The sequence below is a fragment of the Lissotriton helveticus genome, chromosome 2_2, assembly GCF_964261635.1.
Source record: "Lissotriton helveticus chromosome 2_2, aLisHel1.1, whole genome shotgun sequence".
Taxonomy (NCBI): domain Eukaryota; kingdom Metazoa; phylum Chordata; class Amphibia; order Caudata; family Salamandridae; genus Lissotriton; species Lissotriton helveticus.
The window spans coordinates 480,203,646-480,275,734 of NC_136060.1; positions in this window are offsets into that span (position 1 = coordinate 480,203,646).

Consider the following 72,089-nt stretch of genomic DNA (forward strand, 5'->3'; position numbering starts at 1 on the left):
GTTGCCTTCAGTTTCCCCCTTTTGTATACATTTTGCGTACTTCTCTCTTTTAGACCCTCCAGTATAATTTGTTGTTATTTGAATGCCTTTGGTACCTTCATGAGCAACCTTGATCTCAAGGTAAATGCAAAAAAATCTCAGGTTCTAATTGCAGGGAGGAGTAAAAATAAAGGGATATCAAAAAGCTTTTATTGTAACAACGAAGTAGTATGTAGGGTCTCCTCGTTTCCCTATCTTGGTGTAGTATTCGACGAGAAGGGCACATGGCGTCCTCAAAACACAAGCCGTAGTGTGGCTTTTAGCAGGAGTGTTTCGGGCCTCATGGGGTTTGCCAAAAAATTGGGAGGTAGACCAATTGAAGCCATTATTAAGGTTTACAAAGCAAAGTGTTTGGCAGATGCCTCATATGGATGCCAAAAATGGGGCTATACCCCGACTAACAAAATCCAGTTGGTGCAAAATAGATTTTTAAGAGGGCTCCTCTCAGTTCCTCAGTCAACCCCCACTTTTACTAGACATACTGAAGTGGGGATCGAATACATCTTAGACCAAATTAAAATAGCACCCCTATTATATTGGTTAAAAATTTGGCTAAACGAGGAAATTACCTTAAACCACTCTATCATTAAAGATTGCTTACATCTGGAGATGGCTGCTAATATTGCCTGGCTAACTTATATCAAAAAGGGTTTTCAGAAGATAGGCCGCCCAGCTTTGTTTCACTACCCTGAAACAATAACCAAAAAAGACATCGTCCTAACAAAAAATGCTCTAATGGATCTCTTAAAATTAGAACGGGAGGAGATTGAGATGAGAAAACCTCTTGTAAGAGCTAATTATGGGCTGGTTAGCTGCTCAGGCCCTGAACCATATTTATCGGTGATAAATAACCGGTACCACCGATACCTCCTTACAAGATTTCGTCTAAATTTGATTCATTACATCCTGGGCTCCTTCTATACTTGGTGTACTCCTGAGAAAGCAGACCCTTGTTCTTGTGATTGTTTTTCATCACAAGACACCCTACATTTTGTAATGTTCTGTACATTTTATGAACAGCGCAGAAGGAAATATTTGTTACCAGTCTTGAAGAAGGCGGGCTTTGTTCAGGTTAGACCAGCTCTAATATATTTAATGCAATTGGGTAGCCCTTATATTATGTTTTCTGTAGCCAGTTTTCTAACGACAGCCATTCGTGTAAGGAAAAACAATACCAGTTTACCACAGATTCGAAGTTGCTTTGAGTAAAATATATTCTGTTAAATTATGTAATATACTTGTGCACTGAGGTTTGTAGTTTTAAAGGATTTTAAAGGTACCAATTTCAGGGTGATATAAATCTTTTAAAAATGTACAGTATTTTTTAATAATGACAATGAACTGTTTTAATTTCTTTGGTGATTACTGTAAGTATTTTTTTATTGCTATTTAAAATGATTGTACCATGTCTTTTATGATATTAATTTTATCGAATAAAGAATTTTTGACTGACTGACTTGCCGAACACTAGAATGTCGTCACTATAGTTGAGACTGTTCTTGATTGGTCTAATGATTTGCCTGATTGTCTATTGGAAGATTTCAGCTGCTGAAGAGATTCTGAAACTCAACCGCTTGTAGCGGAACAATCCTAGGTGTGTCGAGAATGTCGTTATGTATCTCGACTGTGGATCAAGTTCTAGCTGATGGTATCCCTTGCACAGGTCTAGCTTGGAGAATCGTCTTGTTCCCGTCAGGCAGCTAATCATGTCATCCAGATGCGGCCCGGGATGTCGTTCTCTTTCGATGGCTGTGTTCGTGATCCTCATGTCAACACATATCCTGATCTGTGAAGTGTCCTTCTTTGGCACTGCTACTATCGGTGATACCCAAGGTGTTGGTCCTTCTGCCGGCTCAATGATGTCTTGATCCAGCAGTGATTTGATCTCTTCTTCCACTTGCGGTTGTAGGTGTATCGGTACACGTCTATGGTGTTGAGCAACAGGCCTGACTGCTTCGTTGATGTGCAGTGTGATCTGTCACCCTTTCAGTTTTCCTAGTCCTTTTGTTAATTTCGGATACTCTCTTAGGATGTTTCCTTTGTCGGACATGTGATAGGTCATCTTCAGCAGACCCATTATCTGCGCCATGACGTTGCTTAGTAAACATGGTGCTGGGATATCCTCTCTTAGCACATGAATTTCCTCAGTGACCGTTCTGTTCTCATATGTCAAAGTGTCTGTAAATGTTCCTAGGTTTGTTACCGGTCTTTTCGCACCCCAGGTGAACACTTGTACTCTGGATGGTTGTAGGGGTGGTTTGCTTTTCATCTTCTCATATTCCGTGGCGCACATTTTGTTGCACGTGGCGCCACTGTCCACTACGAATTTCGCTTGGTGAGGCCCTACATCTATGGTCAAGGATTCTGTCTTTTGTATTGTCTTCTTGTCTACCAACCGTATGCTTTCTTCACTTTTTTCTTCAGATGTGGACATGAGGTATAGCCGCTCTACTTTTTCTTCTGCTTCTTCTATCTCTCCTGACTCTAGCGAAGAGCTCCTTGCTGTTGTTTCCATGTGTCTTACATGTCAGTTCGTCGTCATTCGTGGTCTCCCTGGTCGACCTCTTTCATTTTTGAACTGCATGCCTTGGCACATACTAGCGAAATGGTTGCTTCTGTTGCATTTTCTGCAGGTTTGACCGAAGGCTGGACATGCACCTTTGTGCGGAAATTCCAGGCCACATCGGTAGCACTGTGATCCTTGTTGTTTTTGTTGTTGTTGATAATTTGATCCTCTCTTCCATTGCCCTGCTCGTCCACTCTCTGTTATTCGGTGAGCCTGTTCAATCCGTCGTTCCATTTGTTTTGCATGGACCATCGCACGTGCTTCTGCTCTTGCCAGTTCCAAGATCTTTTCTAGTGTGGTCGGCTCATTTAGTATTCTTGTGCGAAAGTCAGAGTCTCGACATCCTTCTATTATTCTTAGGCGGATGGCCTGCTCATTGTCGTATTTCTCGAACTCACAGTGGGTCACTAGTTTTTTTAGCCTGGTTGCAAAATCATCCAGTGACTCGTCAGGCTGTTGGAACGCTATGTTAAAGCTGTACCTTTCGAAGTCAATGTTTCTCTGGGGGTTAAATTTGTCCGTCAGGCACTTGATTAACCCTTTGTATGTTTTTGTTTCACTTGTTGGTAGCGTTACTAAAAGGTCATCTACCTCATCTCCTACTAGGTTTAGGAACAGTCCTAGTTGTTTAGCTTCTACCACATCAGTTGCTTCCATGTACCTTTCAAATTTAGCGATCCACTTCTCCCATCTGATTCCCACCTGTGGCTCCGAGACGCTAAATGGCAGTGGTTTGCGGTACTGTGCGCTTTGTCTGGTCTCAGCCATGTTTTTTTATTTTGTTTGTGCCTTATTTGTGCTTTATTCTCTGTTTTTCCTTTTCTTTTCTTTTATTCTTTTCTTTTTTTTCTTTATTCTCTTATTGTGGGGATCTTTTTGTCCATTTCCTTTTCTTTCCACCTTGTTCCTTTGTTTTTCTCTTCATTCTCTTGTTGTGGGGATCTTTTGTCCCTTTTTCTCTTCTTTCCACTTTATCTTCCTTTATTTGATTCTTCCTTCACTTCTATTTACTCTTTTCCCATGTTAATCCTCTTGTTTCTCCTTTGCCTGGCCTTGAAATGGCTGCTCTGTTGATTCCTATGGAGCCTCTGTTCTCGCGAGATTTCGCGATCGAAATCTCGCTTGCCTGTCCCCAAAATGGCAGCCACTCCAGTTCTCTCTTCTGATTGGCCCAGCCGCCTGACTCTGTAATGCTTAGTGGGCTGGATCTGCTCTTGGAGGCTGTCGGGGTGGGCTCACGTGTTTCTGCTTCTTTTTCTAGCTGATTTCCGCTACTAGCGCATCCAGAGTGGGCATCTGTTTTTTTTTTCTGATGGCGCCTCAGTGGACACGCGTCGATCCACGCGTCGATCCGTCTCTTGACCTCGTCGCCAGTTGTCGTGTTTATGCTGTTTGCCGGGAGGTACACCAAACACAGCACGCAGGTTAGTCTGGTATATTCCTTTATTTGTATCTCGTGCAGCTGCTCATCAGTATGTCCGTCCTGGTCACTGTCCTTGTCCTTGTCCCTACTTCCTGTCCTCTCACCGGATCTGGTGTCCGGTGACCTGGTCACTCTCCCTGAGGACCCACCGGGTCCTAGCGCCCTATTGTCAGTCGCCCACACTGTCGGGTCACGACATAAATGGTCAGCATTTTGCAAATGACTGACTGCCAGTCAATCGACCTTTGCCCCCATACAGTGCCCTGGGGCCAAACGTTACCTTTAACTCACTCGCATGAGCTAAAATCAACAACAACCTAGTACTTATTAAATGTAAGTGCTGTGGTCACAGTGTTACCGTAGCATTCAGTAGTTTAGCAAGCAAGCATGCATTTTGCCTCCCATCAATATAAATGAACACTGGGACATGTGGTCTGTTTCTGAGATCACAATATTAGTGATGTGCTCAAGCACAGATTAGCATCATTAACACTGCAAAAAGAGGAATAATACAAGAAGGTAGTAGTGTTCCCAACATGGGAAAGGACCGCACATCAAAAAAGAAAGAGCAGGTATCTAGGAATAAAGTAAATGGCGTGATATGTAAATAGTAGCTGTGAGTACAGCGGGGTGCCAAGTAGGCTGTAAGCACTCGCTACCCAGAAGTGCTGTAAGCAGATTGAAAGAACAATCTGCTGGAAAATTCACAAGAAAATCAGCTGATGCAGCACACCCATAGACAATATAGTGGGTCCTAAACACAACCAAATCTTCAAGGACCAATGTCACTGATGATTAAATAAGCAAATTCCAAGAGTCATTATACAATGCAAAGCATCCAAAGGTTCCAAAGGATGAGATGAACAGTCCACGAAGCTTCACTACTTCAGCTACTTTTAATATTCTTCCAAAACATATCTATACTACTATAATAAAGAGAGAGCCCAAACCTTTGAGGCGCGTAACCTCAGGAACCACAGCACCAATCACAACACCCAATACTGCGTTGGAAAGTGCAGTTGCAGCAGAAGGACATAGGCTATGCAGACGCCCACCATATACATTTAAAAGGTATAAGAACCATGCCAGCAAAGTTGTCCCTTGTGGACGTGTCTGCGTTGTGCTGTGGGCCTGTGCTGGGGGCGAGACAAATGCTGGGGGCGTGTGGTACGTTCCACCATTCATGCCATGTCTCATATCGTGTGCTAATCCCACCCTGCTCCCTTTAAATAACCCTGCACCCCATAATCATAACCCACCCTTACTCCTTAAAATACCCCAACACCCTTAAACACTAACCCATCTTAACCCTATAAATATACCCTGTACCCCAAAACCCAAACCTACCCCTGAACCCTAAAAATACCCCTGTACCCCAAAACCCAAACCTAGCCCTAAACCCTAAAAATAACCCTGTACCCCAAAACCCAAACCTACCCCTGAACCCTAAAATACCCCTGTACCCCAAAACCCAAACCTAGCCCTGAACCCTAAAAATACCCCTGTACCCCAAAACCCAAACGTAGGCCTGAACCCTTAAAATACCCCTGTACCCCAAAACCCAAACCTACCCCTGAACCCTAAAAACTACCCCTATACCCCAAAACCCAAACCTAGCCATGAACCCTAAAAATATCCCTGTACCCCAAAACCCATACCTATCCCTAAACCCTAAAACTACCCCTGTACCCCATAACCCAAAACTATATCTGTACCCTAAAAAATACCCAAACCCCCAAAACATATACCTCAGTACCCCAAAACATATACACCTATACCCATACTTACCTTATCCAAACATTAAAAAAAACATGCTTTTACCATTCATGCATTTACAACGATTTTCGTTGTAAATGTATGCGTGGTAAAAGTATATAAAATGTAATGCCATGCATTATAATGGCATTGCGGAGTCATGGTACTTTCGTAATGAAAGTATGCAGAGTGATGGTATGCTGAAAGAAAGTTGCGGAGTAATGGGTGTTTACCCTCCCCCGGTAAGTACATTGGTGGCACGGCGGCCCACATCTCCAGCAACATACTCATATTTTTTCACCACCCATTTGAAAAATGCACAGGTCTCTCTCATTGATGGCCAGCACTGACATACACTTTTAGACACACCTCCCGCCACAAGTTCTAGAATTGCGAACTTTAGAGCTGGGGAGCTACGTTCGAATCTCGGCATCAGCTCAACATCCTGTGATTCCAGGCAAATCGCTTTGTCTCCACGTGCCTACCACAAATGAATGTGTTCCCATTTAATGTAAATTGTGCTAATGCCATGTCATCGAGTTCGCGCTATATAATATTGCAAGGAAAAATAAAGTAGGGAAACTCGAGTTCACACACTACTGAACACGCACTCTTAAGTGCATCAGCAGTGCACTGTGAATCAGAGCGTTTCACAGGCCTGTCACAGATAAGAAATGCTATCAAAACGAAATCCTACAAAACAATATACTACTGGCCGGCAGCAATTCATACCCGGACAACGTCGGGACGGGCTGCTAGTCCAATATAAAGAACAGCCAACACGTGTTGTGTCTGTACCTGGTACATACAATGACTTTCTCAAGGCTACTGGTTGTTTCTTAACGTTTTCAAAATTCCAATAGATACGACAGAAGAACTGCAAACTCAGTACATAATCTCCACAGTGTAAGAGCTATAATCAGGTTGATCCTTTCTGCTGAAAAAGTGTAGACGCAGTGAGTATGGTCCACACTACAATACACGCTCCAATATACGTGTTTCAATAAAAACCTTCCAGAACCACGTTAATAAGCAGCTGTAAGGTGTATGGAGTTCCCAATGTACGTCGGTCTGTAATCCAGGCAATACACTCAAGTAAGATATAAGCAGCTTGCAAAGAACCTCCTGAAGCAATAACCTTCCTTATGGCAGCAAGAGGTCACACAGTAATGGGCAAACCAACCTTAAGAAGTAAGATCCGTCTGTTTAAGCAGGCTCAAAATCCACTGTCCCTGCGCATGATAACGCTGTTTCTGAGATCACATTATTTGTGATGTGCTCAAGCACAGATTAGCATAATTAACGCTGCACAAAGAGGAACAAGCCCTTTTCCTTGTGAAATAGATCCAAACAAACAAACCCGCGAGCGGAGCACGTGAGTGCGCCACAGCGAGACATGTGGTTTGAATTATCCAAACCACGTGACAGCCGGTGCTCGTAATAGGCACCAATAGGCCGTGGGTGGAGCAATGCGCCGGCCATTGGCCAATTGTGTGCACTCTTTCATAAAAAGACGCAGGCAAAGGCCAATAGGGTGCCCCTAAGGAAAAAGCACACACTTGTGCGTGTGCCATTCTTAGGTCAGAAGCTGAAACCCCATTTTTACCTACTAAATGTCTCGCCTGCGCAAGCAGTACTGTGCACTGCAACGCTAGGAACGGACCTAAAAAACTGAGTAGAAAGGTGACCCCGCTGAGAAAAAACACTGTTATGGAACTAAACATGAAAAGGAAGCATTTAAGCGAGTGGGTATGGTGTAGCGGCTAAAGCGGTTGATATTGAAGCTGGTGAATAAGGTTCGAGTCTAGGTAGGGATGGTCAACATACTGTGATTCTGGCAAAATCACTAAATTCACAGGAGCCTCACAAAAAGACGAGTACATCTGTGACGCAACTAGTGCTCATGTAAAGCGCTCTGATATCTTCGGGTGGAGTGTCCGCTCTATAAATCTAAAAAAAAATAAAAGGTTGTGGGAGTTGGAGGACTGAAATAATGTAAACATGTCTTGAAAAGTAACCAGAAATATCTAAATGTATTCATGAGGTTTTAGAATCCCCTTTATGCGTAGAAAGTTAAACACAAATAATGTGAAAACAAACGTAATGATTGCTTATAAAACTAATCATGTGACATATTTTAAATGTTGTTAAAATCAATACAATTATTCTCTGCAAAATATATGGACCAAATTCTAACAGACATCAATAGGACACAAACAGCGTTAGCCATTAATCCTACCCACCTATAAATAGCCATTAATTGGATAAAAATCGAAATGTCACTAAATGAGCCACAAGAATAAATAGCAAGTATTTGCAATGCATTCGATCTCGCCTTTGAGACCTTATTTATTTATTTATTTTAGTGTTTTATAGAGCGCGAACAAGACATGTGAGGGTATCAGAGCGCTTTACACGGTTTACAGAGGTGAACAAACAAAAAGTCTTAAAGTGCAGAAATATACAAACTGGTTGGAAAGGGGCAGGGGTGCTGGGAACATAGGGGAAAAAATGGGACGCAATTGTATGGTTACAATTATAGTTAGAATCAGTAAAAACAAAAGCCCCACATTTTCTCTGCGGGGTGAATTGGTGATATGTGGAAGAAGCGATAGTCTTAGATTCATCAGGCACACTATGGTGGTTGAGGGCAGGCCTTAGACGAGGAATTTACCCATGTGAAAAGTATTGGCCTCCTTCTTGAAATGTGCTGGAGAAAGAATTCTTCTGATGGCGGGTGGGAAAGAGTTCCAAATTCTTGGTGCTGCCCCGGAGAACGCCCTGTTGTAGGTTCTTTTTTTCTGAAAATGGGCAGGTTGTAGCAAGAGGTTTCTAGTGGACCCGGAGTTCCTGCTTCCTCCAGATACCACTAGTTTCTGTGCCAGATAAGCAGGGGAGTTTGCGTATAGAGCCTTGTGTGTAATGCATGCCAGTTTCAGCTGTATTCTGGCCTCTAGAGGGAGCCAGTTCAGCGCTTTCATATGTGGAGAGATGTGGTCGAATTTCCTAGGGACGGTGAGTAGTCTGGCGTCTGCGTTGAGGCAGGCTTTTAAAGGTGCCAAGGAGATCTTGGGTTATCCCTTGAGGGTGGAACAGCCATATTCCAATCTAGAGATGACTAGTGTTGCCATTTTTAAGTCAGGAGCATTGAAGAAAGGTTTCAGCTTCCAAAGTTAGTTCAGGTGGAATCTGGCTGATTTAGCCGTCGAGTTAATGTGGTCTCGCATGTTCAGGTTACAGTCGAGGAGTATGCCCAGAGATTTGGCAGAGTCCACAATGGTCGGCGGGCAGTTTAAGGCTGTGATGGCCTCGGTCCACATCTGAATCTCCGGGTTGGCTTTTGAAGGGGAGATTAGGAGAAATTCAGTTTTCTTTGCGTTGAGTTTGAGTTGGTTAGAGGCTAGCCATTGGACGGTCAGTTTCAGGGTCTCGTTCAGGGAGAGGATCTCCTTGAGCAATGAAATATTGATGTATATTTGGATGTCGTCCGTGTACATATGGTAAGAGATGTTGGCGATATGAAGAACTTCGGTGAGTGGCTCTAAGTAAAGATTAAAGAGGGTGGGGGACAGGGTTGAACCTTGGGGGACTCCAACCATGACCGGGGTGGGAGCCGATAGGTTGACGTTAATGAGGAATCTCTGAGATCTGTTGTGGAGGAAGGACCTGAACTATTCTAAGACAACGCAATCCAAACCCATCCTGAGTTAAGGCGTTCGAGTAGTTTTTCATGGTTGACCGTATCTAAGGCGGAGGATAGATCTAAGAGGATTAGAAGTCAGGTTTCGCCTTGGTCTAGGGCTTGGAAGGCATCGTCCACGATGTGGAGCATAGTAGTTTCAGTGCTGTGCCCCGGTCTGAATCCAGAATGGAATTCATCAAGTAGGTGGAAGTTGTTGATGTGCTGACTTAGTTGCTGTGGTACACACTTCTCTAACACTTTGGCTAACAGGGGGATATTGGAGATAGGTCTGAAGTTGTCAGGAGAGGCTGGATCCAGTGATGTTTTTTTTAAAATAGGGAGGACTTGGCCGGCTTCCAAGGGGTTTGGAATCAATCCCTGCTGGAGAGAGGCCTTGATTATTGCAGTCCAGCAAGGAACAATGGATTGGGAGGCAGCAGCGAGGCAGTTGGATGGTAGCGGGTCATTAAAGTGGTTATTTGGGTTTAATGTAGAGAGGATTTTCGAGATGAAGTCTTTGTCATAGTATTCAAAGTCGGTCCAGTGTGCTTGATTTTTAGGTGAGGCCAGTGGGGGGAGGGCGGAAAGGTGGGACAGGTCCGGAAGGGGTTGAGAGTATGTGGCGGTACTGAGTTCAATTCCTAATGCCGTGATTTTATCAGTGGAGAAAGAGGAGAATTCCTCTGAAGATATTAGAGACTTAGGAGACTCTTTCTGTGTTTTAGCCAGTTTATTTGATTGGTGTTTGACCAGTTCAAAGAGCTTGCGGGGTCTATTCTTGGCATTCCCCAATTCCAATCTGAAGTATTCTTTTTTAGAATTGAGGATGTGCTTGTTGTAGGAGTTTCTCGCCTGGTGGAGAAGTTTTAGATGCGTGGCAGAGGGGTGCTGTCTGCAAATTCTTTCACATTGCAGTAGGGATCCCCTCTCCAAGTTTAGGGAACCAGTGAGCCAGGGGTTTCTGTCTTTGATTTGTGTTCTTTTTAGTTTTAAAGGGGCATGGTCGTCCAGAATGTTCGATATAGATGCTGAGCAATGTTTATTGAGGTCACTGACCGTAGTTCTATATGCGAGGGGGGGAGGTCAGATTTGCAGCGACCCTCCAGTTTTATAAGGTGAAGGTTCTTAGTGTCTCTGATCCAGCGTTTGGGAATCACCAGTTGCGGTGTCTTTGTCTTGTGGGTCCCAGCTAAAATGAAGGAAATGGCGTGGTGGTCAGACCAGTCACATGGGTCTATGGAGATAAGCTTGACTGAAGATTCCGTAGAAATGATCCAGCCAAGGGTGGTTCTTTTGAGTGGGTTGGCAGGGAGCAGGCCTGAGTCAGGGCTTGATCAGTTAGGAGGTCTTTGATGGCGTTAATGTAGGGATCTTTAGGGTCAATCCAGTGCAGGTTAGAATCACCAAGGAAAATCTCTTTGGCATTGGAGGAAATCTTAATTGTGATGATTTCCAAGAGGTGATCGGTGAAAGAGTCATTCGAACCTGGGGGGTGGTAAAAGATGTACAAGTTACAAAGATGTAATGAGTTGCTGCAAATGGAGAGGGCGAGGTATTCGCAAGAGTCAGTGGTGTCCGCCGTGAGTTCTGTGACAAGGAGGCAGGATCGGTAGATGCAGGCGACGCCTCCTCCTTTCCTGCCTGAATGTCTGTCAAGTCAAGCAATGTTGTAGTCAGGAGGGACTAATAAGTCCAGGCAAGGGGAAGAGTATTCAATGAGCCATGATTCGGTTAATATAGCTAGATCTAAATGTTCAGCCATGCAACCTATTATCCTGGGTCATGTGCCTCTTGGGATTGAATTGGTATAAAATTACTACACACTGGGTCATATAGTGTGATTCAGGAATACATGACTGCCTCTGCCGCATGCAGGGGTGGCAAAATAGTGAACATAACCGATGGGTTAAGGGGTCTAGAGGTGCCAAAGGCAAGTGTTAGAACCAAATTCTGTGGTAAGTATGGTAACTGAGGCCCGCAGACAAATTCACTAGAAGATGTGGTTGTAAGGGATCATGGCCATAGCTGCAAATGGAGACAGGAATGTAGACCAAAGAACTAGCTTACCGTCAAGGGTGGGTCCTTGCCCCCTGTCTATTTTGTCTTTATATTAATGATTTAGAAAGCTATATTAATCAATGGCATGTTGACGTTCCAAAGATAGGCACTAGAAATCTTCCGGCATTACTCTATGCCGATGACTGTGTGTTAATGTCCAGAACCAGTGTGAGCTTGCAAAAACTTGTCACCAAATTCAATGATTTTATGACTGATCTGGGTTCAAAAACTAACACGGCCAAGTCATACTCTATTCTGGCTGGCAAATTGCCCCCCCCTTTTAAAATCATGTTTTATTAATAATGAAAAGTTGTACTATGTCCCAACTTTCTCGTATCTGGGAATCCCTTTTTACCAGAAAAGTACTTAGCATCATTTAGTTGAAACAAGGGTCAGTAGTACATATTTAGAGGTGGGTTTTGGGTTTACAAAGAAATTAGGTTCAAGAGCCATCAAATCGATAATGAATATTTACAAAGCTGGCTCGTGTTCTGTAATTTTGTATAGGGCTGGAGTGTGGGGCTTTTGTAACCCACCACGTCTCCAGACATTTTAGAATAACTTTCTTAGACGCCAATTAACAGTTCCAAGCTGTCTTCCCATTATCTTCTGTCATAATGAACTTGGCTTGACGCCCTTAACCCATCGTATACTAATTGCACCAATCTTATTATGGCATTCAGTATGGGCAAAAGTTGATCCGGCCCTTAATCGCGCAATTATATTGGATTGTTTTTAATTCTATCATATACAGAAGATGCCATGGCTCAAATATATAAAAAAATCAATTGGAGACAGTGGGGTTGGGGGATTGCTTTTACAACCCAGAACATATTGTTAAAATCCCAAAGATTCAGCTGAAAAAAGACCCTTTATGTTTTTTAAAGTTGACCAGGGAGCACCTGGAGTTAGGGAAAAATAGTGTTATGGAATATTTCCCTCTAGTACGCTCCGCAAATGTTGAGCCCTACCTCCCTTTTTATTTTTGCCACGCGACAATGTTTTATCTTATTAGATCCAGGTTTTGCATCGCACACTTTTTGGTTTTCTACCCGCGCAAAGTTTATTGTGATGCTAGACTAGATAGTTGTCCGTGTGACTCTAAATTAATATAGTACACGCTGTTTTTTTGATCACCTGTATACCGAACCGAGGCAGGATTTAATCATCTCCCTATTAAAAAGTGTCGGCCTGCCTTATACCACCCCCAGCTATTAAATGATGAATATTCATGTCTAATGGTTTACAGGTATATTTCTACAGCTGTTCGCTTACGGACTGAGGTTGGGAAATGACTCAAATGTTTTCTGATTTTAACAAACTTTTTGTACATCATGGCTTCATGGTTTTTTGGAATACAGTGTTATTGTAAAGCTGAATATATGTTGTCCTTATGTTGATCTATGGCTGTTGTTCGATGATTTTTATCTTTCCTTTTTATCTGTTAACTAGTGCCATGCTGCTAGTTGTTGGAATATTAATTTAACTTAACACTGTTACTTCGCTGATTATGAATTGCTGTTGTCAAGAAGCCTAACACGGGGGTGCAACTCCACTATCGATTTTACCCGGGGGTGCAGCTCCACTATCGATTTTACTTTAATGTCCTCAGCTCATGCAGAATCCGTGATCACTTGGGAAACAGGCAACGATCTTTTTGGCGATCATTATCCCATATCCTTTTTAGTAAAAAAAAAGGGGGAGTCAAGACTAAACAGAAAGGAAGCAAACTATACACCAAAGGTCAAACTAACTGCCACTAATGGCTATGTCATCAAATGGGAGAAGGTTGAGCCCGTCGGGTTCTTAGAAAATCTAATCACGGCGTCCTTCGAAGACATTTTGATATGTTCGACAGACGACGAAGAGCCTAACAAAGTTATGGCCTCCTTCTCAAACATTCAACTAGCGGTGAAGAACCTTCTACTCAGGGAACGTAGATTAGTTGTAAATAAAGCCCAAGGTGGTTTGATCATAAATGCACTAAAGCATTAACATCCTTAAAAAAGGCTTTACAAAATAAACATAAAAATCAAGATTTAATTCGTCAAGCGAGGAGAGATTTCAAACTAACTATTAACACCAGAAAAACCACCCTAAAGAGGGAGGCCTGGGCGTCACTGCGCAAGGCCTCGGAACAACGAGACAACACGGCTTTCTGGAAAGTGATCAACACCCCATACCTGCAAAGTAGAGTGGAAGACTTTGTAGATGTACCTATTCCAGGGGACATATGGGTGACCCATTTTAAACACCTCTATAGTAGACCGATTGATGGGCTTAGCTCGACCACTCTTAACGACAGTATGATAGGCCCAATCAAACCTGATGACCTAAGTGTTTTTCCCCTAGACATATCCTTTAGTTATCAAGAGGTTATTAAAGCCATCATGGAGAGCTCGTCTGGTAAGGCTCCTGGCCCCGACGGCGTCCCTATCGACGTTTATAAGGCAGAGATGGACTTCTGGGCGCCCCTACTCACGAATGTCTTAAATAAGTCCAATCAACACAGTTTCATTCCATCTTGGCACGACGTAATTGTCGTGCCAATATTTAAGAAGGGCAATAGAAACTACCCCATTTGTTACAGGCCAATCTCTCTCCTTGACGCCTTGATGAAGGTGGCCGGCAGAATAATTCTAAATAGGATTCAAAGCTGGGTAGATGAAAATCAGGCTATCTCCAATTTACAGTATGACTTCAGGCCAGGGAAAGGGATGGTGGAACAGTGTTTGAACCTGGCCCTAATCACCGCTAAATACACACAGGCGAGGAGCGGAAAACTATATATCACCTTTATAGATCTAAGTTCCGCCTTCGACTGTGTGGACCATGTGCTCCTATGGAAAACACTGTTCAACCTGGGCATTAATGCTGAAATCCTCACCTTTATTCAAGAACTATACAAAGATGCAGGAGCAAGGGTGAAATTTGGACGCCAGGGGGAACGCTCAGCTAAATTTCCCATTTTAAGGGGGGTCAGACAGGGGTGCATACTAGCCCCCCTGCTGTTCACCATTCACGTTAATTCTATTGGGGAACACTTAAGTGATTTTCAGTGTGACTACCCCTCCATAAATGGCTCACCGGTGCCACTACTTCTGTATACCGATGACGCGGCAATATTGTCGCGGACTAGAATTGGACTACAGCGGGCTGTGGCACATTTTACCACTTTCATGAGGGAAAAGGGCCTAAAAGTAAACATCCCTAAAACCTACACAATGTCCTGTGGTCATGGGCTAAGAAAGGGATCCTGCCCTATATATTTAGAATCACAAAGAATCGAAACAACTGACAGGTTTTGCTACCTAGGTGTTACCTTCGACAGGAGGGGGAGCTGGCAGCCAGCAGTAGCTGCCAGGAAACTAGCCTTCACCCGTTCCATTGGCGCCCTGAACAACTTCTCTGCTAAAATTGGGGGAAAGCCCACGAAGGAACTAATACAGATTTATAAGGCTAAATCTGTTTCTACAGCAACATATGGGGCCGGGTTATGGGGGATAGAAACGTCACAGATGTTACAAAGTTGTGAGAACCAGTTCATCTGCCACTTACTTGGCGTCTCTAAATTCACATCAACATTCATGACTCATATTGAAGTAGGACTCCCCTACATTTGTGACACCATCAAGATTCCACCCCTAATGCTGTGGCATAAGGTCTGGGTGATGGAAGAGACTACTTTCAACAGAGAGGTATTAGCTGATTGTCTCTCACTGGACGGGGCAGTTAATATCAGATGGCTGTCCTACGTAAAAAAAAAATTCACGAAGATAGGCCACCCAGAATTTTTTGACAAACCGTCCAGCATGGAGGGGATATCAAGAGGCGCGCTGAAAAAGATGGCCCTTGACCATCTAATCACTGACAGATGGAACCTAGAGAAAAAGAAACACACAGTTCTCAGGTATCAGGAAATCACCCAATATGAAGGCCTTCAATATTATCTTACCCTGGACCTAAGTCCATATGCTCGCACTCTGATGACCTGTTTGAGATTAGGCACCTTCTTCCGCATGGTCACCTTTCCTACCTGTAATGACTGGTCTTCGGAAATTCAACTGTGCCCATGCGATGATATTTCAACACAATCTAGCATACATTGTGTGTTGTTTTGCACATTCTATAAGAGACCGCGTAGGGCCTTTTTGATACCCGTCTTGAAAGCTTGGGGGATTCGGACCTGCAGATTAGCATACACGAAATTACAGCAACTAGAAGATGTTAATGTTATATACGCAGTCTCAATCTTTTAAAAACTCATTATTAAATTTAGGAACACTATGCAAAGCCCATGAATTTAAACTGTGCTGGTCAAAGTACTGTGCAATGAATCCATTCTTTTTAATTACTCTTTTAACCATAAATATATCCGAAATGTTAACTTACGAACCTTTTTTAGCATTCAATTGTCCAAGCTTGTTCTCACTATTATGTTTTATTACCTGTTCAAATTTATTTATTGTATCCCTGTGCTTTTATGATTTTATCTTGAAAATCGAATAAAGCTTGTTTTGAATTTGAATTTGAATATACATGTCTTATGGTTTACAGGTATATTTCTACAACTGTTCGCTTACGGACTGAGGTTGGGAAATGACTCTTACATTTTTTTTGATTTTGACAAACTTTTTGTACATCATGGTTTCATGGTTTTTTGGGATACAGTGTTGTTTTAAAGATGAATATATGTTGTCCTTATGTTGATCTATGGCTGTTGTTCGATGATTTTTATTTTTCCTTTTTATCTGTTAACTAGTGCCATGCTGCTAGTTGTTGGAATATTAATGCAACTTAACACTGTTACTTCGCTGATTATGAATTGCTGTTGTCAAGTAGCCTATTATACATTTTTTTTTTAAATTGTGTTTATTTCGTTTTTTACAAATAACAAAACAAGGGCACACTGTGCCAACATGTAGCCAGTCATTACATGGATCAATCAAAGAGTGTAATATACATCACAGCACTTAATATCTAGTACAGGTTGCAGCACCATACAAGAAGGTTTCCCATATTACTATTTGGGATACATTCCAAGGGACAAGATTAACATTGAATCGCAGAGGCACAACAATCCAGGCACCTCAACCAGCTCTGCTACATAAAGTTGCGTCATCTTTGCCACGTCATTGTACACCTCCCACTTCAGACATATAACAAAGGAGGGGGTACAAATTCAGATCTCAAAGGTTATCAGAAAAGAGTACAACGTATTAACTTATATAGTATTAACCTAGTAATGATTCCGTCTCCACACACCCATCCTCTGGCACCTACTGTTCCGTCGACATCCTTGACCACTCCAAAAATAGCTCCCAGATATTCTTTGGGCGAGATGTGGAGGGCATTTGTTCCCAGAACAGTTTTAACTGAGCGTGGCCATATGTCACATCCCGTAGCCAAGCCTTATTGTCTGGTACTCGCTTCCTACCCCAACAAAATGCTACCTGTCTGCGAGCATACAGCAACAGTAAAGCATGTAATTTGCGTCTGGTGGGTACTGTGTCATGTACGTATCCTAAGATCCCCAGTAACGGAGTCGGTGGGTCCTTTCTACCAACAATCTGATTTACTGCACTAAATATCTCGCTCCAAAACATGTGCAGATTCGAACATTCCCACGCCACATGAAGAAAGGTAGCCTGGTCCTGTCCGCATCTCCAACATCTAGAGTCCTCCCTCAACCCCATGCGATGCAGACTCACTGGCGTCCGGTAATACCTATGTAAGAACTTGAATTGTATCAACCGCAACCGATAATTTGGGGGCAGTTCAGTCAATTGATTACAGCAATATCTCCATTGCTCCTCCGTCACCTGTGGACATAACTCTCCATTCCAAAGTTCCATTGACCTTGGTTGCCATACTGGGTAGTTGGCTTGCATGACTGTGTACAGTCTTGTTATCAATTTTTTGGGTGACTTTGACTTTAATACATTTTCTAGCGGTAGCATCGTCTTGGGAGCGTCAGGGAACTGTGCGTTCAGCGTACGACATGCTGTGCGTAATTGGTGATATAGAAAACGCTCAGCGAACGGCGCCTCATTATCATCAATAGCTATAGGGGGAGGTCTAAAGAGACCCTGCGGATAAAGGTCAGCAAATGTGTGCAGTTTCAGCTTAGCAAGTAGCGTCTTATCAACACCTTTCTCCATACACGCCAGCAGCGGATTGCTTGCTAATAACATTGATGGCGCATATAATGTCACCATACCCGCTCTCTTTTGCAAATCACGCCACATCCAACATAATGTTCCAGCTGTATCCACATCTCCCCTCGGTCGACTGATAGTGCGGTATAATGCCACCCCTAATGGCGTCAGAGCCACAGCATCCCTTTCAACTGCAACATGGGGTTGAAATGGAGTCTCATGTACCCAAAAGTGGAGAAATTGAGCCTGCGTGCATAATGCATATAAATGCATATCCGGAGCCCTGAACCCCCCCTGTCGCAAAGGAAGAGTCAGGAGATCCCAGGAGACCCTGGCCTGCCTTCCCGCCCACTCCAAGCTCAACAACTGCGAATGCAGCAGACTGAAAAAGTGTTTAGTAAGTGGTATCAGCACGTTCACGAACAAATAAAGAAACTTCGGCAATATAACCATTTTAGCCAGCGCTGTTCTACCCGCCACAGATACAGGTAATCGCGACCAGAGAGCCACTTTCCCTTCTAGCCAGGTATAGGCCCTCCCAAAGTTTAGTGTCCAAATATCTTGAAGTTTACGACTCAACCACACCCCCAGGTATTTAACTTCAGTAGCCTCCTATCTAAGGGGGAATTCAGAGCAGACTTCCTTTGTGCCATCAGTCAGTGGGAACACTACAGATTTTGACCAATTTATAGTTATACCTGCAAATCCTCCAAATCTTATAAAATCCCGCAACACTGGGTCAAGGTTCACCTCCGGGTCCAGAATATGGAGCAGAGTTCTTCAATCTGTGGGGCGCGCCACCCCCCAGGGGGGCACGACACCATTTCAGGGCAGGCGCGCACTCCACACTAAGATCTTCCCTTTGTTGGGGTTTTGCTGTTTCGAGTCGCAAGCCTTCAGCCATTTCAAATGGGATTTTTTATTATTATTGTAGAGCTCCGGTAACAGAGGGTTGGAGGGGGTAGGGAGGGGAAATAGATGCCCGTGCTTTTGTGATGTAAAGAGCTGAGTTAATTGAGTTAAATGTCCCAGGAGGAAGTTCATTCTCAGAGCTGAAATGCTTCAGCTGCAGTGGGAGGCAGGGAGTCTCCTGCTAAAAACGATAGCAAGGAAACAGACAGTCCTGAGGTGCATTGTTGGTGAGTGGTGAGTGGTAGTGAGGAAATTCATGGAGGAGGAGAAATGGGGGAGGGGTGCCAAAACAGACCGTTCCACTATATACGACCAGTGCTAGGGCCATCCCTGGCTGGGAGTGTTCGCCCCCACCCGAAGTCTGGGTCTAGTTGCGCCCCTGTACACAAGAATGGGCATGTCATGCCCCATCAAGGTTTTCTTCCTAAATTACAAAAGGACACATTTACATGCACTGAAATCCAGCCTTTCAGGGGGCCACTTGATAGAGGCAGCTCTGTTTTTGCCCTAATGGCCTGAAATAATTCCTAAACAGATTCTTGTAAATACTGTTTTGTTTCATTTCTTTTTAATGTGATTGATGTGAGAGTCTATTACTATTTGCAGAGAAATGTTTTTGTTTTATGCAACAACCATAAAAAAGTTTATTTTAGATCAAAAGGAGTCCTCACATATGATAAATTGGAGGATATCACAGATATTATTCGCTGCAAATTTGTGGGCTGCTGCTTTGTTACAACAGTGAAACACTCCTCACTATCTCTGAATATTAGATGTAAACACTTTTAGAATTTCGACCATAGCGCCTGTGCACTGTTAGTAGCCTGGCTAAAGATAGTATGTTAGAGCTGAAAGTGAATCATTTAGTCTCAAAGCTCTTCCGAACAGGGGCCCCCAAAATAGTATTGGCCCGAGGCACCCAAAATCCTTAACATGTCCCTGCCACCACAAAGCTTGTCAGACAACATTACTCTGAAGTAAAATAGGCAACATCATTCAATTATTATCAGTTCTATTTTTTTTAAACACAAGCCCAACGTGTCCTAAACCCCCACTGCTTCAGGCAAGCACCTTATCGTACCACTAAGGAATTCTCAAATAGGTGTTCGTTCAGCACCATCTCTGTGGACTTTCACCTTTGTCTTCAGATCCATAACTGGTTGTTGGGAAATTATCCCATTATAATGCTGCCTAAAACGTTTGTTAATGGTTTCTAGAGAAGAATTGTTTCTCGTGTACCAACTCTGAGCTAGGGGGTGCTCGAAAAATCTGATAACACTGTCTTCCTTACAGTCAATGTTTTGGCTGAAAATGTCTTGCCTTTCAGTTCGTCGTATTTGTGTGAGATTGGGTTCTCATCACTTGCGGTGCTAAAGACTAAGTGTCATTCAAGACTGGTTGTGGAGCACAACCTGAGGATGGCAGTAGCAAAAATCCATCCACAGATTGACAGTCTATGTGGCTAAAAAACGGCACACCCATCACATTTATTTTGGTGATATTATTAATCTGTCATCCTAGTAATAACAATTTGCACACATTTTATCTTGGAAAATTGTGTTTGGAGCTGTGTAATAAGCCTTTGTCATTTCACCACACCCACTCACAAACCTACAGTTTACTAAACACTATTATAGTGTTGAACATTATTTGCCGGATATGGCCGTGATAAGCGTGTGGCGGTCGATTATGTAGTGTACCAGATTCCAGAAATTTTCGTGTACCAGATTCCAGAAATTTTCATCAGGTGATGGGGGGGCCCAACATCGAAAAAAATTCCGCCGGGGTGGCTCAACCTACAAAAGTTTGAAGACCACTGATATAGAGGGTTACATCATCAGCATAAAAAGATATCACCAAGCTGCGCGCACTAAATCCTATTCCTCTAGCGGTGTGATGCTGTCATACTCTTGCAGCCAACGGTTCCATAGCTATAGTAAATAATAGCGGTGACAGGGGACAACCTTGTCTCGTACCCCTCGATATGCGGAAAGGACCCAACACCATACTATGCATATTTACTGTAATTCGTGGCTTCAACAAAGTACTAACCCAAACCCAACCCCTCCCACCTCCCACACCGACCCCCAATTAGGTTGTAGTATAACCCACTCATGTGTAATCATTATAAACGTCAAAAAGAACAATGGGAACCTTCCCAGGGGGCGAGGGTACACCGGCCTACTCCCCCACTTTCGCAGGGTGACCAGGGGTTACTGCCAGTGCCTACTACTTAGTCCATATATATTTAGCTTATATTTAACACATTTGGTACCGGGGGGGTAGGAGAGCCCACCGGATTCTCAATAACAAATTACAACATTTCCAGTCATCCATAAAGCAGAGTAATGTAACGAACTAAACAACTACACTTCAACAGCTGAACTTAGTATAGAGAGTTCAAGCGTAAACAGCATTATTACAGTAGTTCAGTCATTATCACTTAGCCTGCCAGCCTGAGATCCCTCTGCAGCTCCTTTCTTCTTAGACCCCTTGCCTGCGACATGTTTGGCAAATTTAAGTGCAGATTTCGCGTCTGTGAAGTAGTACGGTGTTCCATTATGGGACACCTTCAATTTCGCCGGATATAGCAAAGAGTATGGAATTTGTGCTTGCAATAATAGACGCTTGACCAGTAGGAACTCTCTCCGAACTGCCTGCACCAGCGGGGTAAAATCTGGATAAAAAGATATTGTTTTTCCTTGGTGCGTAACCTGTCCTTTCTCGCATGCCAGTCGCAGAATCTTGTCTCTATCCCGATAATTCAACAGCTTTACCAGTATGGGGCGCGGTGTACTCCCCACAGGTGGATTCGGACCCAATGTCCGGTGCGCTCTCTCCACAGTAAATACCGCAGATAGGTGTGGGTCAAATAGCTCATGCAACATGTCTGACATGTAGGTTTCCATTTTCAACATTGCTGTCGTCTCCGGTATTCCCGTGACACGTAGGTAGCTCCTCCGAGACCGCGCTTCTAAGTCATCATTTTTGTCCCGTATGATCCCTAGCAGCTTGTCCATGTAGAGGAGTTGTTCCTTTGTTTCTGACTGGAATTTTTGAAATTCCACCTGTCTGTTTTCCAGGCCATCCAGCCTTGTTTCATGTACTGACACTTGTGTTTTCACTACGTCCAATTGCTGCGTCAGCGTGTCCAATTTAGAGTCAATACTTGTCAAGCTAGAGCGCATTTCCAGCAGGAGAGCCTTCACATCTTCATCACCCACTCCAGAATGCATGTCCATATCTGCGCCACCCTGTGCACCTCCGCTCATCTCGTTTTGCCTGGTAGAGCGCCTGGGATCAAACGTGATCTTTGGTTGTTTCAGATCTTGCTTGCCCATAGTTCCCCCAGGTGGGGCCTCGTGCTCCAAGTAATGTTACCAGGAATAGTACCCTATTTCATGTACTCCGTCTCTGCAAAAGGTCCTAGCGTCACCCTCAAACACTGTCACCTGGCGCGGTCGTTCACAGCAAGTAGGTCAGTAGCGGTAGAGAGAGCATCTCCTTGTGCCCTGTATGGTGCACCCAAGTATAGCGGTTTGGCAGTGTATTGTTTTTCCTTGGAGAGTAACCTGTCCTTTCTCGCGTGCCAGTCGCAGAATGGTGTCTCTATCCCGATAATTCAACAGCTTTACCACTATGGGGCGCGGTGTACTCCCCACAGGTGGATTCGGACCCAATGTCCAGTGTGCTCTCTCCACAGTAAATACCGCCGGATGGGTGCTCAATGTGACCTCTATTGCCGCTAAATGCATGTGCACAGCCCCAGCATACAATGATTCTGCCGTTGGAAAGATGCGGGAACAAGATGTGAAGGTCAGCGCAGCTTAACAACGCGGAATTGACCATGAAAACGAACTTAGGACACTTGTCGCCGGTAAGCGACCAAAATGGCGGCTCCCAGACGCGACAGCTCTGTGCAGCTTCTGGGCGGAATATCGGTCCTGGAGCAGCGATGAGAAGTATAACGACGCTGTTAGCATTGCGCGATACTGGGGAGAACTGCGGGATGTGTGTCCGTAAACTTTACGTGCCCCACATGCACCTTGACTACTATGCGCCTTTAATTGCTCCCGGAGGGCTGACAGACAAGATGGCGACCGGCATTGCTGCTGAAGTACCCTGCAAACTCCGGCGATGAAGGAGGCGTTGTGACCGGGCATGCTGTCCTCCCCCATATGCTCTTCTGTTTTGTTTGTGGTTTTTGCAGGTCCTAGAAAGCACGTTGAAAGCACGATACTGCCTGCTGACCAGCCGAACCGCTTCACTGGGCTTTGTGATACACGATTTGAATTGCGCGCCAAAATGGCGGACGGCATCACCCTCTACGAAGCAGGTACGTCCATCGATACAAAGTGGAGCTGTGCAGCCTGCATGTAAAGATCCTCGGAGTGCGCCTGTGTGGGAACGCTGTTGTTGTGCGCGAGAGGAGGAGGTACGGTGGGGTGCAAGCTGAAACCTTGACCTGTGCCCTGACTGGGGCTTGATAGTGGCACCAGCCTCTCCCTGAAGACGGCAGACAAACCAAAATGTGTTCGGAAACGCATGTTCTTAAAGCCTAAGTTGTACGGCGCTGCCTCATTGTCCTCCTAATTATGGCGAAGTGATGGAGATATACCGCCTCAGCACCTCTGAGAACTGCTTGAGGGGATGCTTCGGTTACGCGCCTGATGCGGAGGCGTACTTACAAAGACACAATACAGCTATCTACTGGTGACCCCCTCCCCCCCCATCACACAAATGAGACACCAACGCCGGATACCAGATGACCTATCCTGCGGCATAAGAAGTGCCCAAGAGCGCTGGGGGGTGAAGGGGTGAGCCCAGACGCCACATTCAAAGTGTCACCTGCTGTGACCTCATACAAGCACCAGCAATTCCTCGCTAGTGCAGTTTGCATGCAACATTAGGAAAATGGGAAAGCCAGAAAAGCAGCAGACAAAGCTGCACTTTTCATCAACAAGTCAAAACAAAAATGCGACGGCGCATTCCGACACCGAACTGGACAATGCACAAGCAGAGGGGGGTGGTATGGAAACGGTTCTGCGAGCCATACAACACAGCCTTCAAGAGATGAATGGTAAGCTAGATCATATCACACAAAGAGTGGACAGCATGGCCGCCAAACTCGACAAGCATGGAGAACGACTGGTGGAGGCGGAAACCAGGATATCAGCAGTTGAGGATGAATCTAAATCGACCACGCAAAATTGCGCAAAAATGGGGAAGGTACTGGAAGAAATTCACGCCAAGGCGGAGGATTTGGAAGCCAGGTCCCGCCGCAACAATGTACGGATCGCGGGCGTACCGGAATCCACAAATGTGGGCAAGATGGAGACGTATGTGGAGGACCTGTTCACGACCCTATTTGGCAGGGAGGCGTTATCGGCGGTTTTCTTGGTGGAACGCTCTCATCGCTCTCTTGCCCCACGTCCAAAACCGGGAGCGCCGCCACGTCCGATAGTAGCCCGCCTGCTCAATTACAGGGACAGGGACACCGTTTTAAGGTTGGCACGCGAAAAGGGTGAAATACAACATCAAGGTAGCAGCCTGGAATTCTACCCGGACCATACTATGGCGGTGCAGCTCGCAAGAAAAGAATACAATCCAGCGAAGAAGAAACTACGAGACCTCAGCATTGAATATGCCATGCTCTACCCTGCAAAACTCAAGGTAACCCACGAAGGCCGTTCCACGATACTCCTCACACCGCAAGCTGCACACGAGTATATTAAAAATGTCGCTCGCAGGCGCAAGGAGAGTAGCGGGATAGAACAGCGTCAGGATTCGGACTGAGGAGCCTTTGTTGCCTGCGAGTGAATTGTACTGGTGTCCAGCTATCCTGGTAAGATAGGGCATGACTTTATCTATATTAAGGCTACGTGAGGTATGGCATACATATGAGTATGCAGGTGGTAAGGGTGGGGAGTTAAGACTCTAATGACTACTCCGGCTATCTTGGTGCATTTTGGGCTCATCATCTGAACTGCATTTGCTAGAACTAGTTCTGAGCGGGTGGGTGGTGATGTCTTACCCCCACATGCATCAATGTAGGATTTTGCATTTCTTAAATAGCGAAAATTAAGGAATCGCTATTTAGGAAATGCAAAATCCTATGCATCAAGAAATCCTAAAAGTTTTTAGGATTTCTTAATTTTCGGAAATTGCGATTCCTTAATTGCGAATCGCAATTAAGGAATGGCATTACATTGATTCCTATGGGCCTAGAGGCCCATAGGAATCAATGCCGTTTTGCATTTTTTTTTTTTGCACTCGCAATTTGTTGATGCATTGCAAGGGTGCAGAGGGGGGTCCAAAGGACCCCCCCCTGCACCCCTGTAATGTATTTTCAAGTGCATGTTTCACACACACATGTTCTAAGGACATGTGTGTCTGTAACATGCAAGTTTAAAAAATGCATATTTTTGCTTTTTTTTAAATTTTCGCAAATTAACACGAGGGTCAACCTTGTGTTAATTTGCACTTCCAATTTCAAAATTCGCTGTTTTTTTGGTGCATTTTGGGCTCATCATCTGAACTGCATTTGCTAGAACTAGTTCTGAGCGGGTGGGTGGTGATGTCTTACCCCCACATGCATCAATGTAGGATTTTGCATTTCTTAAATAGCGAAAATTAAGGAATCGCTATTTAGGAAATGCAAAATCCTATGCATCAAGAAATCCTAAAAGTTTTTAGGATTTCTTAATTTTTGGAAATTGCGATTCCTTAATTGCGAATCGCAATTAAGGAATGGCATTACATTGATTCCTATGGGCCTAGAGGCCCATAGGAATCAATGCCGTTTTGCATTTTTTTTTTTTTGCACTCGCAATTTGTTGATGCATTGCAAGGGTGCAGAGGGGGGTCCAAAGGACCCCCCCTGCACCCCTGTAATGTATTTTCAAGTGCATTTTTCACACACACATGTTCTAAGGACATGTGTGTCTGTAACATGCAAGTTTAAAAAATGCATATTTTTGCTTTTTTTTAAATTTTCGCAAATTAACACGAGGGTCAACCTCGTGTTAATTTGCACTTCCAATTTCAAAATTCGCTGTTTTTTACAAATTGATGCATTGCATTTAAGGAATCGCACAAATGCGATTCCTTAATTGCATTTGCATTTTTAAGAAATGCAAAAAATAGCGAATTGTTTAATGCATCCCAAAAACGTATTTAGGAAGTGCAAACGGCCGAATTTACCGATTCGCACCGTTTGCACTTCCTAAATAGGTTGATGCATGTGGGGGCAAATGCCTTGTGTTGGCTGCATTTCTGTTGCTGCATGATGTGCTGCAACTCGAAATATAACGGCTACCAGTGACTGACGCATGTGAGAGGGACGTGGATTTGGGCCTATGGCACGTCATGCAGTTTGTATTGATCATATAAGTTAACATTTACTGTACTCCCATTATTGTGCAGCGTGATTTAACTGCATATCTATCATGCTGAACCTGGCCGAGAGATGTGTGATCTGCGCTATGTTACGCTAGCTACCAATGTGCAATGCCATGCTGACTGTACATGAAGAAACAGAACAAAGTGGCTTGCCAGGAAACTTTTGAATCCTAATTCAGACCCACACAGCCCAAAAGTACTGCGTGGCCAGGCTATTTATTTAGCAAAATATTTAATTAGTTTTACATTCAAATTTCAAAATTCAAGAAAACATGTCATCCAAAGAGAAAACACTGTCACAAAACAGCCAAGTCAAATACAAAAACAAACAATTGTGTGCACAATAGGTCCAGAAAATACAAACATGAATACTAAATCATCAAAGAATTACATGACACCAAAATGCAACTTAGAATACAATATATACATATCAAATAGATTGAAATCAAAAAAACATTCAACATATAAAAAGCAAGCCAGTCCTATAAACTGAAACACCAGTGGACAGGCGGAATTAAGGGTGGAACACAACTGCCTGCCTGTCTCACAGAACCTGTGGCTAGGTATTCAGTTTGGTTGCACGCAAGGGCCCACACAGGTGGAATTAGTTTAATCCCTAGCTGCACCCCTCTCTTTTAGCACAGGCTGGCAGGCAGTTGTGTTCCACCCTTAATTCCGCCTGTCCACTGGTGTTTCAGTTTATAGGACCAGGCGGTGGGCTGAGTCGGCGCATGCCTCGAACTACTCTACGTACTCTAGAGGAGTCCTTATACTAGTGAAAAAAGGTGTTCACTTTCATATAGACCAAATCCTCAAAGATGATGAGGGTCGCTATGTAATAGTGGTGGGAACATTGCATAATCAGCGATTGGCAGTGGTGAACACGTATGGCCCTGATGTCGATGACAGATATACGGGATACCCACCTGCTGTGGGGGGGTGACTTTAATATTACCTTGCGAGATGGGCTGGATAGATCAAGTTACACGGTAGAACACACAAACACGCTCTGGCTGTGCTGCGCGACGCCATCTCGGATCTCCAACTTACTGATCTGTGGAGGGCTAGGTACCCTAATAGAACTGAGGCTACCCATATCACTGCTGCGCACAACAGTTGGTCGCGCATAGACTACTGGCTGGGGACTCGTGACATCTCACTCTGGACCACTGCAATTAAACATCTGCCCCGCACCCTGTCTGATCATAACCCAGTGCTACTGACATTCTGCATACCGCATTACTCCCCACCCCCTTTCACTTGGCGATTTAACGCCTCAGCGCTGTTGGACTCAGTTTACACTGACACCCTACATACGGCTATTACGGATTATTTTGCACTCAATTCTCCGACAACTGATGACCCAGGGCTCCCCTGGGTGGCATTCAAGGCCACAATAAGGGGCACGTGCATTAGTACCACTGCTGGTATCCTTAAAGACATCAGACACCAACTCAGTACTCGGGAAACACAACTAGGTGTTCTAGAACAACGGTATGCTGTCACACGAGACTCCACAATACTGGGAGATATAAAAACGATTCTGCTAGAACACCAATCATACGCCAAGGACGAGCTTAAATACCTCTCAAAAAGATACACAGCAAGGGCCTATGGGGAGGGAGGACGCCCGGGGAGAACTCTTGCACACAGAATATGTAATGATCGAGCATCACAGTTCATTCGGACAATCAGGGATTCTGATGACACTCCCAATCATGATATGGAAGGTATACTGCGCGAATTCGTGCATACATATGGCCAGCTGTACATGTCGCGTCCCACAGCCAATGTAGAGGACATTATGGACTACCTAGCCGATGTGGAGATCGCATGGCTCTCTGATACTCATAGAGCCTGTCTACCCCAACCTGTCACGGTGGAAGAAGTGACGGATGTAATAAAAACACTACCGAATGGTAAAGCACCGGGCCCGGACGGGTTTACGGGAGAATTTTATAAAGCCTTTGTGGACCTCCTGGCTCCGCACTTGGTACGGATGTACGGGGAAGCTCACGAAAAACAAGTCCTCCCACCCACGCTGCGAGAAGCTGTGCTAATCGCGCTCCTTAAACCTGATAAAAACCCAGAATACTGCGATTCTTACAGGCCCCTATCCCTCATAAACGTGGACACTAAGATCATTGCTAGTTTGCTTGCTGCACACCTCAAAGCACTAATGCCGCTCCTGATCAGACCTGATCAAGCAGGTTTTATACCGGACAGATCCACGATGCATAACACTAGAACTTTATTTGCATTATCACACTATCTGGTCCCCGATACCAAAGCTGCAGCGGTCCTCCTGGACGCGGCCAAAGCTTTCGACACGATTGAATGGCCATACCTGCATGCTGTTCTGAGCCGGATGGGCTTTCCCATAATTTTCATAAAATGGATATCAATGCTATATACTACCTGTTGGAACCGGAGGTCTCTGGTTGGCACAGGTATGCACTTGCGACAAGCAGGGACCCTCAGCTCTACGTCAGGGCAAGGGAACTACTCCTTCGAATAACCCCTGCTCACCCTCTAGGTAGTGTGGTGCGAGCAGACAAGGCTAATCCTCAGGGCGATAGTAAGTTAAGCATTTATGATCACACACAGTAAACCCACTGACCCAAGACAAATGGACACCAGTCGCGTAGTTGTATCAAAAATACGTATACTTTATATAAAAGATAGATTCAAGCAGGATTATCACAAGACCATATACATGTAACGATTCGAGGCCAACAGATGATACTTAGGCAAGCTTTAGTCTTTAAATGTTCGTTGTTCAGCAAGGTACGATGACAGGGAAATAAGAACCTTGCGGACCCTGGTTCCGATGTGAACTCGGGACGGAGTTCAAGTGTACCTTGCTTGTGGCAGTCCGAGGTGTTTCAGGCGCAGCTGGTGAGGGCGGACTCCGAACGAGGCCGACGGTTCTCCAGAGGATCTCTCCGGCTCAGGTCCTCCTCGAGGGGCGAGGTGGAGGAGCAGGACTGTGGAGGGTTGCGGCGATCCGGGGTCGATGCAGCTCACGGGGCGAGGCGCCGTTCAGGCCTGCGGGGCGTACTACTTCTTAGCACGCCTGGTCGTACTCGTGGATCTGTGAGGGGCGTCGCGTTCTACGGCAGACGGGTGCAACACCAGGCTTCCGGTACCATGGTACGGGGAGGCCTTTCTTGAGGTGCGGCACGGGTCTTGGTATGCAGGAGGGCAAAGCGAGACAGTCGCGTACGTTACGACGTACGGACCGTCCGAGGCTATGGAATGCGCTTCGTGCAGATTCCGGCGGGAGAAGATGAGAGGTGCACCACGCGCTCCGTTAGCGGCGAGGTGACAGGAGAGCAGGCGGCCCGGCACTGAAGCGGAGAGCGGCTCAGGGTTGAGCGGGCTCTCTACGGCGGGGCGACCATGCTCTGAGCTGTCACGACCTTGGAGGGGGCGAGGGCACCCGAGTCACATCTCCGGCGAGGGAATAAGAACTAAGGCCCAACAGCAGACGGGCACAAGCAGATAGAACCCAATGGTCCTGGGGTTCCGTTCAGGGGGCAAGCCCTCGATCAAGCCCTTGGAGATCGTTTCAGGCACAAGTCTACAAAGTCCTTTCTGGTCCTTTCCTCTCCGTTCTCAGCAAGGCACCACTGCAGGCCAGTCTTACAAGATTCCGACTGGTTTCCGCCCTTCAGCTTCTCTTGGTCCTTCTAGTCAGGCAGAGGTTTGTCATGGTCAAAACTGGATCTCAAAAAGATGGAGCAAGCAGCTCGTAACAAAGGAAAGTCCTCCAAGTGTCCAGGGGCTGGGCAGGGCCCAGGGAGGCAAGCCTTCCCCCGGGCCCAAGCAGCAGCACGCCCCTGGTAGTTTCAAGTTGCACACAAAAACAAGAACATCTTGTAAGGAGACACAGCCCCTTTTTATACACTGAATCCCTTTGTCTAAAGGGGCAGGGTGGGGGAGAAACCAGTCACAGCTGGTTTGGAGTACTTTGTTTTCCCCAGCCACCCTTTCCATTCACCAGGCAGGCTAGGGCCATCAGTCGCACCACAGGGGGGCGGAGCCAGCATTGTGTGGGAAAAGCCCAGCCCTATTCAGGACTCAAGTGCAGCCCCTCCCTCACATCAGCATGCTAATCTCAACACTCACCACCGGGCGGACCCATCCAGACATCCTGGAGCCAGGCTCACCAGCCAGCTCCAGCCAATCACGCGCCAGCATACTCACTGCACATGCATACCCACGTCTAGAAGTGGCACTTCCCCACTAGACACATACACGCCGCATACATCATCGCGCAGCATTCAATCTCACGAGTTCACACATACCAAACTCAAGCCTGCACTCCCCATGCAGCAGGAACTAACATGGACACATACATTCCCCATGCATTCCTATGGGAGGGCAGGCCTATCTCTCCACACACACTCCAATTGCGCACGCACTTTCCACTGGGACACAGTGAAAGTGCGCAGAAACCAAGAACCGCTAATACCATGTCACAATTAAAAAGCAAAAAGTTCAGGGGTGAACCTGCCAGAATGGCCAAGTCCAACACTACCTTAACTGCCCGTATAAACATTAACAAATATATTTCGGAACCTATCACGATTGCCCTAGGCACAAGTCAGGGTTGTCCCCTATCCCCATTACTATTCGCATTGGTGCTGGAGCCCTTGGCCTGTAAGATTCGACAACATCATCATTACTCGGCGCTCCAATTCCCGAAACGCCCATTACACATCTCGCTATATGCGGACGACATGGTGGTATATGTGCGAGATCCTGTTCAAAACCTCAACCCACTTATCCGTGAGTACATTAAATTTGGCCAACATTCGGGACTAAAAATTAACTGGTCCAAATCTCAAATTATCCCACTTACTGACAGCACTACTCCCTTTACTATGGATTACACACTAGAGTGGCAAGTGGGACCGACACGGTATCTGGGCGTATGGTTCCATAGAGACCCAGAAGTTGTCATACGCACCAATTATGGCAAGGTCATTAGTGCATTAGAGGACAAAATCAAACGGTGGAACAATCTGCCGCTGTCGCTGGCAGAGAGGATTGCGATAGTGAAGATGGTGCTTCTTCCCAAATTTCTTTTTTTATTTAATAACGTCCCTGTCAGACCCCCAACGGAGGTCTTTCGAAACATTAAAAAATTAACACTGAATCTAATTTGGGCAGGCAAACAGGCCAGACTCGATTTACAAACGTTGACTCTGCCGTTTGAACAAGGTGGGTTCAAAGTGCCGGACTTCTTCCTTTACTACTTGTGTGCACAGGCACAATTTGCACACTACTGGTATCACGAAGTACCATTCATGACACATGTCGCGATAGAAGAGGGCGATGCACTCCCTACACCACTGTCAGCCATTTTTCCCCATAAGAGACCTCCATTGCATGCCCGGGACATCAACACGATAGATACTACCAATGAGGCTTGGTCTCTGCTAGGCAAGATGGCGAATAAACTACCGCTCTATGCAGCTGCCCTTCCTCTGCAGCATCATCCAGCGTTGTCAGTCACGCAAGAACAAGTGGGCATGGATCTACTCAAGCAAGCTGGTATAGACAAAATGGGTGACCTGTACCAAGAGGGACAATTCAGGACACTAGACACTCTCGCTTACATAAGCAATCCTACACTACTTTTTAAGTTCATGTATTACCGCCTCCAGAGGGTGATTAGGGAACTGTACCCCTCATATCCTGAAGAACCACAGCAATTGTCCTCCTTGCAATTTCTGATCACGGAACCCACAGCGCGTAACATAGTTTCTAAACTTTATGCTAAAATGCAAGGAGACATAGCGCGTACCACTGACAAAGCAATGACAAGGTGGAATGCAGAAATGTCCGACCCGCTAACGCCAGAGGAATGGGCTAATACCTGCTCCTTAACTAGTCTCTTAACACCCAATGGTAATCTTAGAATAATCCATTATAAATATTTGCACCAAATGTATTACACGCCTCGACGCCTCTGTAGATATGGGTTAAGCGAAGACGCCGGTGCAAACGCTGTAAGGCGGATGATGCTGGATTTCTCCATCTAGCATGGCACTGCTCACCAGTAGCCAAGTACTGGACTGAAGTGACCCGGATGCTGAGTGTTATGCTGGATACTCCCATTGAATGTACCATACGCACATGTTTGCTTGGGTTGGTGCCTACTTTGAGAGCACAGAAACGCAAATTTTGTGTCATAGCGCTTTTACTTGCTAAGCGCAGGGTTTCCATGGGTTGGAATGGGACTGGTCCCCCGAACACGAGACACTGGATTACGGACCTTATCTATTGCAAAGACACGCTACTAACCTACGAGGAGGAGTTACCAACTAGATCGAGGCCAAAGGACTATTGGCTGTATCTAGTTGAATACTTACAAACGAATCAACTAGATTAACAGGCATGTATTGGATTTTTTATCTGTATCACATACGGGTTATTTTACTTCAAGCGTACACTGAAGGCAAGAAGAATGTTGTTGTGCACTAGTCCTTGTTTTATTTAATTGCTGGTTGCAGAATGAAAAAGAAAATGTGATGACATTGTATTTCACCAGTTGATGCTAGAACTTGTATGATATGCTACTATCACACAGGAGTCAAATGCTGAAAACGTGCTCTGCCGCCCGGCCCCCGGGATGTGGGCTGAATGGCTGTGTGAATTATTCTGTGATCGGTCTCCCCGACCTTTGACTTCTTATGCAATGTGTTGTAAGTTGCTAATTGCTTTCATCACAATAAAAAAAAAATATATATATGGATAAAAATATATTGTTTTTCCTTGGTGCGTAACCTGTCCTTTCTCGCGTGCCAGTCGCAGAATGGTGTCTCTATCCTGATAATTCAACAGCTTTACCAGTAAGTTGCACGGTGTACTCCCCACAGGTGGATTCGGACCCAATGTCCGGTGCGCTCTCTCCACAGTAAATACCGCAGATAGGTGTGGGTCAAATAGCTCATGCAACATGTCTGACATGTAGGTTTCCATTTTCGACATTGCTGTCGTCTCCGGTATTCCCATGACACATAGGTTGCTCCTCCGAGAGCGCGCTTCTAAGTCATCATTTTTTTCCCGTATGATCCCTAGCAGCTTGTCCATGTGGAGGAGATGTTCCTTTGTTTCTGACTGGAATGCTTGAAATTCCACCTGTCTGTTTTCCAGGCAATCCAGCCTTGTTTCATGTACTGACACTTGTGTTTTCACTGCGTCCAATTGCTGCGTCAGCGTGTCCAATTTATAGTCAATACTTTTCAATCTAGAGCGCATTTCCAGCAGGAGAGCCTTCACATCTTCATCACCCGCTCCAGACTGCATGTCCATATCTGCGCCACCCTGTGCACCTCCGCTCGTCTCGATTTGCCTGGTAGAGCGCCTGGAATCAAACGTGATCTTTGGTTGTTTCAGATCTTGCTTGCCCATAGTTCCCCCAGGTGGGGCCTCGTGCTCCAAGTAATGTTACCAGGAATAGTACCCTATTTCATGTACTCCGTCTCTGCAAAAGGTCCTAGCGTCACCCTCAAACACTGCCACCTGGCGCGGTCGTTCACAGCAAGTATGTCAGTAGCGTTAGCAAGAGCATCTCCTTGTGCCCTGTATGATGCACCCAAGTATAGCAGTTTGGCAGTGTATTGCGCAGTTCGTTAGTCTCGCCACATCCCCCAATGCTTTTTGCAGCGCGAATTGAGTGCCCCAGTGCTCATCCATTTACTTAATACCGCAGTGTCTCCCCTGAATGGCGTCGTAGGAGTACCACGTCAGGTTAACCGATTCAGGAGGATCAGCTTGTAATTCCTGCCCCTCGGTCTCTCCAACGAGGTTGTTTGTTCCGCAAGCAACTAGTATCGGCTTGCAGCCGCAGATGGCACTAGATTCGCTAATGCTCAGCACACATATCAGCCAGCACTCACGAGCGCAGAATATTGCGATTGTATTTTGCCTAACAGGGCTCAATTAAAGCGCTTCACACTCCACCTTTCGCAGCCTTGGTAGGGTCCTGCCAGAAATGCAGCGTCTCAATGGTATGCCATCTTCATGTAGTCCCAAGCAAAGCTGCCGGTCCCACCTTGTGCAGTACACCGTGGTTAGTCAGAGCCAATGCCCCCCGCAGCGCCTCTCCAGCTGTGTCCAGCTCGGAGTCGTGAGTTTCTCTGGTGTGGCCTGTGCTTTCCCCCTCAGCTCACCGCTTAGTGTTCACTTTCAGGAGACGGAGATCCCGTGCGCCGCCATTTCGACCGCATTCAGGCGTGCATGTATTTACACTTGATTCCCACCTTCTCAGCCAGTCCAAGAGCTGACCTACCACCTCGTGTATGTGTCCACCTCCTCCGATATAGGCCGGTGGTATTTTGGCACAGCTCCCGTAGGTGTACGTCGATGGGGCCTCCGGTCCGACATACCTTCCCGGGCTCGATTTTGGTGTCAACGCCACAGGCACCTCCTTTCCAGCCGCAGCTCCACACGGGCTGATTTCACTTCACGGCCTGTATCCGCAATATCGTGGCGATTTTCTCCGTTGTTTCTCCTGTTTGTGCGCAACTCTCTCCCCCGTCGGCAGATATGTGTAGCACCACAGCGATGGTTTGAAAAACAGGATAAATGTAGGATTAAGTCCCCGGTCGGCGGAGCACGCTCAGAAGGCGGCCATCTCGCTGCTCGGCTAGCCATGCCCCCAAGAAGCCTATTATACATTGCTGGTTTTATATCGTATATGTTTTTAATCATTGGATGTATTCTTTTATGGCTGTAGGTAATCCGAATAAAGATTATTTGACTGGCTGACTGAACCAGCTTACCAGCCACTGAAGGTGATTCCACACCTCCAAACTGCCAGGATAAGAGGTAAAAGAACACATTTCTACCTTTTATGACAAGTTATACCACCAATGTAAGGCTACTATAATGCCGTACCAGGAGATGCTGCAAAATGTAGGCCTGTTTTACCCGTTAGCAATGCAAGCTAGCCCCACCCATCAAAGTGAATACTGCAGAATACAGGGCCAACCTAACTACCCTGGAGGGAGATGCAACATAACATAAGGAAATCCTTCTGCAATCAGCATCAAAGCTGTACACCTGCGACCAGAGGCGATGGGGAGAAAATGTCACTTAATGAAACACAAGAATGAACAAAATTCAATGGGTCTCAAGTCATAATAGGAAGAAAAAGGTCCCAAAAAGTAATAAACACGAACAGACCTCAAGTAGTAACATCTGTCAGTGAACAGTTAGCTTCAACAGGCATGAATTGTCTTCAAGCTTTAATAGGTATAAAGGATCCTTTAAGCTGGTTTAGGCATCAATGGGTCTCAAGCCGTAACAGTTGTCATTAGCTGTAACAAACCCCAATAGACACCTAGCTGTAAGTAGCATCAGTGATTCCCAGACTGTAACAGGCATCAATGAGTCTCAAACTATAACAGGTTACAATGGGTTCCAAGCTGTAATAAAGCTTAAATGGGCTCCATGCTTTACAGGCATAAATGGGCTCCAAGGTGTATTAGGCATCAGCGGGCCCGAGCTATATTATGCACTAGTGGGCTGCAGGCAGTATTAGGCATCAGGGGCCCTCAAGCGGCAACAGCCCGCAGTGGGTCCTGAGCTGTAAACGGTCTCAGTCGGTCCAAACTGTAACAGGTATCAATGGGCAGCGAGCTGTAACAGGTCTCAGTGGGTCAAAACTGTAACATGTATTAATGGGTAGGGAGCTGTAACAGGTCTAGGTGCTCATTGGGTCTGAAGCAGTAATACATATCAAAGGGTTACGAGCAGTTTCAAGCCGCAGTGGATGCCAAGCTGCAGTATGCATCAATGGGTAGCAATCCGTAACAGGTCTGAGTGGGTCTCGAGCTGTAATATGCATCAATGGGTAGCGATCTGTAACAGGTCTCAGTGGGTCCCGAGCTGTAACATGTATCAATGGGCAGAGAGCTGTAACAGGTCTCAGTGGGTACGAGGTTGAATTATGTATCAATGGGCAGAGAGCTGTAACAGGTCTCAGTGGGTACCAAGCTATAACATGTATCAATGGGCAGACCTGTAACAGGTCTCAGTGGGTACGAGGTTGAATTATGTATCAATGGGCAGTGAGCACTAACAGGTCTCAGCGAGTACCAAGCTGTAAGATGTATCAATGGGTAGCGATCTGTAACAGGTCTCAGTGGGTACGAGGTTGAATTATGTATCATTGGGCAGCGATCTGTAACAGGTCTCAGTGGGTCCCGAGCTGTAACATGTAACAGGTCTGAGTGGGTCTCAAGCTGTAATATGCATCAATTGGCAGTGAGCTGTAACAGGTCTCACTGAGTACAAAGCTGTAAGATGTATCAATGGGCAGTGAGCTGTAACAGGTCTCAGTGGGTCCCGAGCTGTAATATGTATCAATGGGCAGTGAGCTGTAACCGGTCTCAGCGAGTACCAAGCTCTAAGATGTATCAATGGGTAGCGATCTGTAACAGGTCTCAGTGGGTCCCGAGCTGTAACATGTATCAATGGGTAGCGATCTGTAACAGGTCTCAGTGGGTCCCGAGCTCTAACATGTATCAATGGGCAGAGAGCTGTAACAGGTCTCAGTGGGTACGAGGTTGAATTATGTATCAATGGGCAGAGAGCTGTAACAGGTCTCAGTGGGTACGAGGTTGAATTATGTATCAATGGGCAGCGAGCTGTAACAGGTCACAGTAGGTCCGAAGCTGGAACATGTATCAATGAACACCAAGATGTAATAGGACTCAGTGGGTCCGAAGCTGTAACAATTCCTAATGGATCCCAAGCTGTAATATGCATCAATGGGCAGTTAGCTGTAACAGGTGTCAGTGGATCCCAGGCTGTAACATGTATCAATAGACACTCAGGTGTATCTGGTCTCAGTAGGTCCCAAGTTGTAATATTTTCCAATGGGCAGCGAGCTGTAAAAGGTGTCTGTAGATCCCAAGCTGTAAAATATATCAATGGGCAGCAAAATCTAACAGGCTCCTAAGCTGTAATATATATTCTTGGGCGGTGAGCTGTAACTGGCCAGAATGGATCTCAAGCTGTAATACGTATCAATGAGCAGCGAGCTGTAACAGGCCTCGGTGGATCCCAGCCTGTAAAATGTATCAATAGACACCCAGATTTAACAGGTCTCAGTGGGTCCTAAGCTGCAATATATATGAATGGGCAGTGAGCTGTAACAAGCCGCAAAGGGTACAAAGCTGTAAAATTTATCAATGGGCAACCAGCTGTAACATGTCTCAGTTGGTCGGATGCTGTAGCATATGAAAGAGCAGCGAGCTGTAACAGGTGTCAGTGGGTACGAAGCTTTGTTATGTATCAATGGGAAGTGAGCCGTAACGGGCTGCAGTGGGTATGAAACTGTAGTATGTATCAATTGGCAGCAAGCTGTAACAGGTCTCTTTTTTTTTTATTTTTTTTTATTGAAAGTTCATGACAATTTAATATACACCAAAACATGAATTGTACAGAAATATAAGATAAATATATATATATAGATAAATAAAGTGAGGGCAGGAGCGCTTACAATATCAGAAATAGAGGATATTACATATACAAAACAGAGATTAAAAGACAAGAGTGATAATCGTGACACGGTCAGGGGGCATCACGGACATAATAAGGCCCCGCATCTTGATGACCGCCATGTAGCCACTGGCGCCCAGACTCGTGTTCCCATTTCCCTAGATTTAAGTCCCTTTAAGGCATACAGTTCTGACTCAATATTGTGAATCCCTAACATCCTACAAATCCACATTTGGAAAGTTGGGGCCTCAGTATCCTTCCAAGCAGCAGTGTTGGACAGGCCACGTGTAAGGCTTGCTCCCTCCCCGCACGACCAGGCCCGAGCCCCGCTCCTCAGGCGTTACACGCAACAACAACCCGTTTCCCGTCTCCTATAGGGCCCCTGCCCCTGAACATCTCCACATCGTGGGCCCGATTCCCTACCGGCCCTCTCGCCCGGCCTGGGCGCCATCTTGGACACGGCACCACGAGGCCGTGTGGCCTCCGATCAACCCTAACCCTGGGCCTGGCCAGGCCCCGACATCCCGGCACCACCATCCACCCAGGGGGTGAGCGGACTACTTGGCAGGTGAATGGGAGAAAGAGGTGTCGATGGCTCTCCCCCGCCAGGTGCCGATCGCCCCCAGCTCCCCCAGGCGCTGGCTCCACCCCCCTGCTGGGTGTCTGGACTCCCTCATCCCGGACCTCCCGACCTCCCAGTGCGAGGGTCCGGACATCAAAGGGCGCCAGACCTATAACTGGCGCAGCTCCAGAGCAGGAAGGCAGTTGTATCCTGGAGTCGAGAGACGCAGTGAAGAACTCATCCTTGACGGACTACTGGCGCTGCCGTAGCCCTGCCTTGCGAACTACCGACCTGCCTGCTGGCGCTGCCGCGGCTCTCTGCACCCATCTTCATCGGGACCTGCTGGCTCCGCCGCGGACTGTCACTACCTTCAACCATCCCGGGACCTGCTGGCTCCGCCGCGGCCCGATCATCTAGAACGCCGAGCTCGAGGATTGTGAGCTAATTCATCTACAACCACATCCCCCAGAGTGGTAACGAGACTGTCCCGCTACCCCCTTACCCAACCAAGAGACTAGAATAGAGGGGACCCCGGAGTCCAGACCTCCTTGTACCACCTCACCGTACTTAAAGAATTACTTATAAAGTAACGTTGAACCTTATCCTTGTGTGGTGTACGTCAGTGGGGGGGAAGTTATTGGTCTGTACGATTGCTGGAGACGGATCTCCCCGGAGACCTCTCCCCTTATCCTCGGCCGACCCTCCCGGTCCGTCTAACATTGGTGGCCAGCGACGGGATCCGAATCAACGCGTAATCGTACAGAGAGTAGCTCACCCCACGACAAAACCACAATGTCAACCAAAGAAAGCGGATCCACCGAAAAATTCCAGATTGAGAAATTGGAAGAATACAGCCATCGTGAGTTGAAACAATTCTGCATTGAACTAGGTATCGCTACTACCGGTCTGAATACTAAAGACGATTTCAAGCACGCCATTGAGTCATGGGCAGAAACCGGGGCCGTCAGACCCCCGGACCAAAATCTCGCAACAGCAGAGAAAGACACCACGGCTCCCGAGGAGCGAAGAACGGGTCTCTCGCAAGATGAGATCCAAGAACGAGAAAGAAACCGACTACATGAGCTAGAGATGGCCCGGCTCAAAATGGATGGCGAACTCAAATTAGCCGAACAAAAACTAAATCTGGAACATCTGCGGCTCCGAGAAGAACGGGAAGAGAAACAGAGACAAAGAGAGCTTGAAGAGAAGAGACTGGCGTACGAACACGAACGCAAACTAGCTGAGATAGACTTACGCAAGCAGAACAAAGAATTAGGAGTGCCCGAGCAACCGCGCCCCCCGGGGGTGACAGAAAGGAAGGTACACATCCCCAAGGATGTCGTTCGAGAATATTTCCGAGAGGACGACATACAGCAATGGTTCAAGGCCTACGAGATCGCTATGACCTCCCACCGGATCGATCGAAGCGACTGGGGAGCCGGTCTATTGGGGAGGTTCGTCAATGAGGGCCGCGATGCCCTGCTACAGCTCCCAGACCATCTGATGACCTCCTATGACCACATGAAAGCTACCCTCCTCACCCGCTATGGGCTCACACCCGAAATGTACCGCCAGAGGTTCCGAAACTGCACTCGGATCCCGGGCACAACTTGGGTGGAATACGTGAACTATTTCAGCCGGGCCTTCGAGGGGTGGATCAAGGGAAGCAACGTAACGACTTACGAGCAACTCTTCAATCTCATGGTATGGGAGCATCTATCGAACAACTGCTTCGTCGAGCTCAGGCAGCACCTCCTCGACAGTAAATTAACTGATCCACGACAGCTTGCCGCCGAGGCTGACCGGTGGGAAATTATCCGAGTGGGCCGAACTGGGCCCCATGAACAGAACCGGAACAACCACGGTCAGCACCGTCCCCGAGGAGGAGGAGGGGGCCAGGGACGAGGGAGAGACAACGCCCCGGCCGCTCCCGCTACCAGCACCCCACCCCCGGCCAACCGGGGCAACACCCCGGCGCGGCCGGGATACAGAGCCAATGTCACGTGTCACCGATGCCAGCGAGTCGGCCACTACGCCAACGACCCGAATTGTCCACAGAGCCAGACTCCGAGACCCTGCCAGATGGCTGCCGCCGCCCTGGGGGAAGAACAAACCTACGAAGAACATGAGGAATGTGAGCAAGAACGCCAGGAATGGGAACCAGCCGCCATGGTTCTAGCGTGCCTAGGGGGAAGAGACATGGTCCCGCGGGTCCCCCTACCCGCCAACACCCGGAAGTACAGTCAATGGGTGAACATTAATGGACGCCGGGCCGAAGCCCTACGTGACACCGGGGCCAGTGTAACGGCCGTCCGATGTCACCTGGTGACCCCAGAACAGATTCTGCCGAACGTCCTCTGCCCGGTCCGTTCAGCCGACAATTCGGAGAGTCTATGTCGGATGGCTTGCGTCCCCTTCGAGTGGGGAGGAGTCTCCGGCATGTTGGAAGTGACGGTCCGAGATGATGCCCCCGTAGACTGTCTCCTGGGAAATGATCTTGAGAGTTCCCCGTGGGCCGCCGTAGAGAGGAGAGAGCACCTAGGGATGTTGGGCATCCCGGATTGGGCGTGCGTAACCACCCGGTCCATGGCTGCCCGTGCCATCCCCCGACCCGAAGAACCTGAATGGCCGGCACCTCCTCCCCCGGTCGCTCCAGACACCGACCGTGCCGTCACCCCAGAACCAACTCCCGAGGGGCTCGTTCAGCCTCAGGACCTTCCCGGCCTGGATCAGTGGCGTCAGGAGGGGGGGCCCACCCAAGAACAGTTTCGCCACGAGCAGAAGACCTGTCCCTCCCTCGAGGGACTCCGCCAACAAGCCCTCGCCCAGAGTGCAGGGGATACCTCCGGAACCCATTGGGTCTATTGGGACAATGACCTGTTGTACAGCGAACAGAGAATCGCAGAGTTAGGGGCCAGTCGAGTACTAGTGGTGCCCCTCCGCTTTAGAGACTTCTTGCTAAACCTGGCCCACGATGTCCCCCTGGCTGGCCACCTGGGTCAGGATAAAACCTACAGTCGCCTGGTGACCCACTTTTTCTGGCCCAAGATGAGGAACGACGTACTCCAACACTGCCGATCTTGCCCCACGTGCCAGGCCAGCGGGAAGAGCGGCCGCAAGCTTAAAGCACCTCTGCAACCTTTTCCAGTGGTCACCACCCCGTTCGAGAGGGTGGGGATAGACATTGTGGGACCCCTGGACCCCCGTACAGCACAAGGACATCGGTTCATCCTAGTACTGGTGGACCACGCCACCCGCTACCCCGAGGCTGTTCCCCTGCGAACTGTGACAGCCCCGGTAGTCGGCCGGGCCTTGATGGGGATCTTCCCCCGAGAAGTCGTCAGCGACCGGGGCACAAACTTCATTTCAAAATACATGAAGTCCCTCTGGCAACAGTGTGGGGTCACCTACCGATTCACGACCCCCTATCACCCTCAAGGAAACGGACTGGTTGAGCGGTTCAACCGCACGCTCAAAGGGATGATTGGGGGGTTGGAAGAGCCCCTCCGTCGCCAGTGGGATGTGCTACTGCCGTGCCTTCTCTTTGCCTACCGAGAAGTCCCCCAGAAGTCCCTCGGCTTCAGCCCGTTCGAACTCTTGTATGGGCACCCGGTGCGGGGGCCGCTCAGCCTAGTCAAAGAGGGCTGGGAAATGCCCCCTCTAAAGAACCCTCCAGATGTTTTCAAGTACCTCCTAACCCTCCGCAACCAGACCAGACGGTTCAGAGAGATGGCAAAAGCAAACCTGGAGGCCAGTCAGGAGGACATGAAAAGGTGGTACGATCAGAATGCATCCTCCATCGAATTTGAACCCGGCCAACAAGTGTGGGTAATGTCTCCCACCGAACCATGCGCCCTGCAAGACAAATGGACGGGGCCCTTCAAAGTAATCGAGCGCAAGAGCCCTGTCACCTATCTCATCGATATGGAATCTTCACGAAACCCTCTCCGGGTCCTCCACGCTAATAGACTTAAACCCCACTTTGTACGCTCAGAGCTCAGCCTCTTGATGGCAACCGACAATGGAACCGAGGAGGACTCCGAACCCCTCCCTGGCCTCCTACGGTCTCGGGAGAAGGACGGCTCCGTGGACGGGGTCCGACTCTCGGAGGCCCTCACCCTGGAACAGCGCCAAGGCTGCCGAGACCTCCTGCTGCAGTTCGCCACCCTGTTCTCCCTCACCCCAGGGGTCACCCCCTGGTGCTTACACGACGTGGACACTGGAGACAGTCCCCCTGTCCGCCATCGGGCCTACCGCGTACCAGATCGGGTACGGGCCTGCATCCAAGAGGAGGTGGCCAAGATGCTCACGCTCGAGGTCATCGAGCCCTCAGACAGCCCCTGGGCCAGCCCAGTGGTACTGGTCCCCAAAGCGGCCGCCCCCGGCGCCACGCCGGAGCTTCGGTTCTGCGTCGACTACCGGGGCTTGAATGCGGTCACCAGAACAGACGCACACCCCATCCCCCGAGCAGATGAACTAATCGACCGCATGGGAGCTGCCCGCTACCTCAGCATCTTCGACCTAACAGCGGGCTACTGGCAGATCGGTCTCACACCCCGGGCCCAAGAACGATCTGCATTCTCCACTCCTGATGGCCACTATCACTTCAAGGTCATGCCATTCGGCATGAAGAATGCCCCAGCAACATTTCAGCGGCTAGTGAACCAGGTCCTGGCAGGACTCGAAGAATTCAGCGCCGCCTACCTGGACGATATCGCTGTGTACAGCCGCCACTGGTCCGACCACCTCCACCACCTCCGAGAGGTACTACAGGCCCTCCAACGAGCTGGCCTCACGATCAAGGCCAGCAAATGCCAAATTGGCCAGGGGTCCGTGACCTATCTCGGGCACCAGGTGGGAAGCGGTCTGGTAGCCCCTTTGCAACTCAAGATCGCTGCCATCCAGTCGTGGCAGCCCCCCATCACCCAGACCGAGGTCCGCGCCTTCTTGGGACTCACAGGCTACTACCGGCGGTTCGTGAGGGACTATGGCAGCATTGTAGGGCCCCTCACGGAACTCACATCCAAAAACCAACCCAAGAAGGTCAACTGGACCCCAGACTGTCAAGCGGCCTTCGAGAAGCTGAAAGCCGCCATGTGCTCCGCCCCGGTGCTCCAGGCCCCCGACTACAGTCGGGAATTTATCGTCCAAACAGATGCCTCCGACCATGGCGTTGGGGCAGTCCTTTCCCAGCTGAACCCCGAAGGACTTGACCAGCCAGTGGCTTTCATCAGCAGACGGCTCCTGGCCCGAGAACAACGCTGGAGCACCATCGAGAGGGAGGCCTTCGCCGTGGTGTGGGCCCTCAAAAAGCTCCGGCCTTATCTCTTCGGCACCCACTTCAGGGTCCAGACCGATCATCGACCCCTGCAATGGCTAATGCAGATGCGGGGGGAAAACCCGAAACTACTACGTTGGTCCATCTCCCTGCAGGGGATGGACTTCACTGTGGAACATCGACCCGGGCAAGACCACGCCAACGCAGATGGCCTGTCACGCTTTTTCCGCCTCGACGAGGAGAGTCCCCAAGAGGATGGGTGACTCTCCCCGCCTTCAGCTGGGGGGGACGCATGTTGGACAGGCCACGTGTAAGGCTTGCTCCCTCCCCGCACGACCAGGCCCGAGCCCCGCTCCTCAGGCGTTACACGCAACAACAACCCGTTTCCCGTCTCCTATAGGGCCCCTGCCCCTGAACATCTCCACATCGTGGGCCCGATTCCCTACCGGCCCTCTCGCCTGGCCTGGGCGCCATCTTGGACACGGCACCACGAGGCCGTGTGGCCTCCGATCAACCCTAACCCTGGGCCTGGCCAGGCCCCGACATCCCGGCACCACCATCCACCCAGGGGGTGAGCGGACTACTTGGCAGGTCAATGGGAGAAAGAGGTGTCGATGGCTCTCCCCCGCCAGGTGCCGATCGCCCCCAGCTTCCCCAGGCGCTGGCTCCACCCCCCTGCTGGGTGTCTGGACTCCCTCATCCCGGACCTCCCGACCTCCCAGTGCGAGGGTCCGGACATCAAAGGGCGCCAGACCTATAACTGGCGCAGCTCCAGAGCAGGAAGGCAGTTGTATCCTGGAGTCGAGAGACGCAGTGAAGAACTCATCCTTGACGGACTACTGGCGCTGCCGTAGCCCTGCCTTGCGAACTACCGACCTGCCTGCTGGCGCTGCCGCGGCTCTCTGCACCCATCTTCATCGGGACCTGCTGGCTCCGCCGCGGACCGTCACTACCTTCAACCATCCCGGGACCTGCTGGCTCCGCCGCGGCCCGATCATCTAGAACGCCGAGCTCGAGGATTGTGAGCTAATTCATCTACAACCACATCCCCCAGAGTGGTAACGAGACTGTCCCGCTACCCCCTTACCCAACCAAGAGACTAGAATAGAGGGGACCCCGGAGTCCAGACCTCCTTGTACCACCTCACCGTACTTAAAGAATTACTTATAAAGTAACGTTGAACCTTATCCTTGTGTGGTCTACGTCAGTGGGGGGGAAGTTATTGGTCTGTACGATTGCTGGAGACGGATCTCCCCGGAGACCTCTCCCCTTATCCTCGGCCGACCCTCCCGGTCCGTCTAACAAGCAGCAATTAAAATTCTCAAGACCGCTACTGATATAAAAATAAGCGCCTCACACTCTGTAGTTAAAACCAGTTTAGCATCACAACCAATTATTAAGAGTGTCGGGGATAGGTCTATTTTGACAGCTAGCAGCCCCTCTAAAAAAGCTGCGATTTCCTTCTTAATGGGGCCTAATTTCCCACAGCTAGAAAACATATGTACAACATCGGCTGGCCCGTTCCTACACCTAGGGCAGTTGTTATCCACCCTCTTGCCCCAATCAAATAATTTCGCCGGTGTGTAGTATAAGTTAAAAAGCGTCTTAAAATGCTGTGCTCTTAAGTTTGAGGATCGCAAGAACCTTTTATCCATTAAGATAGCCTTGTCCAGATCAATATCCGGATCCCCTAGTTTTGAGGCCCAGGCTGTCTCTGTCTTAACCATATCATCAGAAGATACTTCCAGAAATAACCTGTATATTTCCCTGATTTTAGAGCCACCCCCCTTCATGTAATCTAGTAATGCGCATCTTTTGGATATATTTATACAGGGTCTTTTTGATTTTATTGTATTAACCAGCTGCATATATTTAAACTCTTGGCACCCTTGAAGTGAATAACGTACCCTCAGAAGTTCTAGGGGCCTACATATATCCTTTATCATTACTTGGCCTAATGTAGTGATTCCCTGTTTTTCCCAATGTCTCCATGAACCATCACTACTTAGATGCGGGAATAGTCCTGAATTCCAAATTAAAGTATATTGATTGTACCTTGGGATCCCCTGATTTTTCTGTACAGAAGACCATAGCCCCCAGATGTCTTCCAATATTTGGTAGCCTGATGCCTTGAAATAGCGTTTATCATATCTCCTTAACAATACCCCATGTGCTTCCCTCCCAAGGGCCAGCTGAAAAATGGAGGGGATACCTCCCTGAGTATGCATAGTATCGTCAGGAAAGAAAAGTAAAGCCATATCCGTGAGCAAACAAGACCAGTTATATAACCTCAGATTTGGTATTCCCAACCCACCCCTTTCCTGGGGAAGAGACATGAGTTTGCTTGATCTCCTCACTTTGCCATATTGCCAGACAAAATTCATAAAAACCGCCTCCATTTCCTTAATCAGTGTATCGTCTATCTTGAATGGAATGGACCTAAATTTATATAAAATTTTCGGAAACATTGTCATTTTGATGACGTTGGCCCTGCCTATTATTGACAAACGGAGCGTATCTATCCTTTTAAGGTCTTGTTTCATTTTTGCCAATAGCGGTATAAAGTTGTCTTTAATAATATCTCTTGGCTGAGCATTAATTATTATACCCAGATACACTACTGAGTCAACATATCTATCATCGCGCTTGGCTATATTTTTAGAGCATAGTACTTGTGTTTTTGCCACATTTAAACAATATCCAGATAATTTCCCGAAGTTGGAGGTAATACTAACTATTTCCCTCATGGCGCTGTCAGGGTCCGTGGTGATTATAGCTAAGTCGTCCGCATAAGCAAGGACTTTAGTATGGAATCCATTGATAGTAATTGGCTTGATTCCGTTATTATTCATTATAAGGGTTATTAGGGGGTCTATATACAACGCGAAGAGAATAGGTGAGCACGGACACCCTTGTCTCGTGCCCCTTGTTATGTGAATCTGTCCTGAACTCTCACCCATAAACTTAATACTTGCGGTGGGATTAAAATACATGGCCTGAATTGCCTGTAGGAATCTGGGACCAAATCCTCTATCTTCCATCACTCTCCACAAAAAACTCCACCTAACCCGGTCGAAGGCCTTTTCAGCGTCGAGGAGGACCATTGCGGCCCTCCCCTCCCCGGCAGCATGGATGTCAAATAATGTAATGACTCTTTTTATATGGGCAGTTGTGCCCCTGCCTGGAACAAAACCATGCTGCCAGGGAGAAACCAGGGTCCCAATCCCCAAACGTGTCGCCATAATTTTTGCATATAATTTATTATCGCTATTTATTAACGATATTGGCCTGTAGGAGCCTGGACTTTCTTCCGGTTTACCTTTCTTGTGGAATACCACAATATTAGCTTTGGTCCAAGATTCCGGTATAACTCCAGTATTCATAACCCCATTAAATGAGTCAAGAAGAAGAGGTGACGTTTCTTTTTTCAGATATTTATATAGCTCCAGGGATATAGCGTCGGGCCCTGCTGCCTTGCCTGCTGCCAGATCTTGTAATGCCTCTAGCAATTCATCCATGGTGATACCCTGTTCCAGGGTTTCCCTTTCAATGGCTGTGAGTTTAATACCACTTTCCGGCCAATTTACACCCGGGTCATCTATATCCAGTGCTTCTTTATACAGGTCTTGATAAAATCTTCTAAAAACATCAAGGATTTCAGCTGGGTTGTTATAGATTTTATCCCCCTCTTTATTTATTTATTTATTTATCGATTTGTTAAGCGCAGTTGCTGCCCAGGGGCGTCCAAGCGCTGAGTTCAGATAGAGACGTGACGGAGCAGAGGGAAGAACTAGAGGGGTTTAACAAAAAGTGTTGTTTTCAATTTCTTACGAAATGTAAGCAGGTCGGGTGTGGATCGAAGAGCGAGGGGGAGGGCATTCCAAAGCTTGGCGGCGTTCAGTGAGAAAAGCCTACCCCCGGACCTGGCTCTCTTCACTCTGGGTACCACTGCCAGAAAAGCACCCGTAGACCGGAGGTTCCTGTTAGGGTGGTAGGGGGTGACAAGGCTGTTATTAATTGCCGATCCGGTCTTCCAAAAAGCACGGTGCAAGATGCACAGAGCCTTGAATGCCACTCTCTGTTTCACGGGCAGCCAGTGTAGGCTTTTCAGTCCCTGTCTGACGGACTGGGATCGCGGAATCTGGAGTATGGTACGTGCTGCGCAGTTTTGTACCACCTGCAGCTTCCGGAGGGTCATCTCGGGGGCCCCCAAGTATAGTGCGTTGTTCGAGTCCAAGCGGGACTGGATGAGGCCTTGAATCGCCACCTTCTTGGCATCTAGAGGCAAAAGTGGGAGGACCTTCCTCAGTATTCTTAGTAGGCCAAAACAGGTGGCAGACAGCTTGGTCGCCTGAGTGGAGAAGGAGAGCTTGTTGTCTAACCATACTCCCAGGCTCTTAACACTGTCCTTGGGGGTAGGGGGTACACCTAGGCCACTGGGCCATAAGGAGGAAAAGGGTACTGGTGAAACTGGACCTAGGAGCATGAGTTCTGTTTTTCCTCCGTTCAGTTTGAGGGAGGAGTTGGTCATCCACTCCCTCACATTTTCCAAGCAATTCAACAGGCCGGCCAAAGATTGCCTGCTGTTCTCTTGGGCCAATGAAACCACTAGCTGGGTGTCGTCAGCGTACGATATGATTTTAATGCCGTACGGTTCGACTACCCCAGCCAGTGGTTTCATGTATACATTGAACAGTACAGGGCTCAGTGATGAGCCCTGCGGTACTCCACAGCTAAGAGGCCTGATGGAAGATGTTGTATTGCCATCGAAGATCTGAAAAGATCTATCAGCCAAAAAGGAACTGAACCACCTTAGTGCATCTCCCGAGATTCCGATGTCATGGAGACGGTTCAGCAGAGTGGCATGGCTGACCGTATCGAAGGCGGCACTTAGATCAAGGAGGATCACTGCCACTGATCCTCCTTGATCCAGTATCCTTCGAGATTCTTCTGTGACTGCTAGCAAGGCGGTTTCAGTCCCATGTTTTGGTCTGAAGCCTGTTTGGGAAGTATGCAGTAGGGAATGATTCTCCAAGAACTGGACCAGGAGGGCATTTATGTGTTTCTCCAACACCTTGCCAGCCCACGGGAGAAGTGAGATGGGGCGGTAGTTGGAATAGTCCTCAACATCCAGGTTGGGTTTTTTCAAGAGCGCCCGTACAGAAGCTTGCTTCCAAGCAGTAGGGACTGTACATGTGGATAGGGACGAGTTTAACAGTTCCAGGACTACAGGGAGGATAGTTTCACCTGCCTGCATCAGGATTTCTGGAGGGGCTGGGTCGCGAGGGGAGCCTGACTTAACCTGGCGTGCCACTTTATCCAAAGTGTCGAGATCCAGGAGGGGGAATTGGTCAAGAGTTGGCTCAGGAGTGGTCTGGCCTGGGAGGCGGAGGTTTTCCGGGTAGAGTAAGTCAGGCACCTCCTGCTTAGGGGCCACGGCTGGAAAGGTGGAATATATGCTTAACACCTTATTGTGAAAGAATTCCGCCAATTCATTGCATTGCTCCTTGGTCTTGGTCAGAGGTGGAGCAGTGACGGCACTGGTGCATTGCTTTATTATGTTAAAAATTTCCTTGGGCTTAGATTTGGCCTCCAAGATTTTATCAGAATAGTAGAGTGCCTGGGCTGCCCTAACCCCTTCTTTATAACCTTTAATCGCCTCTCTGTACGATACCTTTTTTTCCGGGAGGAAGTCTAACCGCCAGGCTCTCTCTCGTTGCCTACAGAGACGTTTTAACTCTCTTAGCGAGTCGGAGAACCAGGGGGCTGATTTCCGCACTCGCTTAGAGGATGATCTGCGAAGAGGCAGGAGTGAGTCTAAAGAGTTTGTGATCCAGTTTACATAGTTTCCATATGCAACATTAGGGTCTGGGCAGGGTGGCGGGCGGGTGGAGACTAACTCCCTTCTCCAGGGTTCCACGGGGAGTTTTGACCAGTTCCTTCTCATTGTGATTTGGGGGGATAGTTGGGGAAATTTATGGGTAGACCAGGTGAACGGAACCAGGAAATGATCTGACCATGGAAGGGGAATGGGTTGGTCCGTCGTTAGATCCACACTATTACTAAAAATAGGATCTAGGAGGTTCCCTTTTTCGTGGGTCGGGGCTGTGACCAACTGGACCAGTTGAAGGGCTCCAAGGTCGTCTATTAGCTCCTTGGCAGAGTGGTCAGACGGGGAGTTAAAATGCAGGTTGAGATCTCCCAACACCGTATAATTCGACGTCAATAGCGTTCTTTTTGCTACAATCTCTGGGAGTGCTCTAAGGAATGATTTTGCAGGCTCAGGGGGGCGGTAAATCAAAGTACCTGAGAAAGAGTTATTTGCGTTGAACTCTATACAGAATTCCAGACTCTCACAGCCAGGGATGGTATCTGCTGTAGTACGGCAGTGGTACTGGTCCTTTGTAATGATGGCCAGGCCACCCCCTCTCCCTCCCGGTCTGTCGAGTCTGAGAATGTGATAGCCAACTGATAGGGCTATAACAATATCGGGCTCCGATTGGGCCGTGAGCCATGTTTCCGTTAAAAAGAGCACGTCTGGTTTATGCTCCTCAAGCAGCATGGCCATTTGTGCGCAGTGCTTAGGCAGTGATCGACAATTTAGTGCATACATACGGTATTTCTGAGCTGCGGCCAACGGATTGCTCCGAAAGGAGTGTTTACAGTCTGGGCAACTAAGGGGAAGTTCTGTGGGGGCGTATGTGTGCGTGCACTGGACAGCAGCGGTTCTTCCTATGCTGTGTAGGGCTGCTGAGCTATATGTCCTGCCCTGGGGAGTCGTGGAACCAAGGTTTATGGCCCCAGGTCCCGTCTGGTCGCGGACGGGCGCAGACGGGCTTGCCTTTGGCGCGCCTTCGGCGCACCGCCGGCGCGCCGGCTGCGCCCGTCCGCTGCGCCTCCGGAAACAGCACATTCCTAAATATCGGAAAAGGAGGGCGTGGCCTAGCTCGGTGGGCGGAGCCCGGGAGGTCGCGGCGGTTGCCTGCTGCCTGCTTCAGCGCCTCACTCGGCTGAGCAGCGAGTCAGAACAACCAGGTGAGCAAAGTGCAAGTTTGTTAAAAACACAAGTATCAAACACGTTATACAATTCTTAAAATCAACTTTTAAAAGATTGTTCCTCGCTCTCGGCTTTCCGCCTCAAGAGCTCTATCTAAGCAGCGCTGACACCAGGGCGCGCCTAGATATACTAAAAGGGGGCGTGGCCTAGCTCGGTGGGCGGAGCCTGGGAGGTCGCGGCGATTGCCTGCTGCCTGCTTCAGCGCCTCACTCGGCTGAGCAGCGAGTCAGAACAACCAGGTGAGCAAAGTGCAAGTTTGTTAAAAACACAAGTATCAAACACGTTATACAATTCTTAAAATCAACTTTTAAAAGATTGTTCCTCGCTCTCGGCTTTCCGCCTCAAGAGCTCTATCTAAGCAGCGCTGACACCAGGGCGCGCCTAGATATACTAAAAGGGGGCATGGCCTAGCTCGGTGGGCGGAGCCCGGGAGGTCGTGGCGGTTGCCTGCTGCCTGCTTCAGCGCCTCACTCGGCTGAGCAGCGAGTCAGAACAACCAGGTGAGCAAAGTGCAAGTTTGTTAAAAACACAAGTATCAAACACGTTATACAATTCTTAAAATCAACTTTTAAAAGATTGTTCCTCGCTCTCGGCTTTCCGCCTCAAGAGCTCTATCTATTTAATTTCAGTGATAATATTCTTAGATGTAGCCTGCCTTATACGTAAAGCCAATTCCCTACCTGCATTTTCCCCGGTCTCGTACACCCTTGCTCTTTGGGTTTGGTATTCTGCCGCAGCTTTCTTAGCCAATTGCCTCTGTATTTCGGCTTTTAAACTGTTCAACCGATCCAAACTCTGCATGCCCGGATTCCCCTGACACACATCCCTCCTATGTTGTTCCTCTGCCTCTGCTAATTTTCCCAGCAAGCGTTCCCTCTCTTCCTTCACTTCTTTCCACTTACGGGCAGTATAACTATTTGTCTCCCCCCTTAAACCTGCTTTGAAACTATCCCAAACGGCAACACGGGAGGCACTATACCTGTTCGCGTCGAAAAAAGCCTGAGACCAGTCCTTTACGTGCACTATATAGTTGCTATCAGCTAATAGCTTTCTGTCAAACATCCAAGGTCTGACTTTTTTTGTTTGTTTATTGATGGCAATTGATAAGACAAGGGGGTTATGGTCTGATATTAACCTCGGAAGCATTTCTATTTCTACATTAGGGAGATAAGTAGCCGATACCAGAAAATAGTCCAACTTTGTATGCTTATTAAATGGGTGTGAGTAGTACGTGTGCCCTGGATCATCTTTTTTTAGGCTTCCCCACACATCCCTCAGCCCGTGAGACTGAATCATAGAGGACACTGCTCTAAATACCCGGGGTTTGCGCCCTATGTAAGGGGTATTGCTAGCAAAGTTTGCTGAGATATTAAAATCGCCCGACAGTACTATAGGGGCTGGCCAGTTAGTTAGTTCCCTCTCTATATGGTCCATCACCCCCGGGTCATCCAGGTTAGAGCCGTATATTGAGCATATAGTTATGCCTAGATTCAGTTCGCATATTGCCCATCTTCCAAATACATCGGCCTTACAACTTTTCGCTCCCCCTAAACCTGTCCTGCCAATAATTGCTACCCCTTTTATCATTGATGTCTGTGAAGAACAGGACAACATTTCAAACCCCCTTAAATTCAGCCAGTGCTTCTTTTTCCAAGGTAGGTGGGTTTCTTGTAGGCATACAATATCAGCCCCTATCATTTTAATGTACTCTTCAAACCTGCCCCTCTTTTTCCAATTGTTCATACCCCCTATATTCAAGCTTACCACCCTAAGCCTAGACATTGCCCTGCGGAACGTTTAGCCACCATGCTAACCAATCAAATGCCCTCCTAAGCATATCATGAATATTCTGGTTTCCTTCCAGTTTCTTGATTGCATTAATGTACATACTCATTGCATGAACTTTCTTTTCTTTTGCTTTTCCCCCCCCCTGCCCCCCCTCCCACTCCAAAAGTGCCCCCCCCCCTGAACCCCTCCCAAACCCCCACCCTAGTGGAGCGCGCAGACTAGGTCTGTGCGTGTGATGGATGCAGCCGAGCAGTGGACTCCAAATATACATTTGATAAACCCTACCTCTTGAACAAACCTTGGATCAACGAGATGTTGCCCCCCCCCAAAAAAAAAATTAAAAAAAAAAAACAAATCAAAACAGACCAAAGCTGACCACAGAATTCATACGCTGCCCTAAGTAATCAGTGCTCTGCCTCTCATGAATCCCATCATTCTTTTGGACAGAGCATGGAAAGGCTTAATTAAAAAAAAGACAATAAGGACTGCCATATGAACTGAATCTGATTCTATACTGAGTCCAGAAAATCTCGAGCTTTAATTTCTGAGGAGAAATATATTGTCTTGCCAAGATGGACTACCTTTAGCTGGGCTGGATTAATAAGATACACCTGTACTCTTTTATCCTGGAAGGGCTTGATTAACTGTCTTAATCTCCAACGTCTTTCGACGGTGGTATGGCAGAAATCGGGCCTTACGAAGAAAAAGCCCCCCTCAAAAGCTCTTTTAGCATCCGGTCTTGCCTTCTCTGCAAAGGATTGTCTCAGCAAAAAGTTCCCTGTATAGATCAAAATAGCTCTGGGCTTGTCTTCCGCTCTAGCATTCTGTCTCATTTTGAACGGTGTCCGATGCGCCCTCTGGATTTCGGTAGTCCAGTTCCACCCGGCAATCTCTGGAAAAGCTTTCTAAAAAATGTTGACGATAAAGGCTTTAACGTCTTGCTCTTCACACCCTTCCGGTATTCCAAGGACTCTAAGGTTATTCCTCCTTAGCCTGTTCTCTAAGTCTTCCAGCTTCCACTGGACATCCTCTGCTTGTTCTCCGAGGGATTCCACTCTGGAGGTGGCGGCCGCCGCCTCTGCTTCAGTAGCAACTATCCTCTCCTCCAGGTTTGAAATCCTGTCTCCTACATTTACGCAGGCCTTTGAGAGTTTTCTGACCACTCCTTTCATTTTTCTCATTGCAGCTTGGGCCTTGAGATTATCTGATCTTGTCTCTTCCCGGTGTGCTGTGACCCCTTGATGAATTGATTCCATCATTGTCATCATCTGCGCCAATGAGACTTGTGTGGTCTCCTGACTCTGTACCTCTCTCGACCTCTGGTTTGAGTCTTCTTGTAGCGATGTTGTTGGGGAATGGTCCCATGTTAATACTGCTTGATTTTTTTGGACTGCAGCTTTAATAGCCGTTGATGATAAACCCGACTCTAGGTCACTCTCTGTTTCTGGATTGCTGGCATCAATATCCGAGCTTTGTAGGTCGTCATCCTCTGACCAATCCGCCTCTTCTGCTACGGAGAAGAAACATTCACTAGGGGTCTTTTCCTTCTCCTTCTCCTTTTCTTTCTCGATCATGTCCCTCTGATTAGCGTTAGTTGTTGACCTCCCTTGTTCACCAGGAGTCACAATAACCGCAGCAGACTCTTTCGCGGGGTCACATGGAGCCAAGAGGATAGAGCCGTCTTTGCATCCGCCTGTGGTCTCCCCTCCTTGACCAACCTGATCCCTTTCTGAGTTGATATTTACAGTGGAAGGACCGACAGAGTACACTGCCTCACTTTACGGGGATGCGGTCACCTTTTCATTGTCCACCGTAAGGGCTTGATCCTCCTTATCAGTATCGTTCTCAGCAACCGTCACCTCTATAGTTGGGAGCACCGTCTTACCATGTGCACCGTTTATGACAAAGATCTCCCCTCCAGACTCCCCTCCAGACTCAGGGATTGGCTGTATTTGAGGCTGCGGGTGTAGTTGTAAAACAGGCTCCAACTCTAGCTCCGGGACTGGCTCCTCAGCCTCTTCCGTAATCGATAGCGGAATGATTGCTGCTGCTGGAGCCATAGTTGTTTTAGGTCTCTTTTCTTTGCGGTTCATCATTTCAACAATACTTATGGTGGCTATAGCAGTGGCTGAGGTGGCGGCGGCTTGTCTAGTCCTAACAGATGGTGGCCTTCTCTCTTTAGGGGTCCCCTGCCCCTGTGTAGGTACCTTTGCCCGACCCCCAGGCTCAACTTCAGGCAACGCTGCTTTGGTATTTACACTGTCCAACAAATCAATCGCAGCGTTTGCAGGGTCACTAACTACAGCGGTATTCTCGGCCGCATTCCTTTTCTTTACAGGCGGCTTACCTCCGGTATTGATTTTCGGTGCCAAACGTGGGGGAGATTGCCGCTTCTCCCTGTTCTGCCTCCTGTCTCTGCAGTCCTTGAGGAGCGCTCTCCTCCCTTCTCTTACTCCGCTGTCTCGACCTCGGCCAGGCTCCGTCCGAGTCTCTGCACTGCTCCGCCCCCTGGCTCCGTAAACACCGCGAACGCCGCGAGCTCCGCGAGCACCAGCGCAAAGTCTATCAGCCAACCCGATCCTCAGTAGTAGCGTGGCAGCCGCCTTCCTAACTCCGAAAGGGAGTATCTTGTAGTATGAGGCGCTCAGAGGCATCCGAACCGCCGTACAAATCCCTGCTTTTTTTTTTTTCCTTCCCCGACAGTTGTTCGTTTTCCCCTACATTACTTTCCTCGCCTTTATCGTTCGGAAATCAATCCATTGAGCTCGAGATCCAAAGAGCAAAGTCAGCAGTAATCCCAGCTTTTTAAGATAGTTTTTAGATAGTCGAAGGTCTGTAATGAGGTGCATCCATGTCCTCACTGCTCGCACTGCTTCTCAGCCGCTACTCACGGCCGCCATCTTGCTCCCTCCCCTAACCTGTAGCACTCCCTATGCAGTGTACTGCCTAAGCTGTAACAGGTCTCAGTGGGTCCAAAGCTATAGTATGTATCAATAGGCAATGAGCTGTAAAGAGATCTCAGTGGACAGCAAGCGGTAACAAGGATCAATTGGTAGCAAGCTGTAACAGTGAGTCACAAGCTGTAATATGCATCAATGGGCAGTTAGCTGTAACAGGTCTCAGTGTGTCCTGAACTGTACCATGTATCAATGGGCAACGAGCTGTAACAGGTGTCAGTGGGTACGAAGCTTTGTTATGTATCAATGGGAAGTGAGCTGTAATGGGCCGCAGTGGGTATGAAACTGTAGTATGTATCAATTGGCAGCGAGCTGTAACAGGTCTCAGTGGGTCTGAAGCTAAAGTATGTATCAATAGGCAATGAGCTGTAAAGACATCTCAGTGGACAGCAAGCGGTAATAAGGATCAATTGGTAGCGAGCTGTAACAGTGAGTCACAAGCTGTAATATGCATCAATGGGCAGTTAGCTGTAACAGGCTGCAGTGGGTCCCAGGCTGTATCATGCATCAACGGGCAGCGAGCTGTATCAGGTCTCAGTGTGTCCTGAGCTGTGCCATGTATCAATGGGCAGCGAGCTGTAACTGTTCTCAGTGGGTCCTGGGCTGTAATATATATCAAGGGACAGCGAGCTGTAACAGGCTGCAGTTAGTCACAAGCTGTAGCATGTATCAACGGGCAGCGAGCTGTATCAGGTCTCAGTGTGTCCTGAGATGTGCCATGTATCAAAGGGCAGCGAGCTGTAACTGTTCTCAGTGGGTCCTGGGCTGTAATATATATCAAGGGACAGCGAGCTGTAACATGTCTCAGTGGGTCCTGAGCTGTGCCATGTATCAATGGGCAGCGAGCTGTATCAGGTCTCAGTGTGTCCTGAGCTGTGCCATGTATCAATGGGCAGCGAGCTGTAACTGTTCTCAGTGGGTCCTGGGCTGTAATATATATCAAGGGACAGCGAGCTGTAACTGGTCTCAGTGGGTCCTGAGCTGTGCCATGTATCAATGGGCAGCGAGCTGTATCAGGTCTCAGTGTGTCCTGAGCTGTGCCATGTATCAATGGGCAGCGAGCTGTAACTGTTCTCAGTGGGTCCTGAGCTGTGCCATGTATCAATGGGCTGCGAGCTGTATCAGGTCTCAGTGTGTCCTGAGCTGTGCCATGTATCAATGGGCAGCGAGCTGTAACTGTTCTCAGTGGGTCCTGGGCTGTAATATATATCAAGGGACAGCGAGCTGTAACAGGCTGCAGTTAGTCACAAGCTGTAGCATGTATAAATGGGCAGTGAGCTGTAACAGGTCTTATTGGATCCTGAGCTGTAACAGGTCTCAATGGATCCTGAGCTGTAACAGGTCTCAGTGGATCCTGAGCTGTAACAGGTCTCAATGGATCCTGAGCTGTAACAGGTCTCAGTGGATCCTGAGCTGTACCAGGTCTCAATGGATCCTGAGCTGTAACAGGTCTCAATGGATCCTGAGCTGTAACAGGTCTCAGTGGATCCTGAGCTGTAACAGGTCTCAATGGATCCTGAGCTGTAACAGGTCTCAGTGGATCCTGAGCTGTAACAGGTCTCAATGGATCCTGAGCTGTAACAGGTCTCCATGGATCCTGAGCTGTAACATGTATCAATGGATCCTGAGCTGTAACAGGTCTCCATGGATCCTGAGCTGTAACATGTATCAATGGGTAGAAAGTAGACACAGTTGTTGCAGGCTAAACGGCGTTGCCAAACAGAGAACTTGTAGCGCTGGGATTTATATTTTCTGGAACACAGACACCTGAATGTACTGATCTTAAAATATCTATAATTCCGGAATTTTTCTTGTTAATGGACTTGATGTGGCCTATCAATCTCAGTGTCTCACTGGATAGCAAGCTGTACCATGTATCAATGGACAGGGAGCTTTGACATGTCTCAGTGGGTCTGAAGTTGTACCATGTATCAGTGGACAGGGAGCTGTGACATGTCTCAGTGGGTCTGAAGTTGTACCATGTATCAGTGGACAGGGAGCTGTGACATGTCGCAGTGGGTCTGAAGTTGTACCATGTATCAGTGGACAGGGCGCTGTGAAATGTCTCAGTGGGTCTGAAGCTGTACCATGTATCAGTGGACAGGGCGCTGTGACATGTCTCAGTGGATAGCAAGCTGTACCATGTATCAATGGACAGGGAGCTTTGACATGTCGCAGTGGGTCTGAAGTTGTACCATGTATCAGTGGACAGGGCGCTGTGAAATGTCTCAGTGGGTCTGAAGCTGTCCCATGTATCAATGGACAGGGAGCTGTGACATGTCTCAGTGGGTCTAAAGCTGTACCATGTATCAATGGACAGGGCGCTGTGGCATGTCTCGGTGGGTCTGAAGTTGTACCATGTATCAATGGACAGGGCGCTGTGACATGTCTCAGTGGGTCTGAAGCTGTACCATGTATCAGTGGACAGGGCGCTGTGACATGTCTCGGTGGGTCTGAAGTTGTACCATGTATCAGTGGACAGGGCGCTGTGACATGTCTCAGTGGGTCTGAAGCTGTACCATGTATCAGTGGACAGGGCGCTGTGACATGTCTCGGTGGGTCTGAAGTTGTACCATGTATCAGTGGACAGGGAGCTGTGACATGTCTCAGTGGGTCTGAAGTTGTACCATGTATCAGTGGACAGGGCGCTGTGACATGTCTCAGTGGGTCTGAAGTTGTACCATGTATCAGTGGACAGGGAGCTGTGACATGTCTCAGTGGGTCTGAAGTTGTACCATGTATCAATGGACTGGGAGCTGTGACATGTCTCAGTGGGTCTGAAGTTGTACCATGTATCAGTGGACAGTGAGCTGTGACATGTCTCAGTGGGTCTGAAGTTGTACCATGTATCAATGGACAGGGAGCTGTGACATGTCTCAGTGGGTCTGAAGTTGTACCATGTATCAGTGGACAGGGAGCTGTGACATGTCTCAGTGGGTCGGAAGTTGTACCATGTATCAGTGGACAGTGAGCTGTGACATGTCTCAGTGGGTCTGAAGTTGTACCATGTATCAATGGACAGGGAGCTGTGACATGTCTCAGTGGGTCTGAAGTTGTACCATGTATCAGTGGACAGGGAGCTGTGACATGTCTCAGTGGGTCGAAAGTTGTACCATGTATCAGTGGACAGGGAGCTGTGACATGTCTCAGTGGGTCTGAAGTTGTACCATGTATCAGTGGACAGGGAGCTGTGACATGTCTCAGTGGGTCTGAAGTTGTACCATGTATCAGTGTACAGGGTGCAGTGACATGTCTCAGTGGGTCTGAAGTTGTACCATGTATCAATGGACAGGGAGCTGTGACATGTCTCAGTGGGTCTGAAGTTGTACCATGTATCAGTGGACAGTGAGCTGTGACATGTCTCAGTGGGTCTGAAGTTGTACCATGTATCAATGGACAGGGCGCTGTGACATGTCTCAGTGGGTCTGAAGTTGTACCATGTATCAGTGGACAGGGAGCTGTGACATGTCTCAGTAGGTCTGAAGCTGTACCATGTATCAGTGGACAGAGAGCTGTGACATGTCTCAGTGGGTCTGAAGTTGTACCATGTATCAGTGGACAGGGAGCAGTGACAAGCCTCAGTGGGTCTGAAGTTGTACCATGTATCAATGGACAGGGCGCTGTGACATGTCTCAGTGGGTCTGAAGTTGTACCATGTATCAGTGTACAGGGTGCAGTGACATGTCTCAGTGGGTCTGAAGTTGTACCATGTATCAGTGGACAGTGAGCTGTGACATGTCTCAGTGGGTCTGAAGCTGTACCATGTATCAGTGGACAGGGAGCTGTGACATGTCTCAGTGGGTCTGAAGTTGTACCATGTATCAGTGGACAGGGAGCTGTGACATGTCTCAGTGGGTCTGAAGTTGTACCATGTATCAGTGGACAGGGAGCTGTGACATGTCTCAGTGGGTCTGAAGTTGTACCATGTATCAATGGACAGGGCGCTGTGACATGTCTCAGTGGGTCTGAAGTTGTACCATGTATCAGTGTACAGGGTGCAGTGACATGTCTCAGTGGGTCTGAAGTTGTACCATGTATCAGTGGACAGGGAGCTATGACATGTCTCAGTGGGTCTGAAGTTGTACCATGTATCTGTGGACAGGGAGCGGTAACTGTCCCAAGCTTTATTCCGTATTAATGGGCAGTGTGCTGTGACAAGGTGCAGAGGGTACAAGGCTTTAGTTTGTATCAATGGGCAGCGAGCTCTAATTGTTCTCAGTGGGCCCAACTCTAGTATGTATAAATGGGCAGTGAGCTGTAACAGGCTGCAGTGGGTCTCAAGATGTAACACGTTTCAATGGGCAGTGAGCTGTAACAGGCTGCAGTGCGTCTCAAGATGTGACATGTTTCAATGGGCAGTGTGCTGTAACAGGCTGCAGTGCGTCTCAAGATGTGACATGTTTCAATGGGCAGTGAGCTGTAACAGGCTGCAATGGGCCCAATATGTAACATGTACAAAAGGGCAGAGAACTGTAACAGGTCTCAGTGGGTTCCGAGAGGTAACATAACATGTGTATTTGTAAAGCACATGTTCACCCAGAGGTATCTTGGCGCTAAATAACAGATGTTTATTTTTACCCAACTCAATGGTACTCATTGTATCGACCTCAGATGGATGAAAGGCCGAGTGGACGCACCAGGATTTGAACCTGTGACCATGAGGTTGAACACAGGCCCCTGAAGTGGATGCATTAGTCCACTGAGCCACCAAGCTGTAATTGCCATTATTAGGCCCCAATCTGTGACACACTCTAATGCCTCATAGGCCTCATGCAGCTCTGGGCTTCAATCGGACTCAAGCACTAATAGACATTAATGTGATTCAAGCTGTAACTGCCATCAATGGGTCTCAAGGTGTAACAGGTAACAATCGCCTTCCTTCTATAATATGCATCAATGGTCCTCAAGCTCTAATAAGCATTAATGGCCCCAAGCTAGAATAGGCATTAGTGAGTTCAAAATTGTACACTTACTAATGTGTATGTGTGTGTGAGTAAAAGTTGATGTCAAAGGGCGTGTAATGTCACTTCCGCTATCCCTGGCATTTCGGGCAATTGACGACCATGTATATCTGTTGTTGCTTGGTAGCAGTTTGTGTTACACCAGTAAGGTATTTTATGTGTCTAGCTTAAGGTGTGATTCTGTGGTGAATGACTTCTAGAGTGAAACCCCTCCAGTTGTAGAAAAATACAAAAAATGTCGGAGCAGTTAAGTTTTAGTAAACACCAATGCTTGAAGTATTTCAAGCATTACCCTATAGATTTGCTTGATTCCGGTATCAGTTAAATATAGTGCCTCTAGATTATGTTAAAGACCCCTCAACAGATGGATTCTCACCAAATACAGGGTTGTTTCCTCAATTGCATCGACATCAGCCTCACCAGCTGTGATATCAATTTATTGCCTATTTCTGTTAAACATTTTTACCTAGTGAGAGTTTTTAGAAATAAGTTGTAAACCATACTGTGGACAGGTAATGTGTACTACCACTCCCTCGGCAACCAACACGAGTTCTGGATTTGTGGTAGGACTGAGAGATGTGAGGGTTGTCTGAAATGTGTGCATTTTTCTTTCAAAATATTGTTTATTTAGTACAACTATTGAACTGATGACACACGCTGAAAGACTTCTATGCACTAGAAAATTGAAGTAGTGGCTGCTCCCATTGTGAAGTGGTGCGACAGTAGGTCCCACGCTGTAACGTGTATCAATGGACAGAGAACTGTAACAGGTCGCAGTGGGTACGAGGCTTTAATATGTTGAATGGGCAGCGAGCTGTAACTGTTCTCAGTGGACCCAGGCTGTAGTATGTAACAATGGGCAGCGGGCTGTAACAGGCCACAGTGGGTCTCACGATGTAACATATTTAGGTCCAAGGTTGTAATATGTATCAATGGGCAGCGGGCTGCTACAGAGCTGAAGTGGGTTCCGAGCTGTAGTATGTATCAATGGGCAGCGAGCTGTGACAGGTCTCAGTGGGTCCCGAGCTGTCTATCAATGGGCAGCGAGCTGTAACAGGTCTCAGTGGGTCCCGAGCTGTCTATCAATGGGCAGCGAGCTGTGACAGGCCACAGTAGGTCTCAAGCTGTAATTGACATTATTTGGCCCCACACTACGACACGCTCAAAGGCCTCATAGGCCTCATGCAGCTCTGGGCATCAATCATCCCAAGCAGTAATAGACATCAATGGGATTCAAGCTGTAATCAGTATTAATGGGTCTCAAGGTGTAACAGGCAACAATCGCCTTCATTCTATAATATACACCCATGTTCCTCAAGCTCTAATAGGCATTAATGGACCCCAAGCTAGAATAGGCATCAGTGAGTTTAAAATTGTAAAATGCATCAGTGGATTCTCAAGATGAGCTTCACAGTAGCCCATGTGCCTGGGCACGAGTTGCTTGGTAAAATGACTGATTCCAGCTGGTTATGGCACCCCTGCAACATGCAACGATGAGCTTGGGCTCCCAGAATGGAGAAAGATGATGTGGACACGACATTACCAGGCCCTTTACTGCAAATGCATATCTATATTTTCAAAGACATTTTTTCTCCCATTTATCACTTTAATTGACCATGTGGGTAATTTGATCGGGGAGGAGGCATTGGGTTGTGGGTGGGGGTGAAGCTCCACGGTTTACTGCTCAGTCCTCTTTTAACGGTTTCAGTCCTTGTAGTGCCGAGAAGCTCCTCCCAGGGATTGTCACCTCCATGAACAGGTGCGGGACTCTCAAAATGTTTTTGTTCTTATGAAATCAGTACCTTTCTTTCCATGTCTCTCTGCTGCTCTCCTTTTGAGCACAGGGTCTTTTGTAAGTCCTTTTTTCAGTTTCTTTTTCCAGATTCCTGAACTCAGAGACACATGAAATGTGTTACAAGGGTAATAAGGCACCTTGACAGCCAGAGCAGGCACTACACATGCCCCACCAGCAGGGCGCGTGTATCCTACAGGCCTCCAGGCCTTCACTCCAGGGGCAGCAGTCACCGAACGTGCCAGGAAAGAGGGAACGTTTCTCACACCAAAATCACCCACAATGCACCATTGAGCTGAACATCATGGCCCTCGTTTAAGGGTCCCCTGGCACTGCCTTTGTGACCCCTGGCCTCAGAGGTGGCAAAATCGGTGCCAGGAACACAGGGACAGCTTGGTCTCCACTCTCTTCATTTTCTGTCAATTCTTTAATACACTAATGTGTAAGTGTGTGTGTGAGTAAAAGTGGATGTCAAAGGGCGTGTAATGTCACTTCCGCTATCCTTGGCATTATGGTGAATTGACGTCCATGTATATCTGTTGTTGCTTCGTAGCAGTTTGTGTTACGCCAGTAAGGTATTTTATGTGTCTAGCTCAAGGTGTGCTTCTGTGGTGAATGACTTGCATAGTCAAACCCCTACAGTTGTAGAAAAATACAAAAAATGCCAGAGCAGGAAAGTTTTAGTAAACACCAATGCTTGTAGTATTTCAAGCACTACCCTATAGATATACTTGTGTCCGGTATCATCTACATATAGCGCCTGCAACAGACTGTTTCTCATCAAACACCGGGTCAGTTCCTCACTTTACATCAGCCTCCCCAGCAGTAATATCAATTTATTGCATATTTCGGTTGAATGTTTTTACCTTGTGAGAGTCTTTAGAAATAAGTTGTACACCTTATTGTGGAAATGAGAAAACATACACTAAGAATGAGAAAAGATATTCTGGACAAGAGAAAGTCCAAGAATCAACTTTAGAAAGAAGAAAAGGAATGACGAACATGGGAAGGCAATGAGATAGAAGAATAAAATTAAGACTAAAACAATAAGAAATACAAAGCCCATAGAAGAATTAAACAAGAAAGTTATGAAAGTGTAAGGAGAATGAAGTGAGATGTAGATGTTAAAACTGAGAAAAGAAAAAGCTGGAAGAAAGCAGCTAGGAACAAGACACAGAACAGGAGAAAGAGATCAAAGACAGTGCACCCCTTTCATCCAAAACAGGTCAAATTAGCACAAGTTCATGGGTAAACTTGTGAGCAGTAGCACCACGCCAAGGTTTTGACCTTTGCTACTGAACATTCACACCATTCACTCCTTCATTCATACTACCTTGCTTCACATTAGTCCCACATTCACTCCTCTTTCACACCATTCATAGCCCAGTCCACACACTGTACCTACACTGCAGGCATCCCCGACTACGCCTCTATACACAGCTGAGAGGTGAATGATGTCATAAAGCCTGCCAGAGCCAGGGGTATGATGTAGTAGATGACATCACAAGGGATTGTTGGGAAATGCTGATACCACTGTAGGCAGCATGAAATGACAGGAAGAAATCAGGTAGGAACAAGACACAGAACAGGAAGAAAAAGAAATCAAAGACGTGCAGCCCTTTCATCCAAAACAGGTCAAATTAGCACAAGTTCATGGGTAAACTTGTGAGCAGTAGCACCACGCCAAGGTTTTGACCTTTGCTACTGAACATTCACACCATTCACTCCTTCATTCATACTACCTTGCTTCACATTAGTCCCACATTCCCTCCTCTTTCACACCATTCATAGCCCAGTCCACACACTGTACCTACACTGCAGGCATCCCCGACTACGTCTCTATACACAGCTGAGAGGTGAATGATGTCATAAAGCCGGCCAGGGCCAGGGGTATGATGTAGTAGATGACATCACAAGGGATTGTTGGGAAATGCCGATACCACTGTAAGCAGCATGAAAGGACAGGAAGAAAGCAAGGAACAAGGCACAGAGCAGGAAGAAAAAGAAATCAGACAGTGCACCCCTTTCATCCAAAACAGGTCAAATTAGCACAAGTTCATGGGTAAACTTGCGAGCAGTAGCACCACGCCAAGGTTTTGACCTTTGCTACTGGGCATTCACACCATTCACACCTTCATTCTACCGTGCTTTCCAAGAGACCCACAGGCATTCCGCACCCAGCTCCAGATAGGGGCGGTGCCGGAGTTCCTGGAGCTCAAGGCAAAATTCAATTCGCCTGCTAAGAGAACCCCAGGAATTGCTATTAAAAGCTGTTTACTGTAACGTCAAGGAACCTCATACGGTCTTACCACATCTTATGGAATCTCCGCCCCCACCTCAAAATGCATCTCTCTGGCGGTCTGCGAGATGCTGACGGTGGTTGAATCAGACACGCAAATGGCAGAGGCTCGAGAAGCAGAACTGCCGCGGTCATCCTGTGAGTCTGATGTTAGCTCGGTGCCCCCAAGTCCCCCATTCACACCTCTTTCACACCATTCATAGCCCAGTCCACACACTGCACTCACACTGCAGGCATCCCCGACTACACCTCTATATATAGCTAAGAGGTGAATGATGTCATAAAGCTTGCCAGGGCCAGGGGTGTGATGTACTACAAGATGTCACAAACCTGCCAGGGTCAGGGGTGTGATGTAGTTGATGAGATCACAAGTGATCGATGGGAAATATTGATAACAATCAAGGCTGCCTGGAGGGACCAGTGATACATTATGTTGGTAGGTGTAGGCCCATCTGCCACAAAACATCACTGAACCAGAGGATTGAGGGAAGGAAGTCAGTTGCAATAATCTTATTATCACGGTTTCCTGTGTTCTCTTTATTGCATACAGACTGCTATTTTTAAGCTGCCTAGAAAGACAGAATGGGTCAGAGGATTTGTTTCAGAATTTGTCACTCTCTTGATTGTTCTACAGATGTTGTGGTCTCGATGGTCAATAATTCACAATAGTCATCTCCTTTCAATTTTGCTGCCAAAAAGAATGTCCTTCATACCCATGTTAACAGAATCTGTAAAGGCGCTGGTGAGATAGGTCTTGTGCACTGCACAGGAATGCACATCTTTTCATTATGTTTCTTCCAATCTGCTCTGCCCACTTCACAGGTGTGATTCAGGTATTCAAATGTCAGGGTGGGATCTAAGGATTAGAAGACACCCTACATCTTTCTTCTGCACTGACTGGCAGAGCCTGGCAGCGGTCTTATGGCTGGGCTCTGAGTCTTTATCTGTGTGAAGACTGCCATAGACTACTTCTTGTGTGACTACGCACAGCTTCAATGGCATTGCACACATTAATTAAATAGAAGGTAGTTCTGGATACCCTGGGGGGGTCAAGGTGCCCAAAGAATCTATAGTCTTGGAATCTCCTGTTTTGTACTAAAAAAACTTAAGATATCACACATATCTGCGACTTAAACCTTAAAAAACATTTATGTTTTGTGCAAGAGGCATTCCGAATGTAGAATTTGCATTCCATACATAGCTCTTACATTCCAAATTAGAACCGTTGTTTCAATCTACATTCTAAAGGAATTCTTTCAATTCCAAATTAGAACTCTCATTCCAACCTTAGAATGTCCTTTACAAAATAGAATTGTCAATCCTAGAAATCAAATTTCATTTGAGCAAGGCCTAGACATTACATCATGCCTTCATTGTCACACCACAAACACCTTCATTCCAAGTTTGTAAATTCGATTTTTGCGCGGAAACTGGAGTTACTGATCTAAGGGATGTTGGGGAAAAAAGTAACACTACTGCACTTACTGGGTTACTCATGGACACATTTGGTCAGGTAAAACCTTGTGGAACTTGTCCATGGAAAACAGCTCTGTACTTCAGAAAGGTCTCGACAAAATCTGGGCAGAAAGGTGGACATCAGCTATAATTCTCCTTAGCTGGGAGGAAAATGCCAAGCTGTGCAATATTCTGCATCATAGAATGTTTAACGCTGCAGTGAAGTTATAGAATTTCTGACGAGGTGTCCACACAGCACTGGTGTTGTGTTTCGATTTAGATGTCTATATATAGATTTTCCTGAAACATGTCCTTATATAGGCACACTTCGCATTGCCCTTATATAGGCACAAGATCCCAGCCCTTATTTAGGAATTAGCCATGCTCTCCAAATATGGCATAGTCACCTACATCCGTCCACCTCAACGTCACAAATTCTTAGAAACCAGACCCTTAACTCATTGGGACTTTCCCTAGCCTAGGATTACTGATTTCTCCAAGAACTCATTTATTATGCATGAACGGCTATGCCATAAACGTTAATTCATGACGTCTTCCTCTGCCCGACTTTACGTCAATGCTAATATTCCAAGGCACCCACCAGGTATAAATATACTCAAAGGAAGACAACACCAGGTCATTGGAAGAGCTTCCTTTATTTTGGTCTAGTGAAGCAATCATTCCGGCTGCAACTGCCGTCAAAGTACATTCCAGTTCCAACCCCGGAATCAAGGTCGGAATGTCACGAGAATGCCCTCGCGACAAGTAAAAAAAGGAATCCCAACACATTCCCCTCCTTTCACTGGAAACACTAAAACTTTCGTAAACCACCCCCTCCAAACACATTAGCAATGGCTAAAAACTGTACCACCCCCACCCGTCACAAAAAAATACCAATACATTACAATGATAAGAATAACAACTAAAAGAAAAAGACGAAGAAAAAACATAATCATGATATTTGACAGGAGGAGACCTAGGGCCAGATGTAGGTCGGTCGGTAACGGCCGAAAATCTGTATTTTCGGCCGTTACCGAGCGGTATTGAGCGATCGGCATGTAGGTGACAGAAATTTGGCCGAATCTGTAAATTTACTGAATCGGTAAAATACCAAATTGGAATATTTACTGATTCGGAAAATTTAGCGAATCGGAACATTTACCGAATCGGTAAAATACCGACTCGGAATATTTACCGATTCGGAAAATATACCGAATCGGTAAAATACCGACTCGGTAAAATACCGAATCGGTAATTAAGAATAGGTAAAATTGAAGATTGAGATGTAGGGAGGCTCTGAAATACCGAATTTGCTTCAAATTCGGTATTTAAGAGTCGGTATTTACCATGGATTCAAATCAGGTGGTAACCAGATGCAGCCTATAAAAATGGACCCAAAATGCAATGCTGTTTGCACAATGGCGGCATTTTATGTCATCACAAGACGGCTACGGCTACAGGAGGAAGGAGAGAGGGAATGGCTGAGACAGGAGCAGGTCTACAGGCAGAGGGTGACCCTGTTCATGCTCACAGAGGAAGAGATACTGCAGAGGTACAGGTTGGCTCCAGACACCATCTTGGTGCTCATCAGGGACCTACAACCACTGTTGCAGCACCCCACCCCAAGGGCACATGCAATACCACCCCATATACAGGTGCTGTGCAGCCTACACCTGCTGGCGTCAGGGAGCTACCAGAGCGTGGATTCTGCGGTGGGAGGGGTGACCCAGAGCAGCCTCTCAAGGTTTTTTCACAAATTCCTTGACGCCATGTTGCATAGGATGGAGCATTACATTTCTTTTCCATCCACCCATGTTGAACTGGTTCAAACCAAATCTGAGTTCTACCAGATGGCAAGATTTCCCCATATCATCGGATGCATTGATGGCACGCACATCCCCATTTGTCCCCCTGCTGCCACAGAATACATTTACCACAATAGGAAGTCAAGCCACACCATTAACGTCCAGGTGATTTGCAATGCAAAGTACGTCATCACAGACCTTGTCGCGAAATTCCCTGGAAGTACCCACGACTCCTATATTTTTCAGAACAGCGGCATCTATGCATGGCTGTCAGCAGGGGAATTTGGCGAAGGATACCTCCTAGGTAAGACAGAGTGTGCGACCCCTTCAACACCTGATGCAGTGAGAATCACAAGTATGCATGTGAGTAATGTATTCCCATTTCCCTTTTAGGAGACAGTGCATATGCCCTACGTTCATTTATCCTCACTCCCTACCTCAACCCCTCCACATCCAGCCAAAGGAGGTATAACCGGGCCCACAAAAGTACACGCAATGTGGTAGAACGGACCTTTGGCATCTGGAAGAGCAGATTTAGATGCCTTCACAAGAGTGGAGGTGCAAGGCAGTATACCCCCATCACCTGCTGCAAGATAATTGCTGCCTGTGCCATGTTGCACAACTTGGCTGTGAGGAAGGGTACTGAGGTGGAGTTGTCTGACTACGAGGATCATGACGACGACAATGTTGTGCCTGACAGACAACCTGCTGGAGTGTCAACACCAAGTGATGGCAGATACAGACGTGAGGAGATAACAGACAACTATTTCTGAGTGAGTAAAGAGACACAGACAGCTTGTGAATGTGAAAAAAGTATTTTTAATGTTGCAACAACGTTAATGCACTGATGTTGAACAAATATTAAGTATTTGAATGTGGGGACTGCTAATGTCCCAGGTTGACTCACACACACTGTAAATGTCATTTACGGGCGCGCTTCGCAGACCCACTGGGGTGTGGTTCACTCCCTTCGGCATGGCCTGCAGGCTCAGCTGAGCGCCTGGTGCTCCGGCGTGGCTCAACAACTGCGCTAGCCGGGCTGCTGCGGCTGCTGCTGTCGTATGCCTCAGCCACGTCCAGGGCAGGATTCGCAGCAGTATGTGAGATTATCATGGCCTCCAGGGCACTGGTAATCCTGGCCATGCCCCTGGCTACCTCCGCGGTGTTCTGCTTGAGGCTTTCTTGCATGTTTGCGCTCCTACGGCATAGCTGGGATGTTGCCGTGGCCAGCCGGTGCATAGCCCTGTTGTGCACACGCGCATCCCTGCGCCTTGTTTGCTCCTGGGCATCCATTTTTTCAAATAGTTTGTTGATGGCGGAGGTCATGTCAGTGTTGGTCTTTGCAACCTCCCTGTTTGTTTCAACTAAAGCACTGATGCCCTTGCCCATCTCTCCCATTTGCTGATTCAGGATCCTAAACTGGCGGTGGCAGGCCTGAATGGACTTCCCCTGCATGCGCTGGATGCGCACCATGCTCCCCTCAAGGCCACGGAATACAGTGCCCTCTCCAGGTGGACCTGCACTGCTGGGAGTGCGTTGGCGCCTGCGTGTGCTGCTGGACTGATGTGTGGACACCTGTTCAGTAGGAGTGACTTCTATGGTTGCTGGTGCCTCACCCTCACCTCCCGGCATTACTCTCAGTGGGGCCACATACATCCTCCTGCATGGTGAGGTAGCAGGTGTTGTCAGGGACCGTGATGGGGAGTTCTCAGGTGAGAACACCAATGGGGGGCTTTGGGAAAGGTGTGGGGATTGGGCAAACACAAGGGAACGAACAGTGTCATCCTCAATGGAGAGGGCAGTGGCGTCTTCTCCCTCCTGCGAGGCTGCTGCGGTGCTTGGCCCTGCCTCACCACTCTCCTCCCTCGCTGGCGCTGTTCCTTCTGAGGCAGATGGCCCACTGGCTGATGTTGGCCCTAGGTATAAAGAAGCGTATGTACACTGAGTGCTATTGTCTTACAGTCACTACAATAAATGCATTGCACATTTCACTTTCATTACTGTGATTGCCTTTCAATGCATTGCTGTTTTCTGTGCACTTACATGTGGTCCTACTTTTGCTGACTACATTACCCATAATGCATTGCTCATGTATAGAGCTAGCAGTACTGGACTGGGGTTGGGCTGTACACATAGGCTAAAGGGAAGCAGTTTGCTTTGGGGTGTCATGCTGCGCAGGCCTCTTACCTTTCTTAGTAGCACTGGCAGAGCTGTCCACATCTCCTAATCCCACGACACTGTCAGGCTCGATGGTGGAGGCCACCAGTTCCTCAAGGTCAGTCAGGGGGGGCGCAGGGTTCCTGCCTCCACCGGTCACACCAGCCTGCTTGTGGATCTCTGCCATTTGTCTTTTGGTGAGGCTCCTGAGGTCGTAAAACCTTTTCTTAAGGTCCTCTTGGCTCCTGCTGGTCACACCCACAGCATTCACCTTCTCCCCTATGGCAAGCCACAGGTTTCTTTTGGCTGACTCTGCTACAGTGAGGGACAGCCTGCCAAAAAGCTGTTTGTGGACCCTCACAACTTCCTCAACCAGTACCTGCAGCTCCATGCTGCTAAACTTTAATTTTCGTTTTCTGTCAGCCTTCTGGCTCTCTGTGCTGCTTGCCATTATTTCTGTATTTCACTCCAAACAAATCTCTCCCTGCTGCTCTGTCTCTCTGCTCAGCTCTGACTGCCTCTCCAGAACCTTCTAATGAGTTGCAGCTGCCTGGGTAGCCACTTCCTGGTAGGAAGGGGGAGGGTGGTTGCACCTGATTGGCTGTTGTGTTAAGTTTCACTTTTGTTTGCTGCCCGTTTTTGAAAATACCGGTTCGGTATTTACCGATCGGTATTTCCAATGCATTCCTTTGGGCCTTTTGGCCCATAGGAATGCATTGGAAATACCGATCGGTAAATACCGATTCGATACTTACCGATTCGGTATTTTCCGATAGTCTGATACCGACTTTTACCGATTCGGTAAAAAATACCGATTTTTTACCTACATATCATTTACCGATTTTTGAATACAGAATCGGTAAAATTCCGTATTTAAGAATCGGTAAAATCAAATTACCTACATCTGGCCCCTAGTTCTTAAAAGACCCCGTCGAGAAACAACATTGTCATTCGGTACAGATATATCAGGACTGGCAATTTCAGTGGCCAGAGTCGATCCAGAAGTGCTTACTCCAAAATGTATTTTTCACAAACTCAACCTTTGACTCAGGCACTACTGAGATAACAGACTTGTTCCAAATGTTCCCATTCTCCAGTACAACAACATGATCTCTTACTTCCTTGACTCTGGCAGCAGCAGAAAACCGAGAATAGCCCTTGAGCACAAGTATAGGTTTCTTGATCCTTACCCAGTCACCTTGACACACAGGGAATGTTCTGATGCTGTCAGATGCATACTTAGCCTGAGCTGCAGCTCTGGCATCAGCCACCTTCCCTATTTTATGTACATTTACTTCTTTCCTTGACATCCAGTCCTTATTAAGCCTGGAACCCGCTACTCTACCTCTAAGCAAAGTAAAAGGAGATATACCTGTACTAGAATGGGGAGTAACCCTCATTGCCCACTGCATGTCAGAGATTACTTGCTTCCAGTGCAAACCATTAAAAGTGTAATTGAAAGTGTAATTGATCCTTTATTACTCGGTTCAGACGTTCAACTAAACCATTACGGCACCGGATGGTAAAGGGAAGTGAGAATATGTTTGATGCTAAGCACTTTTAGAAAAGTCTGCATCTCAACAGACACCAACTGGGTACCATTGTCTGTTACTGATTCCTCCGGGAATCCTTCCCGAAGAAAAACGTCTAAAATGTTCATAACTGTAGCAGAATTAATTACTTCCACAAATCTAACTTCTGGCCATTTTGACATATAGTCGATTAGAACTAAGGCATATTTGGGAGAACTGCCCAAACCGCTAAATGGACCAGCCACATCAAATGCTAACTTACACCAAGGTAATTCTTTGTCTGAAATGGGAGTGGTGGAAGAAAGACAAGTCACTTGGGTTTTGTCACTTAAAACACATGCCCCACAATCACAAACACAGTTTTCAATGGACCTATCAACACCAGGCCACCAAAACTCCTCTCTTACCCTCCGTTTCATAGCACGAATGCCCAGATGACCTTCATGAGCTAGATCCAAAACTATTTTGCGTAGGGATAAAGGAACAACCAGTAATCCACCCCTGCGCAAAATTCCATCCACTGGAGACAATTCATCACTGATCCTCCTAAATGAGACTAACTCAGAAGGAAGAACCGCATCATTGGGCCAGCCATGAGCTACAAAATCTATTACTTTGCTCAATTCAACATCCTCAGAGGTAGTAAGCTTCCAATCAGCCTCAGATAAAGCAGCTCCAGTATTGTCTACCGTGATGACAGCACACACCATTTCTAAATGATCACTTTCTGGTTCCAAAACATTCTGAGAAAGAAAACAATTAGCCACACGATTTTTTACACAAGCTGCATACTCCAGGCGGTAGTTAAATTCATTGAGTCTGTACTGCCATTTAGCAATGGGAGGTGTAGCCCTACCACCACCCTTAGTGGTAAAAAGATCCACCAAAGGTTTGTGGTAGGTCCTAAGAACAAAATCATTACCCCACAA